This window comes from Physella acuta, unplaced genomic scaffold, assembly GCF_028476545.2.
Source record: "Physella acuta isolate Inbredline_101_S28 unplaced genomic scaffold, ASM2847654v3 ptg000412l, whole genome shotgun sequence".
Lineage (NCBI taxonomy): Eukaryota > Metazoa > Mollusca > Gastropoda > Physidae > Physella > Physella acuta.
The window spans coordinates 174,031-246,119 of NW_026731931.1; the positions used below are offsets into that span (position 1 = coordinate 174,031).

Consider the following 72,089-nt stretch of genomic DNA (forward strand, 5'->3'; position numbering starts at 1 on the left):
CGTTAGCCATACACACCTGACCAAGCGAGCACATCGTACACGCGCTGATAAATATCTAAATTGAAAAGTAGTTATTTTGGATTTTTGTTTACATTAAAACTTGACTAAATCTCCATTATTTTAGTTTTTGACACAAAATAATTAATTTAGGCCTACTGTGATTATTTTGAAATGTTTAAAAATGAACTTGAAATACCAAGAATTATTTTAGAAAATCGTCTCGGTCAATTCCCCCCCCCCCCCCCCCCCCCGTGTGGATTCATAAATAGATTACCCCTTTTAATATTATATAATAATGCACTAATAACGATAAATAGCTATGCACTATAACTAATATCTATAAAGAAAAGTTTGATGAAGGTATCCAATAGTTAATATAGTGAAATGAGTTTTTTTGTAGCTATTTAACTAATAGTGTATTATTTTATAATTAAAGAAAATAAAGTATTTTCTCCATTTTATTGCATTATTACATAGAAGCTTGTTATTAAAAAGTTTTTGTGTGCATTTGTTTTTAATAGGCCAAATCCCCGCAACGTAAACCCCACACCCCCCCCCCCCCCCCCCGGACAATACCCTTCACCCCGATTTAGGTTTATTTAAGGAAATACTTATAATGCTGAGAAACAAAATTATAATTAAAAGCAAAGAAAACATAAGAATAAAAAAGTAAAGTAAACATTAAGAATACAATCAACATATTATGATTTTAAAGTTTTAATTAATTATCATTAGAAAAAAAAATCCAGTAATTTTGATCTATGCCTTTCAAGCACTAAAATGGTCAAGTAATGAAACCTTGAACATCAGTTGTAATTTGAGCGCTGATATCAATATATGTGTTGTGCGTTTTGGTAAACAGCATCCTTTACATCTTGGAGTTTTGCTCCTTTTTTATAAAGTCAATGAATTTACAAATATTGGGAAGGTAATATTCCATATTTGACTGGACCTCTTCAGTGCTAGTCTTCAACTGCGTTGTTTGTTTTTTGCATATAGTTATTCTGCATGCATGTAAAATTATTACATATTAAATTTGGATTAAATGTTTGTCCCCATCTTTACGTTGTGACAGTAGTCATCGAAATAATCTGCAATTGACGTCGTTTCTAGGGTAAATATTGTATCTCTTATACCGGTATTCCATTCGTCTACTCCACAGCATAACTACCGTAAATGTGAGTAGCCCCACATCTTCCTGTTCCAACCACATCATCCAAGTCTACGACGGACAGAGCACCAGTGGTGTATCATTAGGACGGTACTGCTATAGCAGTTCACCAGTCTATGTTGTATCTTCATCCAACTACATGCACGTCGTGTTTAGAACTGATAGTTCAACGACTTATCAAGGGTTTTACGGTAACTACTATACACAAGGTAACTTTACTAGTACCTCTTTTCTATTCTAGAGTTAATCATGCATGTGTTTATATGACACACAGTGTTTTGAATAAAACCTATTTCGATCTCCTTGAGAAGATATTCTGTACAACTATTTTACTACATTCTTTTTACATTGATATTTTCATGTTCTGGATGATTTTAGAGTTCAACATAGAAGCGAAGAAAATATTTTTATGTAGGCTACGCAGCTTAACTTAGCATAATACTCAGTGAATAATCAGTGAATGCAGAAAAAAAAATGAAAAAACTTACAAGTTTAATTCTCCGATTATCAAATGTAAATTGCGATGATACCCAATTAAATTACCCATTTAAAGTTTGATAATACTCGTTAATGTTCCTTCAATTTTCCATCTGTCAGCTTGTTTGAACATTGTATATGGACTACATGGTGTAATCACTAGCTCTGGATATCCCAATGGTTACAACAAAAACTCGACTTGTTCCTGGAGAATTGAAGGGGAGGCTGGAACTAGGATATTTTTAAAGTAAAAATTTACTTTTATTAAGAAGTGTTTTACATCTTTTATTCTCAAGCTGCTAAACTGCTAACACGAGAGTCTCGTGTTCGAATCCGGGTTCATATCAGAAAGTAAAAAAGTAAAATTCCCTTTTCAAACCTATACGGCAAGTGAAGTAGAGTTCACTTGTTTCTTTGACCTCGGCATATGAAGAGATAGTGTGTTCAGCACTATGCCCAGCCGCCTTTACTTTCCCTAACATGAGTTAGGTACCCATCAGAGTTAGGTGGACTCAGGGACGCTATACTGACTTGAACCCGGATTCGACCACGAGACTTACGGGTTAGCAGTCTAGCACTCTACCGCTAGAACACTCCGTCCCTCCATATCATATGAACGTCCTTGAATTCATCCAGCTCAAATGGGTACCTAACTTACTATATCCCTTCATATGCCGAGATCTCTGAAGCAGATGAATTCTGCTTTATCTGCCCATGTGTCTTGGGCACGAACAGGAAATGAAAAACTATGAAAAATACTTTCAAGCATTTAAATTGCTTTATGTTGTGATTCAATATATAAAAGATATACATATTTGTTTTTAAATTTTACTTTTAAATATATGAGCATTGTGTATGTGCAATCTGTATTATATATATATATATATATATATATATATATATATATATATATATAATTTATATATATACATATATATACATATATATATATATGTATAAATAAATATATATATATATATATATATATATATATATATATACATATTTGTGTGTATGTATGTTCATTTTAGCATCACAGACTTTGATGTTTCGCCGTGTGAGTCCGCCTTTCTTGTCGCATACGATGGCCAAAACACACGAGAGAATCTAAATCTCCCAATATGTGGTCAAGTACCTGTATTTTCTGCCACCTCATCAAGCAACTTCGTCTTAATCGCCTTTATAACATCAGGGCTTATTAACCCTGTGTCTTACAGAGGATTTAAGCTAAACTATGTTATTAAAGGTAAGGATTGTGAGATATTAAAGTGTGCTCTGTTATAGTTTGCTTAATGTACCCCTGATATATATATACATTCAATGATTATATTGAATTGCATCGACGAAACATGAACACAATTTAAAACACTTTCTTATTGCAGCAGATACGAGCTATTTTACATAAAACGATTCTGATGTTGTAGCTCTATTTTTGTATACACAACTTTAAGAAAAAACCTATTACTCACAAACGTATTAGTTGTATTACACATGAAGCATATAATTGCAAGCTTTTATTTTAGAAAAGGAAGCCAAATTCAAATAACAACCATTTAATATATTTAACATTTTTTTTTAAAAAAATGGCTGTCTTATTGTTAATTACATTTTCGATTATTAAAATCTAAATCTTGAATTAGTTAACGTCATACTTGTGAATTATTGAAAGATTGCACGTTTCACCAACGACGACTGTGTTATACATACATACATTGAAAATTATATATTTGTATGCATTCATTTAATTCGTTACTATATTTCCATCAGATATATCGTATGACAGACCCTGTTCCCTAGTGGACCAGTGCCGAAGTTATTTGACTTGTGTTAGTGGCCACTGTAGTTGTCCAAATGACACATATCACAACAGTTCTACACTTAGCTGTCACAAAAGTAAGTCATTTAAAACTATTGACTTTTGATATTACTACTGGGGAAATGAGATCGAAAAATATTAAATTATTAAAAAAATAAAAAATAAAAATAATTATTCTCGACTGAATATTTTAAACACAGCTTGGTAGATCGCAAAATAGGTAAAAATAAAGTCCAGAATTCGTTAGCAGAACATTCTACATTGCGACCATGTCTAAAATATGCTGACTTGAACCTTTTGACCATTTGAAACAGCTCATTAGGACTACTTTATTGTATGTACAATAATGTGTCGAAACATGTCACAATGCATTGTTTAGTTAACCATTTGTATCTTTCTAATTTGTTTTTAAACTTCTCATTTCCAAACAACTCAACACTTTCTATTAAATGTCTGCCTTACTTCAACACGGAGTAGTTTCAATGAATTGTAAGCACTCTGATATGGTTATTTATGTATGTAATTTTAAATTACGCTAACAAAATAGCTAGAAACAGTCCCGGTTGTAAAAAGAAATTTAATTTTAAACGGTGTTAACTATAATTAAACATTGTATCCATATGATTGTCGACTCTAAAAGAATTTTTTTTTTTCCAGAATATGTCTATATATTTTTTCTGAAGGCGACTAATAAATGTGTATTTCAAGCTTTTTTTCATCTGTATAAAAAAAGCAAAAATTTAGAAAATACTAATATTAAAATGTGTTTTATTATTTTTTCTCTCAGCAAAATAACATAACTGATTTTTTTATTCATGACTTTTTAAAAACTTTCTTTAACTTACTTTAACTTGATTCCTCGTCTGTGCTTAATGCTTCATCCGTTATTGGTCGAAATTTGCAAATGAAAAATCACACACTTATGCGAAAGAAATTTCCTTCAATTTTGCAAAATGTATCAATAATTTGTTGACGATGGTGTAAGACAAAAGCATTAATATAATTGAATAAATCATGCATTAATTGTGTTTTTGTGATTAAAGTTTATATATCCTAAAGTGCTATTCACACAAAATTCGCGTTGACGCGAAACAATTTATTTAAAATTATTCCATTCGTTTTTATTAGGAAAATAATGTAATATGTTTCAAAACTTTTATGATAACAAACTTATTAATATGCAATAAAAATAAGAAAATTTAAAAAACATTTTAAATTGTAATACCATAGTTAACACCATTTATATTACATACCATTATAAAGAAAAAAGTCAGTCGCTATATAAGGAATTGAATACAATTACTAGAATGTTATAAGCGTTCCACTCATTTTAGTTTACTTAAATAGTGGCGAATTGTTATTTTTTTAAGAATGCTTATTTGTTATTTCAAGTTCAAATTTAGAAGCTTGCTATTGTACATTTTTCTATTAAATTCTACTTTTTTATTTGCTGAACAGAACTTTCTTTCAAGGAGAAATGTGTGGAAACACTACAATGTAGGAATAACTTGCAGTGTTTGTATGGCACGTGCTCCTGTGATCAGGACTACTACTACAGTCCTAGTGACGCTAGGTGTAATTTTAGTAAGTTTCTCAATTGTAATAGTATGATAGGTCGCTAGAAATTATTCACTTTTTTATCAGTTCAAAATTGACGCAAGCCAAAAGCTAAAAACTCCCTCCTCCCTCCGTCCCACCCCTCACCCCGCATAGTACCGGGGGATGGGGTAAGTTATTGTTGACGCTTTGCGTCTATGACGGCCTTTGTATTGTGTATGCCTTTTATCTAGATCCTATTTTGTAAGGATCGTGTTAAATGTGGGCAGTAAACGTGGTTGAAGTATTGTTACCATGCGTTGGCGTTAGCAAATCTTATTAACCATGTCTTCTTATTTCGCGCGAATTAAAAGTTATTAAAACATTATATAGAACCAAGATGTTCAAAATATGACGACGACACGGATGCAGACAAATGAATCAGCTCAATGGGCTGAGTGTCTCAAATTCATTCAAGAACGAAGCCTTGTTTGGATGCAAAGCAAAAAATGGAACTTAGCACTTCAAATCTACCAAGAGAGACTCGATAATTTAGTTACTGAGGAAGATCTTGAGAACATTGAACAAGTAATGGAGGTTGCCATAAGGCAACGACATCCTCAGTTAACACATATTATGTTGCCGTGGCGGAACGTCCAGACCAGTTGCGTGAATATAATATGGCCAGCAGAGTCTGTGTAGTTTGTGAAAAACATTGTAGTGCAGCCCATTCTTGTTGATCCTGTGGCAACGATGACCACGCAATTTGCGGAAAAGCTATAGAAATTGACGAAAAAAACGAAGGGAACATAACTTGCAGATTATGTCACAATAACCAAAAAACATGGACAACAGGTCAGCAGCTCATACTAGCTTACAAACGCAAGGTGCCAAAACGCTTAAAAAATCAGATACAAATTTTAAACAAGCTAAAGTGGGAGATACTGGTCGCATCCGCATACCAGATGTTGACAGAGGTCGGGGTAATCCCCGCATCGTCATTGCAGTTGTCATAAGCGTCGAGTACAATACAAAATTTGAAAGTTTATGTCATTTACTTTAATTAATAATCAATAAAGACTGAATATCATGATCCTTAGGGTATTAAAAAAAACGAAATTATCTTGTAATTCGTCATTAAACACTTGGTTTTTTTATATAGAGATTTACAAAAAAAATATTAACCTGTTCTTAAATCACATAAGGCAAGTCAATTTCTAATTAGTAAATACTAGTAGATCCTAATGTATACAGACACACATTTTTAAATCCATTATTTCCATAAAAGTATGTTTCATATTTAATTATTTTTTTTCTTTTGGTTGGTCTTTCATAATACATCTGAATTCTTTAGCTTTAGATCATAATGTTTACTGCAACAGCAGCATTCCTGGTATGTGTAGAACAAGGAATTATATGGATTGTCTCCCCGATGTTGGAAACCATCGATGTTTGTGCAAAGATTCGTTTCATTTTGAGAACAACGCTTGCGTTTCTTGTAAGTTATTTAAGTTTAATTTGGGTGTTACTTAATATTAAAAAAATAAAGCGGTAGAGCAAATTGATCTTTTTGTTTTTATTAAATATAGAACGAAAATGTTTTAAAATACAAACACACAACTAAACTGACATATACTACATACAAATATGGTTTACTTCTTCTGATATGTATATGTAATATTATTATGTATGCCCTACAGGCTTAAACGCAATATTGCTAGAAATTATAGTTTAATCCTCATATTAGCGTTATTATTTAATTTATTTTTAAAATAAATCTTCTTCAAAATTAGCTGTAGTTTTACCTTTAATGCAATACAAGAAAAGAACGTATATCAATATACAATGTTAATTTGTTTAATATACAACAGCAAAAATGTATGAATACAACCTAATAACAATAAAAATTTGTTTTATTTACTGCATGTTTTAGCCTCCAAATTTAAAGTACACTACCCACAAACCAAGAACAAGAGCACAACTGGAGCTGAGCTACAATGGGAAGCCACTACACTTGGACCTAATAGAACGTACGGTGTGTCGTGGGTGTCGGCCAGTGATGAAACAGATAGAGGAACACAAGCCGCCAATGAGAGCGGTGTGACGGTGACTGGTCTAACACCAGGTACCAGCTACACAATCACGGTCTACACGTTCCTTCAGAAGCAGGGATTTTATACTGTCAGAAACGTTAGCACTACAGTCAACATTGTGACTTGTGAGTAGAACTTCACATTATTTGTTATTTTATTTTTTAAATCATATTTCAATGCTTATATTTTTTAACCTTATTGTGACAGCATTATAGTTTTGGTTTTAAACAAAACATCACATTGTTTATTTTAGTTTTATTATTGAACCAGTAAATATGTCTAAAACACGTAGTCAGTTTCATCTTAACAAATAAATGCAAAAACTCACTTTAGATTGATTCTATATTTTCCATTATATTAAGAATAAAAAAAATAAAAATAAAAAATTTATCTATTGAGTTTTTATTTTAATACTAGGTAAATTTCTTATAAATAATATCTGAGTGGTTTAATAGTTGTCAGCAATCTTAAATTTGTCTTGGGAGACTTTTTTCATAATATATTATAATATTATAAGTAAATTAAGTTTCATAAATTTCTTTTGTTTATTCTATAAAATAAGGAATGCCAAATGAAATACTAAAATATGAAAATGTTTTGTGTATGGGATGACATTTTGTTTTGTTTTTAAAAATATACTGACAGACTATTTCTATACTTGTAGATTTCAAGTAGCGAATTATTAGAATAAACTTAAGTTGTTGATATTTCTAACAAGCTCCAAATAATGAAACAATTGCAAAGAAATTTTGGCCTGTACCGCATATTATAAAGAAATAAAAAAGCACATGCATTGGACTCAAATCAATGTTCACGTTTACTAATATGAAGTTATAGTTCAGTTGTGTAATTATATTTTTCTTATTACCTTCAGTTCCAGCCACACCGGGTCTTGTGAATACAACAACAAGCAAATTGGATAAACCACCTTACATCATAAGATTTCAACCATCTGTAGGCAGAGTACATTTCTACAAGTTTTCTTTGGAAGAAAAACATGGATTACTAGATCTAAACTATACATCGAGCTTTCCAGAAATTAACCTGACTGATCTAAATGCTGACACTGAGTACGAATACAGCATCACGGCTGTTAATGATATCGGTGATGAAAGTAATGAGGTGGCTGGCGTTTTTAAAACAACACATGTAGATAGTACGTTATACGCTTTTACAACTCTTTTAACTGTATACAAATTGTATAGTAGATGGTTTTGTTAATTAGTTTAGTATACTTTTTAATATATAAAAGAAAAGATGAAATTTATGTTGTATGTGCTGGTCTATACTATGATAATTAAAAAAACTTTCATTTTTCTAGCCAAATAACCAATTTATTTTAGTTTAATATAGATATATCAAATATACTATTATTGCGACAAAACTAGTTAACTTAAAACTAAATAACTTTAAATTACCTCTCAATATAAATGCAAGAATTTTTTTTTTAAATAACTATATTACGAAATACTTTTTTTTAAATTTACAAGAACAAATAATCAGGAATTATTTGCAAAATGTTATTTCCGATTAAGTAATGCATTGTACATTACATTTGACTAAAAAAATTCAATCCTTCCAGCCATTTGTATCTCATCGAACTATGCCACTCATAATACAAAAATTGTAGAGAAGCACTATTTAAAGAGCCGATTACAATCTTCCGAGCCTTTCAGACAGTATTTTTATAGGCGTAAAACATATCTCACCTATTTGCCAACACAAAATAATAAATTATACAGTAGCATTGAAAATCCGATGGTACAGAAAATCCGATGGTGAAATGTGTAATACAATAAACCGGGAGTGATCTCCCTTAAACTTTTTCGAATATTGTTATATAACACTACGGGGGAAGGTAACTCGGGACATAGACAATATTTTTTATTTTTTTTTCTGCACGATTACAATGATTTCTCTATACTCTGTATACGAGAATGTGAAAAAAGAATAGCCAGGCAGGAGCTATAACTTACGTTTGAAGAGGGAAGGAATATCTTTGATTTTGCGAATACTTTCGTATTTTCCAGGTGAGTTCAACGTTGGATTAGTAGCAGGAGCAACCGCCGGAGCGTTGGCGCTTATTGTCATTATCGTGGTGGTCATTGTCGTCATCAGACGGAGAAAACATACTAAACCCATACAGCAGATGGACGTTTGTGTTCTTGCTATGACTACAACTCAAAATCCGTAAGTGCCAAAAGCTCTAGAAATGTAAGAATTAGTTTAGATCCCACTATTGCTTTATGTCAGGTAGTCTATGCTGTTCTTTAGTAATTTAGACTGAACAAACATTCATAGCATTTCATGTAGTTTTTTTTTTTTTTATAAAACACTAAGTGTAATTATCATATCAAGTTTGAAGTACTGGTGTAAATATGCGTGCGTGCTTTAATACTGTACTTGTTAACCTGTGCAAGGGCTCCTATCCTCTACTAATGTTTTTAGTTTTCGTCCCGTGATGGTCGTTCCGTTTATCTTCATTGTTTGTTAGTACATACAGACAGTTGGAAGCGTAACTAAAAGTTCTACCCCAGTATTTACGTTGTACACAATAAAGTGAGCGTAGTTTCTGTGTAGATCGTTTCTTTTTATTGTATTCTAGGTTGTGATATCAATGCAGACCTTTATGGTTGGCAGTTTAGTTAGTAGGCCTATATAAATATATCGTAGATAGTAGCTCAAGATTTTGTTTCATTTAGTCGTTATGTGAAATGTTTGTTATTTATAGTCGTGTATGTTGAACGACTTGCTTGTTTGTCCTCACTGGTGTCAGTGAGTTCACAACCGTGGTTTTTTTTAATATTCTGTTTGGTTTAGTGCAACGGTGTAGGATTATGCAACTGTTAGAGCCCGGTTTGAAATCAGAATTAATTAAAAAGAACAGAAAAAAATAATGCATCTAATCTAATACGATGGGTTGAAAGATAAACAAATATACCTTAAGCAAATAAATTTGAACTTGCTTAGATGATATGGAACTAACGAAATAATAAAATGTGTGTTATAATTGTACAAACCGCACGGACAATATTTCACAGTGTATGTACTGATGGACCTGTCGCCTCAACATCCCGCTCACGAAACACATATGTTTACCCACCTATAGGATCTGAAGGTAAGTTGTATTTGAAAGGTGCGGTCTTCCACCAAAACTGCGCTGGTGTATGCCATCATAGCATCTTAAATTGGTTAGTCTTTCAGTTACTGCGTGGTGTAGCGAGCATAACCTTACGTCAAGAGTATGTAGTTCGACATTTGAAATACATACGACACTACACTGGTTGGTCGATGTCGACTTGGTCGAGTCGGTAAAGCTCATGGTCTCGAGTTCGAGTTCGAGTCCCCGGGCGGATGAGATTCGTTAACTTTTCTAGGAGAGACCATTTCTTGCAGTTTGTTCTGGGTGGGATAAGGTTCATGGAAGCAAATCCAAAAAGAAAAGCAGGCTGAAATCGGAGTCAACGACCGATATGTCGCATAACAATTTGACATGTAATACTGAATTGTGTTGGTAAGACATCAGTGTAAATATTGCGTCTGCTAGCATGAGCGCAGTAAACGCTAGTAGTTTAAAGCCATTGATCAAGACTGACCTGTTTTTGTGTGCAACAAATTCCCCAACCACACCATCGTTAATTACTTGACTGTCTAATACCCCCTACTCAAATATGTATAGTAGTACGTTACCTACTGTAGATTAAACATGTACACTAATCCTAACGTTGAACGTAGCTCTCACAATCTAGGTTTAGGGTTGGTATGTTTAACGGATGCGATTTATTTGATTTCGTACTAGGTGGGTCTTTTCAATCACTCTATAAAATCATCAGTATTTTACATTACAGATACTCTGTATTGCAAGGATTGTATACGGGGGGTAATTTATATGGAGTTTTGAGTAGGGGTATTTGACATATTGTTATTCATCTGGGGATTACTGATAAAAGGTAGTTAACCCTGTTTGTGATATCTATAGTCATTCGAAATAATTTTCTGCAACGTACCAAAATAGTGTTTTAAATTCGAAGCCTGTGTAACTTCTTTAACTTTTAAACTTAATTTCCATCCCATGTATGTTGCACTGTTACAGAACATGTTTATGAGGACATACAGCCTTTGTCTATCAAAAAACCACCAACACAGGAGGAAGTGTATGCGAATGTAGATGCAGCAGGAAACGTAAATGCAAATGAAGATTCTATCTACGATAACGCAGCGTTCGTTCAAGAAATGCTGAGTTGATCCGCCTGCATTAGTCACCTCTATTAAAGTTAGCAGCCTTGTACTTGGAGTTAAATTATAATTCCTAATCTACATTGGAAGGTTTAGCACAAGACCTACTTAATAACAAAAATGTGTAGAAAATGAAAACACTACATGAAAACTTCCCGCTAACAATAACTTTGTTAATCGAAACTTCTGAGTTTTGCCAGACAAAATTATATTGTTTAGTGGCTGGCACAGTTTCTTCATTATTATTCTATTTTTTTGCTTCATATTAGTACATTGTCAATTATCAATGAATGCTTATGTTTTGTGTAGAAAAAATGTAAATATGAGTATCTTGGCCTAGAGTGCTGTGTTTTTGTTATCTAAGTATGTTATAGTTAACTTTATGCAGTTTTCATGTGTATTATCGTCTCTTTCGGTAAAGTTTTGTTTCAAATTTCATAGCTAAATAGAATTTTTTTGGTCTTATTATACCACATTTTCAAGGGACTTTTGTCAACAATCCGTACAGTTTTTGTTGTTATGTCACGTAAAGATTGAAATTATGCAAGTTATTAGGTTGGATATAACCAACATTTTTTTAAAAAATCGATTGTTAAAATTTTAATGTATCAAAAAAGAAATAATATGTATTTAGAGAATAAATATAAATGCATAGTATTGAATAATTTAGCATTTTCATTATTCTAAATATATTTATTGTATAAACAAGTGTGTAAATTAAATGATCTACTTTAATAAACGACTTATTTCGGTTAAGTAAGTAAAAAAAAGTAAGTATATAAAACATCATAGTATAGAACTGACGGAAAATCAGCGCTGTGTCCTATAATTGCGGAAATACACGAAATAATGTAAATCTTTTTATTTTAAGGCGCATGTAACTATGTAAATTTTCATGAAACATATACAATTTACTTAAAAATCGTTTGTTTTATAAAAAGCTTTTGTATCTTCGTGTGTAAGAGAATATAACGATGCCATTTTCAGAATATCTTGAGCAAGGTTATGAGAAACCACTAAGTGTCTAAAGTGAACTAAACACCTCTAAAATCGAAATTTTATGCCAGAAACTCACATATATCAAAAGGAACGTGTTTTAATAAAGTTGCTTTCACAGAATCACAAAACATATCCTGTAAAATCCATCTGCTGTTCATGTAGCTACCTCATTGATCTACATCCGAGGAGTCGAGCCAGCATATTTTTATATCAAAGCTATATAAGAAAAGACTAATTCTTCAAGAAATTTGGAACAGTTACATTATAAACCTTCTTCTAGTATTACGATTTCATTTCTGTAGCACGCTTCCTATTTTTTTAAAATGCACTCCTATTTTTAAATTGATAATATATGTTATAAATACAGTATGTGAATTTAATTAGTTTCTTTCAGACATTATTTTCAATTAATATTTAATAATTTTATATTGAGTGCTGATATGTTACTTATTAAAGTGTAAATATGTGTTTGGTTGACATGAAAAATAAAATTTTGTTCTTGAAACATGTCCTACTACAGTGTTTTAAATCTCATGCACACATTCTGCATCAAAATACTGTGTTTTATAAAATGTAAACAATTGAACATTTGAAATTATTCTTTTCTCTCATTCAATGTTTTTAACTGCTCCGATTTTCATGAATAAATTTATCTTGTATTTTCAGTTACATTTTTTATTGTTGAAAGTGTTTATATAATGGTTGGTAATAAATTTAGGTGTAATGGAAATAATTGCAGACTAAGCTATTTCGCTTAATAAACCGGGAGTGATCTCCCTTAAACTGTCTCGAATATTCTTATATAAAATTACGGGGAATGGCAACTCGGGATATAGACAATATTATTTTAATACATTTTTAATTACTTAAACTTTTGAAAAAAAAGAATAGAATCTCGTTGGAAAAAGGATTGCGCACCAAGTGAACGCCAAACAAAATGTTTATAATTTAAAACTAATTTTTATATTTTTGTATCGAATATAAGCCGTTGAAAAGCCGTTTAGAATGTTTGATGTAATGAAATATATAAAAAGGTATGAAGCACTCTCCATCCTGGCAGAGGAAACAGTAGAGCGAAAATGGCTAGGAATACAGGAACTATGGAAGTCAACATGCACTGACATATTGGGGAGAAGAAAAAATGAACAAAAAGAATAGATCACAACAGAGACATGGGCCAAAATTGAAGATAGAAAAGAGATAAAGCCGAAGATTGACAAATGTAAGGATGAAAAAGAGAAAATAAACCTCAGAACACATTATTTTGAAGTAAATCGCATGGTCAGGAAAAGTGCAAAAGAAGACAAAAGACAGTTCATACAGGAGATGATAGAGGAGGCAGAAACTGCAGCACGACAAGGAAAAATGAAGAGGCTCTATGAAGTAACCAGGACACTATCAGGCAAGAACATTAATCCCAACAAACCAGTAAAGGATAAAATAGGAAATATTTTAACAAGTGACACAGAACAGACAGACAGATGGGTACAGCACTTTGATGAGATTTTAAACCATCCTCTCTCATCAAACATCCCCGATATACCACCTGCAAATCACCTACTAGATGTGTGTTCAGATCCACCTACAAAGTTAGAAACAATAACAGCAATAAAAAACATGAAAAATGGCAAAGCAGCTGGCCCGGACGGCATTCCACCAGAGGCACTAAAAGCAGACCCAGCCATATCATCAGACATACTACATCCTCTACTTAAGCAGATTTGGGAAGAAGAGATAATCCCATCTGACTAGAAAATGGGATACCTGATAAAACTGCCAAAGAAGGGAGTCCTGACACAATGCAACAACTGGAGAGGGATAATGCTTCTTTCAGTTCCAAGTAAGGTGCTGACAAGAATCATCCTAGAGAGACTTAGAGATGCCTTGGAAAAAAGCTGAGACAAGAACAGACTGGTTTTCGTCAGGACAGGTCATGTACTGACCACATTGCCACGCTGCGCATCATTATCGAACAGTCCCTTGAGTGGCAATCCCCCTTATACATGACTTTTTTTCGACTTCGAAAAGGCGTTTGACAGTGTGAATAGAGATGCTATCTGGAAGTTAATGAGCCACTATGGAATACCCAAAAAATGTATATCTATCACACAGAAACTATATGAAGACTCCACCAGTCAGGTAATACACAAGGGAAAGCTAACAAAACCATTCACGGTGACGACGGGAGTAAGACAGGGATGTATGCTATCGCCAATGATATTTTTGATGGTAATCGACTGGATCATGCTGAGAGCCACAAAAAACGACACAGGAATCCATTGGAGTTTCACAAAAAGGTTGGATGATCTTGATTGTGCCGATGACATCTGCCTACTATCTCATAAGCATCAACACACGCAAGCCAAACTAAATCGGCAATCTGAAGAAGCCTCCAAAATGGGACTAAAAATCAATAAAAACAAAACAGAGGTCATCAGAATCAATAACAGCCAGGACCTGCCGATACAGCTAAATGGAGAAGATTTACAAGAAACAAACACATTCACATATCTGGGAAGCGTGATCAATAAGGACGGGGGAGCAGACGAGGACATAAAATGCCGTATCAACAAGGCTAGATGTGCCTTCAACTCACTGCGCCCGATGTGGAGGTCCACGGCCCTGTCACTCCGGAGCGAAATTGGGATTTTCAACACAAATGTTAAGGCAGTGCTACTCTATAGCTTGGAGACCTGGAGGGTTACGAAGACAAATACTGATAGGCTACAGGCGTTCGTAAACAAATGCTTACGACATATACTCAAAATATGATGGCCAGACAAAATATTAAACAAAGACCTGTGGCAAATTTTAAAGCAACAGCCAATAGAGAAAGATATCAAATGGGGATGGATCGGACACACGTTAAGAAAAGAAAAAGAAAACATCGCAAAACATGCATTGGACTGGAATCCCCAGGGGAAAAGGAGGGTGGGCCGGCCAAGGAAAACATGGAAGAAAACGGTTGAGGAAGAGGCGAAAGCAGCTGGGCTCTCATGGGCAAAGATTAGAGGAGCCGCCCAAAACCGAGTCAGCTAGAGATGTGAGGTTGCAGCTCTTTGCTCCCCAGGGGCCACAAAGGAGTGATGATGATGATGATGATGATCGAATATTAGCCGTTGAAAAGCCGTTTAGAATGTTTGATGTAATGAAATATATAAAAAAAACTGCGTTTAACCTCTCCTTGAAGTCATCCGGAATGGCCAGGGAGAGTAAAACAAAAAAAAAGAATTCATAAAAAACGTTTTAATAACAAGCTTTTATGTACTAATGCGTTAAAAAGTAGAAAATAAATGAGTTTCTTTAAATATATAGTAATATAATACTACTATTTATATAACTATAAAGAAAAGCGTGTGACACTATATTATCTAATGGATACTTTTATTAAATTTAGGTAGCGACCCACGCTTTTCTTTATAGTTATATTAATAGAAGCGTAATATATTACTATATTTTTACTGAAACTCATATATTTTCTTCTTTTTAGTGCATTAGTATATAAATGCTTGTTATTAAAACGTTTTTACACGCTTTTATTTTATTCACTTCCTCTGTCGTCAGTCGTCATTCGTCAGTCTATATCGAAACGCCGGTGCGAAATTGCAGGCACTTCTACTTGACAGAAACGGTTCGTAGTTGGAACGTGGGTTAAGACGTGAAGACAATGCATCGTGATTTTAAATTTGACTTAATTGGTGGCCTAATTAATTTTTAATGAATTAATTAAAAATTGGACCAAATTAGTAGGCACTTCTATCCAACCACACCACACGCGTAATCACGTTCAATAGCGCGTCATCACGTTCAATAGACGCGCAATGGTTTTTAGTTATGAAATTCTATTGTAAAAAAAAAACACATGTAAATTACTAAAAAAAATGTCATAAAACACGTCATTTTAACTACAAGCTTTTATGTACTAATGCACTAAAAAGTAGAATATAAATTATAGACTACTATTTAAATAACTATAAAGAAAAGCGTGGGTCTCTTCCTAAACATTAGTAAAGGTATCCGATAGGAACTAAAGTGACCCACTCTTTTCTTTCTAGTTATTTAAATAGTAATCTATAATCTATTTTCTACTTTTTAGTGCATTAGTACATAAAAGCTTGCTATTAAAACGTTTTTTATGAATATTTTTAATGAATTTTTACAAGCTTTTATTCACCCATTTCATCGTCAGTCGTCAGTCTAGATCGAAATGCTCGAGCGAAAATTCTGACACTTCGAACTGACAGATTCGGTTCACAGTTGGCAAGTGGGACAAGACATGAAGATAATGCAATCTGAAATTAAATTTGACTTAATTGGATGCCTATTAATTTTTTATGAATTAATTAAAAATTTTAACAAATTAGTATAGGCATTTGTATCCAACCACACCACACGCGTCATTACCTCCAATAGCGCGTAATCACGTTTCAATAGGCGCGCAATGGGTTTTTAGTCATGAGAATATATTGTAAAAAAAAAATTCATTAAAAACGTTTTAATAACAAGCTCTTATGTACTAATGCACTAAAAAGAAAATCAATTATAGACTACTATTTAAATAACTATAAAGAAAAGCGTGGACTACTTTAGAATCTATTGGATACCTTTACTAATGTTTAGGAAGAGACCCACGCTTTTCTTTATAGTTATTTAAATAGTAGTCTATAATTTATTTTCTACTTTTAATGCATTAGTATATAAAAGCTTGTTATTAAAACGTTTTTTATGAAAAAGAAATTTCTGTACTTTCAATTTGTTAATGCAATAGAGTTGCATGACTAAAAACCATTGCGCACGTGATGACGTAGTCTAATAGTGCGGAATAGTTTGACGAGACAGCCTACTAATTTGGACAAAATGTTAAGTAAATCATAAATAATTAATTAGGCAATCAATTAAGTCAACTTTAATGTCATATTGCATTGTATTATTGTCTAGACCCACGTACCAACTTCGAACCATATCTGTCAGTTAGAAGAGCATATACTTTCGCTCGGGCGTTTCTATCTAGATAGACAGACTGACGACTGACTAGGAAGTGAGTTAAATAAAAGCTTGTAAAAAGTCAGAACAATATTATTGTTCTCCATAATAAAAATACACAGTAGTGATCTGTGGTGTATAGCCAAGTGTTGTATTTATTTAAAAAATGCAACCTCCCTAAGCAACCCAACTCCATGACTCTACTATTTTAAATTTAAAAAAAAAATGTTTTCTGAATTACTTTTAGATTACTAGTAGGCCTACTTATTTCTTAGTCCATTTCGAGTATAAATTAAGCTGAAAGTATTTTGGTACGTATTACACAACGTTTATAAAATGTTCAATTTTGGTTCAAAAATATGCTTTCTGGTAACACAAATTTATAAGTATTTAGAACCAGCTTTTCAAGTCTATTGTTCCTGCATGACAAGACAGAGTGACATTGAGACAGAATGACAGAACAGTGAAACTATTATTATAGATCGGTGGACACTGTATATAGGATGTTGAGTTAAGTACACATTAGAGATGAGTGGACGCTACACAAACTAGGTTACGTTTAGTACACACACTATACTCGTTGGAAACTGTAATCAAGTGATAGGGTTAAACACATGTTGTAACACATGGCTTGAATCTGTATCCTGTATACACACGTTTAGGAAGTTGACGCATAATTTGGCTAGCAGTTATTGTGTCTTCGGGCTGTTATGGTAAATACGTGATTATACAATGGGGATCTGTATACACCGGTTTAGCTAGTAGACTCATACAATTTGGTTAGTAATTCGTTTGTTATGATAAATACTTGATTATAAAAATGGGAATCTGAACACACAAGTTTAGGAAGTAGACTCATAATTTGGCTAGTAATTATTGTGTCTTTGAACTGCTTTAGGCTGTTATGATACATACGTGATGGTACCAATGGGTTTGCTTTAGTAAAGACATCTGTAGCGCGTTGGTTTCTGTTCCAGACTTTATGTGTTTCAATGTGTTAAAATTATGATTACACGAGGATTGGCTATGACTAAAATGTGATTAAGAAGACCATTTTGCTTTTGTAAAGATGTTATAATGATGTGCTAGCCAAATTGTGCACTTTAAAATTCGTCATGACATCTTTAACTCGCAGGCTACAATAATCTTAACACAACAGTTTAATTATCGTCTAGATTTTACTTCCTTGTGACACGGACTTCGTCATTAAGAGCGCAACTTGTTTGCTGATAACGTTTTGCCTTGACAAAGCCAGTGAAAACTGAAGTGTTAGTTTAGAAAGTCCTGGTCATTAACATGTAGAGTTTTCTACTGGGTGTTCATCATGGAAGGCAGGATTATAAAATCCGTATTTTTTTCTCTATTATGGTGCTCGATAATTGTAAGTATTATATGTATTTATTTGAATGCTGTGTCAAAAATGTGAATGAGAATAATATTTTGGGTTAAAGCTGATGTTGAGTTTAAGTAAAGCTTGAGGTGAATTATAATTCTGTATTATTACCAGCGATGCTGGCTAAATTACAATGTAATAGTTCAAGTGCGAAGCGCTGCTCTCTAGTCATGGTACTCATTCTATTGTTAATGATTCGTACATCTGTACAAAAACATTAGTATGGACATTGTCGAGCCTGAAGGTCCATGGTGTAGGTGAAGTAGAGCTCACATGTTTCAGAGTTTTCGGCATGCAATGATAGCGTGGCCAGCAGCCTATAATGTCACTAACATTAGTCGTGTACCTACAAGAATTTGGTAAGTGTTTTTCGCAATTGAATACTGGTTTCGAAGTCAGGTTAGCAGTCATAAAACATATTTTTTTGGAATTTAAACTCATATTATTTTTAAATATTCCCAAACGGATGGAATGTTATCCAATTATATCTCATTTCTACTTTTTGATATAGCAACGTTCATAGCACCAATTATATTTATCTGCTTTATAAATCTGTATCTAAGCAAAAAATCAATTGGTTAAACCTATTCTTAATTACTGGGTTGTTTGTTTTTCAATCTTTGATGTCTTTTACATCCCCACACCTGACATATTTCCACTAAGTTTTCAAGTCAAGCGGCATCTCCTGTATGTAACACACTACCGCCTGGCTTGTATGACTACGGCCAAACTTGCAGCTCCAGCTCCCAATGTGTCACTGGGTTCTGTTCTAACTCAAGATGCGCATGTGCCTCTGGGACTACATACATCACATGCGTCGCTGCTTGTGTATCTAGTAAGTAATGCTAAACATTTAGACTGTGTTATACACGAGTATTAAAATATTTAATATAATATGATTTATCTATAAGTGGTTTGTCATTAAAAGGCTTTCGTTTTTTTTATAAATTCATCACTGCTAGCTCTATCAATGCACGTCTTAGTGTTTAAAACTTAAAAACTCAACATTTTTTTTTCAAGATCACCCGCCGTTGCCATGGGAAAAATATTAATTTAAATATTTTTTTGTAGCCTAACCCATTAAGTACACTTCTTTTTAAGATTGCAATTCAACGATAACAGCTGCATCAGGAACAATAACCAACCCAGGTTATCCATCAAGCTACTCTGGGCAATGTTTCTGGACCATTCAAGGATCTACGGGAAGCATTATCGCTTTCAAGTATTTACATACTGTTGCTGTGTTGTTGTTTTTTTAAATTGCATTACACTAATATTTCATAGTAAATCAGTTATTGTGAAATATAGCATTGCGATTTTGTTTTCACTCAGAAGATCAACAGTTTCCACTGATGTATCCAGTAGACTATACATTAAACACGAGCATCCTTTAGATGCCATAATTTGCAATGCTTTAGTTTATAATATCCTGATCAATAGAAATTTTATTTTAAGTGAGATAATATATGATTACTAGCGTACCCGACCCCCGCGCGTTGCCGCGGGGATAGAAGAAAGTTTGACGAAATATATTAGAAGGATTTCACCAACGCGTTACGAATCATATGTTCTAAGATGCGTGACCTTCTTTTCTAAAAATCAGTTATTTAAATGTAAACAATGCATGCGCTTGGATCATAAATATCAGGACACGGGCTTACCTGCCTTACCGCATGAAAACCTTGAGTGTACATTAACCACTCACCGAAATAATAAGGTAGAACACACTTCGGTGACCGCCCATTGTCAGGGACGTCGAGGCGCCCCCCCCCCCCCCATTACGCTACCGCATAAGCGCGGCGTACGACCCCTGGCTCTTTAAAAAAGCATCCTGTTAACAATGATGCAGATTGTGTCATTCACTAAAGTGACAAAAATGAACAGGATTTGTTATTTAACACGTAAAAAAAATATTTGACGCTTTTTAAACATCAGTGTGACTGATGCACTATTATAGCGTTAGCATTGGTCTATTCTTAGATGCTCTATCTCAATTTCTGTTTGGATTATCTAAAATAGATGCTGATTGCATCATTCGCAAAGTGACGAAACAGTTTGAATTGTTTACGGACAAAAACAAAACATCCCAGTTAATTATCTAACCTTGGTTAATTTTTCTGATTATTAAAATAAAACGAATTACTTGGCCCTCAGCGGCCCATGTGAAACTTTGGGGGCCGAAACAGACATTTTTATTTGCAGGCTAATCGCACCCTACCAGGGCGCCAGAGAACACTACTGATTCAATTTAGTAAGCGTTTGTAACGCCCCATCCTATTCATTGTCTATCACATTGTTTAGACCGAACGTATTCACCATAGCGCTCACGGGAAAGACCAGGGCGCCAAATCGCATCCTGCCGGGGGGGGGGGGGGGGGGGGGGGCATGCAAAATTAAATCCCCCGCCCCCACCATCCACATACCCCTATTCCCCCCTCCCACTCCAGAATGCTTCTCGGGAGTATTCATCAACTCCCTAAAGTTTTATGGCACCGGGATAAATTGCGTCGAACCGCAACAGTCTTTTATTTTTATATACCGTATATTGAGAAAAATCCCACCATACCGTGGCGCCGCCCTTGCGAATTTTAAAAATGATTTTTTACAGAACCCTTTCCTGGAGTGTTCTAATCAAGTCCCTAAAGTGTGATGGCTATCGGATGAACGTTGTGAGACCGCAATCGACTTTTATTTTTATAAATCGTATATAGAGAAAAAAACAAATCGCACCCTGCCGGGGCGCCACCCCTGCTAATTTGAAAATGTTTTTAGCGCAGAAACCTCCCCAAGAAACGAATTTAACTTCTTCCCAAAGTTTCATGGCGATCGTGTAAACGGTGTCACGGCAATTCACTTTTATTATTTTTATATACGATACATCGAAAAATGATTTTTTACACAACCCTTCCCCAAAGTGTTCTAATGAACTCACCAAAGTTTAATGGCAATCGGATGAATGGGTTCAAATCAAAATCGACTTTTCTTTTTATATATCGTCTTTTTAGAAAAAACAAATCGCGCCTTGCCGTGGCGCCACCCCTGCAAATTTGAAAATGTTTTTAGCGCAGAAACCTCACTAGGAATAAATTCAACTTCTTCCCAAAGATTCATGCCTATTGGATGAACGGTGTCACTGCAAATCACTTTCATTATTTTTATATACCATATATAGAGGAAAATCCCACCCTCCCGTGGCGCCGCCCTTGCGAAATGAAAAATTATTTTTTTACAGAACTCTTTCTTGGAGTGTTATAATGAACTCGCCAAAGTCTCATGACTATCAGATGAACGATGTCAAACCAAAATCGACTTTTATTTTTATATACCATATATAGAGGAAAAATATATTGCGCCCTGCCGAGGCGCCACCCCAGCGAATTTGAATTTTTTTTTCCTCAGAAACCTCCCCAGTAATATTCTCAACAATTTCCCAAAGTTTCACTGCAATGTGGTGAGAGGTGTAGTAATGCATAAAGGACAAACAGACAGACAAACAGACAGACACACACAAACATACATTGCTTTTTATAAATATAGATCAACATTTAAAATTATATATATATATATATATATATATATATATATATATATATTATATATATATATATATATATATATATATATATATATATATACATATATATATATATATATATATATATATATATATATATATATATATATATATATATATATATATATATATATATATATATATATATATATGTGTGCCTGTGTGTGTGTATGTATACATATGTATATATAAATCTAATTTTAATAAATAGTTTATTATTTAATTAAATAATTAAAAATATGATTTTATTCAAAGGTATGTGTATCCTTTTATTTGTAGATTGATGCCTTTCTGAAATTCTGTATCCATCAAATTGCTTTATTGTTCTTTTTATAATCATTGTTTTACGTTCATCCTCTCTAGATTTTATCATAAATTGTATTCACAATATTTCGTTCTCCTCTCCAGCGTAACTTACTTGGACATGGAATCTGTCAATAGCTGTTCATCAAACTATCTGGAACTATTTGACGGGCCTTCATCATCCTACAGGACATTTGGGAAAATGTGCACATCATGGCAGGTGCTGACAGTGTCCACCACAAGCAACATGTACGTCGTGTTTAGTACATCAGCAAGTGGACGATTTCACGCGACATTTAAAATACAAGGTATGGTTTGTTGTTTACATCAAGATAGTTACAGGCAAAAAAAAACAAAACAGAAAGGCGTCTACAATACAACAGAGATGTTTTTAAAGAAATTTATAAAACCTAATATCTTATAGAGTTTTTGTAAACTTTTTAATGTTCATGCGATTCTTATGAAATTAATTCGGATGCGCGTTCGGACGGACGGACGGACCAACAGACAGACCTGTTTTATACTTTTTGTATTTATCTGTCAGGGGTCCAAATAAGGGAACATAATTATACCCGTTTCTAGAAAAGTGAATTGTTTCATGAACAAATTAGATGAGATCCATTTAAAGAAAACGAATGTGGTCATTTTAGGTACTAATCAATAGAATATTTTGCGCACAATATAAGATTTGAATATGTTTTCCGAAGGTCTGATTTAACATAAAACACAGAAATAATAATCAGTTGAAATGTTTATAATAACAAGCCTTAACTATACTGAGAAAATACATCGCTTTTTAAGCATGCATAATATATTAATGAGGCACTTTCGTCCTTAACAATCAATTGAAGTTGTGGTTTCTCATACGATTCTCGTAAAGCTATTTACAGCAAACACTATCAAATTTTAGCAGCTGGCCGTAGTGACTAACAACATTGTTGTACTTAAGTAAAACGTTTATTCGGTATGTAGTGTCAACCTAAAAATAACCACTTAACCATTTGATAACAAAAAAATGATCTAACGATTTCCAAATTTGTTATAAAATCCAAAATGTATATACCTAATGTATAAACATATATATATATATATATATATATATATATATATATATATATATATATATGGCACTATATACAAAGAGAGACTGATAAAAGATAAAGCAAATTTATACTGTGGTACATTAATATCCCTGTAGGAACATCAACAACATTGCAAGATGCATCCGGCTTCATTGTCAGTCCTGGATTTCCACTTGTCTATCTAGATAACAAAGTTTACGACTGGACAATCGTGGGAAGATCCGGGACATTTATCAACCTAAAGTAATTCTATTTTGCTAATCGATAAAAAAAAACAATTGTGCTTTATAGTTTATTGTTATTTCGAAGTTTAAATTACTTAAATTAGACTATGTGTCACACACACACGCAAGCAAGCACACACATTCACACATATTCAGAGAGAGTGTGTTAAATTCTCATAATCTTCACTTTAAAACGTCAGCTCCCCTCCAGGCTAGAGCAAAATATAATTTATATAGAAAGAGTAATAATATACTTTTACCAGTGCCCCCCCCCCCTCCACTCCGGAAAATTTTGTGCCATCTGTTACGCTTAGGTTTGTGCGAGAGGGTTTGAGCCACTTGACTCGGCCAACTACCATTTGGTTCATCTCCACTACCAGGGAGAGAAGTTCTAAACTTGAGAACCAATAAGGCTATCTCACGTTCAGACGAATCTACGACGCCCAGAGATAAGACGAACTAAGTACTCCTTGTACGAATCTTTATTATTTAATCTACATATATATATTCCTAGAACCTATCTCTCAACTTAAGTCATGTCAACCAACACACGTCCTTTAACACCGACAAATCAAGATTAGACTGCTTCACACACACTCCCCAGCAACCAGTCTCTACACAAAATTGTCACTGTCACACTATACGCGTCATCATTCCATGCGTTCAACATACCTTTCGCACCAACATTCACTCGCATCGATCTACACTCAGAACATGCATCATAACACCACCTCTGAGTGAAAAGTATGAAAGAAACACTGGTAGAAAAATAAAGGAATCGTATTTATTTTTTTACAACAGCATTGATACATTTAAGCTGGAGGGCACATTTCCTGAATGCAAATACGACTACTTACAAGTTTATGATGGAAGTAGCGCCTCATCTCCCGCTTACCCCAAATATTGTGGCAAGAGTGCACCGGGAATGATCGTTTCTACATCAAACTACATGCACATAGTTTTTAGAACAGATGACTCGAGTGTTTATAAGGGATTCAATGCTACCTACTATACACAAGGTGAGGTGATAAAAGGGGTTTGCAGTGTTTTTATTCATACACTGAGCTAACATTTGGTTGAATACGTTAACTAAAGTGTAGGTATTTAAAGATGTAGGCCTACTATTTTTCTTTTTAAATCAATAATTAAATATACCGTGCAGCAGGAGAGATTTTAAAGGAAATGTGTGCGTGAACAAATTTCAATAAAATAATATTAACAACAGATATAAATCCATTTTGTTTATAATAATTGCAGATATTTTTTTTTTAATTACAAATTTTAAAACAATGATGTAATTTAAAAAAAAAAAACATTTTACGTAAAACTGTGTTCATGTGTGAAAAGTATATAATAATATTTTAAATTATTTGTATGAGATCATAAGACAATAATATAGTTCTACAATTGTATGAACATAATTTACCTTTTGAATTGCAAACAAAAATCTTACTAAGGAATGTTATTTATAAACAATAAATACTGCACTATAATTAAATCCAAAAGGTTTTCAATCCGTTAGTACATAAAAATTATTGTTTTTTGTGAACGAATAACGGAATTTCAGAATGTTTTTTTTTGTATATGTATTTGAAATAAGAGATAGATTAAAAATGTAATCTATTTACAGGCACAGTAGCAACGCTCTACGAGTCAGGAAAAGTGGCAAGTCCGGGTTATCCATTAAATTATTTGAATAGGCAGGATATCACATGGACACTGACCACTAGAGCTGGAACATATCTAATTTTAAAGTAAGAGAAAGTGTATATATATATATATATATATATATATATATATATATATATATATTTATTTATTTAGTTTTTTATTTATTTATAATTCGTATATATGACACGATATAATTTCTATTATTTGCTCTAACTTTATGTGAACATAATTCTATAATGTTGATATTCAGTAATGCTTTAAAAAGTATGAACTTTTCTAAATTTATCTAAGTGAATTTTTTAACTTGATTATATTAATGAGGTTAAGTGTTCCAGTAGTTCTACGATATGTCTGAGCGTTCCCAATTCGTAACATTTAAAAATTGTGTTTAGCATATCTTTTGTGGAAGCTGAAGGATGCCGCAGAGACTACATTACCGTGTACGACGGATCCAACACGTCGGCTAGAACGTTTGACACCATCTGTGTTAAAAACATCTCGTCTGTGATCGCCTCGTCCACAAACTACCTGATAGTCAGATTTAGAACAGATTATTCCGTTACGCATAAAGGATTTTATGGGGAGTTTTACTCACAAGGTAGTTTCTAAACAGTGTTAGTTTAAGCCAAAGTTAAGGACATTGTTTTTCCAAAAATAAGCATTGCAAAAATCAAAATTAAGATTTTTCACTTTTTCCCCGGCCCTGCCTCTGAAAACGTATATTTGCACCCTTGTTTGTATATTTATGTTTCCGAGAGACTGGGTTTACCTGATAAAATACCGTCTCACTTAAGTGTACTTTAAGTCATATTCATTAATAAGTATGTGATTTTAAAATAATCCGGTAGTGATCTCCCCTAAACTTTTTCGAATATTCTTATATAGCCATACCAGGGATGGCAACTCGGGATATAGGCATATTGTTAATCCATTTTTAATTACTTAAACTTTTTTAAGTAGAATAAAATCTCGTAAAAAAAATTGCCCACCATATAAACGCCAAAGAAAATGTGTAAAATAGTGAGGAATATTATTAGTACGTTATAAATTCACATACATTTTTTGAGAAATCGGAAATGGCATAAATTACTACTTTCGGTCAACGGAAATTACTCAAAATTTGACAGAAGGCAGAGAATTATATCTTTTTCTAACGTGTGAAATTTCATTGATCTATCTAAAATAGTACTTAAGTTATAGGCTTTTGAAAAATTGAAAGCAAAAAAAGTTCCACTTCCTTTTAACGGGAACTGCTACAATGTTGATACATATCTACAAATTTGATATAATTCTTATATATGAAATTTCGTCAACCTAGCTGTAACGGTACTCACGTAATCGTGTTCACAGACACACACATATACACAGACATATGAAGAAGATTGCAAAACTATGTTTTTCCGACTAAGGGTGGTGTAAATCGTCGAGATTTTTTTTCTACTAGATTTTATTATAATTTAAAAAGGGTCATTAATTACAAATTGATTAAAAATGATGTCTATATCCCGAGGTGCGGTCCCCCATTGTATTGTTATATAAGAATATTCTAGAAAGTTTAGGGGAGATTACTCCCGGTTTATTTGTGTTTTAAAAAACGAGCTGTTTTGCCACAATTTTACCAAATAAAAAAAAATCGAACGTAGCCTGACTAAATTTGTTCATTTTTATTTATTTTCTAATGTTTGTCCCATTATATTTAGACCGATTATAAACATAGACGTTTGTTTTTCATAAGCTGCAAAATTTACGTAATTAGCGTAATTTTAATTAGACCTTCTGTATTCAGTCAAGGTGTTTAGGAGTTATTTATCTCATCTATATCTCATTTATATATATATATATATATATATATATATATATATATATATATATATATGTATATATATATATATATGTATATATATATATATATATATATATATATATATATATATATATATATATATATATATATATATATATATATCTATATATATATATATCTATATATATATATATATATCTATGTAAATATATATATATATATATACATATATATATATATATATATATATATATATATATATATATATATATATATATATATATAAATATATATATATATATATATATATATATATATATATATACTAGGCATGCTGCCAAGCTTCGCTTAGGCTTTCGAAAACATTGAGAATTTGAATGCTTAATTAATTCGCCCGATGGTCGGTCTACGACCTCAGGAGCTAGGAAGAGGTTCCTACGTGGACATTTTTTTTCGATTTATAGCTCATATAAGGCGCCGGTCAGTCGAGGTCAGTTTTGACCCCCTCATCGTAGACTTTTCGGCCAACCGGTCCCCGTGTTCTGTCGCCCCAAGGCAAGATCCTGCCAAATTTGAAGCGCCCGCGGCTCTTTTTTTAGTGTAAACAATTAGCGACGTCATTGTTAAATGCGTTCTTGTCCCAAGTTTAAACACTTTTGCGGTTGCATAATTAAAATTGTTTTTCTACATTCGAATACGCCTTTATTTTTTATTTTTCTTCTTTAAATAAAAATGTGGTTATACATTTAAAACATCTAACATATTATTTTCAACAAAAATCCGTATAAAGTTCTTCATGTATCGCTGCAGTTTCTGATGTGATGTCCGGCGAAAATATTTTGCGGACAGAGAGAGAAGTGCGCACAGAGTCCATTATATATTAGGATATATATATATATATATATATATATATATATATATATATATACAATGCTTCTTTAAATGTGTAACATTGCTCGTTGCATTCAATAAATGTGTACTTATTTGTGTTTTAGCCAATACTAACACTATCTATGGATCAAAAGGTTTGGTAATTAGCCCAGGGTTTCCTCTTGGCTACCTTAACGACAGTTACATTACCTGGACTATCAATTCAGAAACAGGAACCTTCATTGTTTTAAAGCAAGTATTAAACGAATGCATGTTTTAAATGGTCAAAATCTTAGAACTGCATTTAAACAAAATGAACAATTTGTAATTTCAAAGTAGTAATATTCATATGGAGCACAAAGGCAAAACTAAGGCTATGTTTGTAATTTGGTTGTGGTAAAGGATCAATTAAAACAAAACAAAGTTCGAAGTAATTTTTACAATATTGATATTTTAAATTTCAGTATAACATCATTTGACTTGGGTCCAGTGTCGTCAACCTGCAATAATGACTATCTTCAATTATTTGATGGATCGTCTTTAAGCTCCAACAAGTTAGCTCAACTATGAGCTCAACTATGTGGCAATGTTGTCCCTGGTCTGATCGCCTCTACATCAAATTACATGTACATTGTGTTTAGAACTGATAGCTATAATACGTATAGGGGCTTCAATGCTTCTTATTATACACAATGTGAGTTACTAAGAGTGTTAACGTCCATTTATTAAAATGGATATATAAGCTAAATTACTTTAATGTTTCATCTATAAAAAAACCCGGAATATAACTATTTAAATAGCTTTAAAATAATCATGTCTCAATAAATAATTATTGCTTATTAAATAGACTTAGTAAATAAACACAGACATATATGATTGTATTCGATGCAGGTATTAAAATTTAAAAAACATTTTCATCTCATTTCTACCACTGACAAAACATTTGAACTTTTATTTTTCTTAAAAAAATATGTGAAATCATACGTGATCTAGATATTACTAGTTTACAGTATAAATGTTTTAAACAGATGATTATCTATTAATAAATGTTTTGAATTATTTTGATATATATATATATATATATATATATATATATATATATATATATATATATATATATATATATATATATATGCTTGCTCGTCTCATAGCAAGGACAAATAACTTAACTGGATCACAAGGTTTTATTATTAGTCCAGGATTTCCTCTTGGTTACCCTAACAACCAGTACATCACCTGGAGAATTGATAGTGTTTCTGGGACATTTATCATTTTAAAGTAAGTAGAAAATCAGTTAATTATTTAAATACGTATTTATGAAATTAAAACTCGAAAATTAGAGTTTATGAAAAATGTTTTTTTTTAAGAAATATTTGTAGCCACTTAAATTTTTATTGGTGGTAAAGACGTAATTGAAATTGAAAGAACACAGTGAACAAAACGTAATAATATTTTATTTTAGTATCAGATTATCTGACTTTGGGCCACTAACGACAAACTGCAGTAATGACTATCTTCAAGTCTTTGACGGGTTTTCTAGTAGCTCAAGACAGTTGGCTACACTGTGTGGAAACGTTGTCCCTGGTCTGATCACCTCTACATCAAATTACATGTACATTGTGTTTAAAACGGATAGCTACAATAACTATAGGGGATTCAATGCTTCTTATTTTACCTACAGTGAGTACTGTGTTATAGTAAATATTATTTTGAATCACGAATGTATATCTGTGTAATAAACATACATTTGTAATTTAAAAAAACAAATTCAAATTTTACAAGAGCGTATAATATTGGTTTATTCGACTTTTTACTGCCAATACCATTACCGACAGTCACTGCAAGAGATATATTGACGTAAAACATGTAATAAAAATCACGTTGAATAATAAACCGGGAGTGATCTCCCCTAAACTTTCTCAAATATTCTTATATAACTTGGAATATAGACATGATTTTTAATTACTTAAACTTTTAAAAATTGAATAGAATCTCATAGAAAAAAGAATTGCGCACCAAGCGAATGCCAATACAAAATGTGCATAATAGTGCGCAATATTATTAGTACTTTATAAATATACATGATTTTTTTGAGAAATCGGAAATAGCGTAAATTAGTACTTTCGGTCAACGGAAATTATTCATAATTTGAAAGAAGGTAGAGACCTAGATTGTTTACGTACTTGTGAAATTTCATTTATCTGTCTTAAATAGTACTCAAGTTATAGGCTTTTGAAAAGTTCAAAGTCGAAAATGTACCTTTTCTGGTTATCAGAAATCGCTCAAAATTCGATCAAGATCTACGATTTTGATGAAATACTTATATATTTAATTTCATCAACTTAGCTGTAAAGGTACTCAAGTTATCGTGTTTACACACGGACAGACACACAGACACACAGACATACGGACAGAATTCAAAAATCCAGTTTTTACGACTCGATAACGCATAAAACGCCAAAATGTGTATATATTTGCATTTATAATTTTTGCCTAATTGAAATAAGTCCTCTATACTCCGGATGTGATAAATGACTGAGGAGTAAAACGGTGAAAACTGTCAAAATTTCATGTTATTTTTGTGCACGATTATAATACTTTCTGTATACTCTGTATACAAGAAAGTAAAAATGAAAATTTACATTAAAAAGCAGCATAGAATTATATGAAAACTGTGATCAAATGTGTTTACCGAATAGTTCTTTCTACTGCTAAAAGAATGCACCCCTTATACAAAGTGAACAGCTTTAAAAAAACAAAATTCTTAAATTAAAGCAACTGAGATTTTAAAAAATGCTCATTTTGATATTTAATAATTTTATTATGTTCTAAAAAGGTTGTGTTACCAATTTAATCAAATGAATAATTTAAATTTTTCTTAAATACACTTAAAAACAAATCCCCTGTTTACCTTTTACTTTAAAAATATTGTAACTGTGTTTCTTTTTCTAAACACAATGTGTAGACCTACAAAAATCTAATAATGATATTTTTTCAATTACTTGTTATTTATTTATTTATTTTATTTGACTTTATAAATTTCTCAAATAAACTATTTGACATTATATATATATATATATATATATATATATATATATATATATATATATATATATAGTCAATATGTGCTTTTTTCCCTCATAGCAACGACAAATATCATTTCTGGATCACAAGGACTTATTATTAGCCCAGGCTTTCCTATTGGTTATCTCAACAGCAGTCACATTACTTGGACACTTAACGGATCTAACGGAACGTTTATAGTCTTAAAGCAAGTGTTACAGTTTGCACAATATAGTTTGATAATAAAATATGCTTTAAATCAATAAACTTTTTTAAAAAGAATTCTGTAAATGTGTTATCGTAATAAAAAATGCATTAAACATGAAAAAGTCTAAAGAAATTTTATTAAATATTTTTTTTACTTCAGTATAACATCATTTGACTTGGGCCCAGTAACATCAACCTGCAGTAATGACTATCTTCAAGTCTTTGACGGGTCGTCTTCAAGCCCAAGACAGTTGGCTACACTGTGTGGTAACGTTGTCCCTGGTCTGATCGCCTCTACATCAAATTACATGTACATTGTGTTTAGGACTGATAGCTACAATACATATAGGGGATTCAATGCTTTTTATTATACCTACAGTGAGTAATGTTTAATAATAATTATCGTGTTGTTTCAGTAATGTATGTCTTTGTAATAGAAATACATTAAAATCATTATTTTAAAAACAAATTCAAATTTTACCAGAGCATTATAAGTTCATCTTTTTTCCGATAATAGACAACTAGTTTCTTCACTATACGTAAATGAATGTAGGTGTTTATAAATTTATATATATATATATATATATATATATATATATATATATATATATATATATATATATATATATATTTATATTTATATTTATATTTATATTTATATTTATATTTATATTTATATTTATATTTATATTTATATTTATATTTATATTTATATTTATATTTATATTTATATTTATATTTATATTTATATTTATATTTATATTTATATTTATATTTATATTTATATTTATATTTATATTTATATTTATATTTATATTTATATTTATATTTATATTTATATTTATATTTATATTTATATTTATATTTATATTTATATTTATATTTATATTTATATTTATATTTATATTTATATTTATATTTATATTTATATTTATATTTATATTTATATTTATATTTATATTTATATTTATATTTATATTTATATTTATATTTATATTTATATTTATATTTATATTTATATTTATATATATTACTTTTTCACCTTTCAGCTACGTCAAATATTATGTCTGGATCACAAGGATTTATTATTAGTCCAGGGTTTCCTATTGGTTATCTCGATAACACTCAAATTACTTGGAGAATTGATGGAGTTGATGGGACGTTTATAGTCTTAAAGCAAGTGTTATAAATATTACACTATTATAAAGTTTGTAATCTTAATATACTTTAAAGCAACATACAGTTTTTGGGTGTGTTTTTTAAATATATTTTTAATAATTTTTTTTAATCGTGGTAAAAAATTCTTAAAAGAATAATAATGTTAAATTTCAGTATAACATTATTTGACTTGGGCCCAGTAACATCAAACTGCAGTAGTGACTATCTTCAAGTCTTTGACGGGTCGTCTTCAAGCCCAAGACAGCTGGTTACATTTTGTGGTAACGTTGTCCCTGGTCTGATCGCCTCTACATCAAATTACATGTACATTGTGTTTAAGACTGATAGCTACCATACGTACAAAGGCTTCAATGCTTCTTATTACACTCAAAGTTAGTATTTTAATAAATAAATGAATAAATAAATAAATAAATAAATAAATATATACATAAAGAAAGAAATAAATAAATAAATAAATATATATATATATATATATATATATATATATATATATATATATATATATATATATATATATATATATATATATATATATATATATATATATATATATGTATATATATATGTATATATATATACATATGTATATATATATATGTATATATATATATATATATATATTTATTGATTTATTTATTTATATTTATATATATATATAATTTTAAATAATTGAACACTTAGTAATATTTTAAGAAAATGTCGAATTAATTTTTTTAATGGCAAAATCACAGCAATAGACAATGCAAATTATAGATATTTAATTCACAGTTTTTTTTAATGATTGGATTGTGTTTTTTAAGGTACAGCATCAACACTAACAGCACCAACCGGATATATAATCAGCCCAGGTTTTCCTAGATATTTTCTTTATAATCAAATCTACACGTGGACAATCCTAGGAAATTCTGGGACATTTGTTGTACTCAAGTATGTTGAGATAATTGACAGCTTTTTTTAACTATCTAGTTTTGCTTTCCTTCTTGGAGTATATTTTATTTCAGTATAATCTAGAACAATGTGTAATCAGTAATTATTTGTATTATGACATGCACTTAACCACTTTCTACCTTATAGTCAAGTACTCGTAGTTTTTTTTTTTTTTTTTTTTTTTTTTTACAATTGTGAGACTTGCAAAAGGGAAATGGCGACTCGAGGTATAAAAATTGTTTTTAATTAATTTTTAATTACTCAAACTTTTAAAAATAGAATAGAATCTCATAAAAAAGAATTGCGCACAAAGTGAACAGTAAACAATGTGTATAATATTACGGAATATTAATACTTTATAAATTCATATGCATTTTTTGAAACATCGAAAGTAGCGTAAAGTACTTCCGGTCAACGGAAATCACTCAAAATTTGATAGAAAGCAGAGAATTTTTTTTTAACTTATATGCTAAATTTCGTTTATCTATCTGAAGCAGTACTCAAGTTATATGCTTTTGAAGAATCAAAAGTAAAATAAGTTCCACTTCCGTGTACCGGTTACCGGATATTGCTGAAAAGTTGATAAAAACTACAAATTTATGATTTCGAAATCTGCATGATTTCCTCTATACTTAGTATACGAGAAAGTAAAAATGCATTTAACATGTTTTAATATTATATAGTAATGCACTGATAAATATACATAACTATGCACTATAACAAATAACTATGAAGAAAGCTTTATAAAGTTATCCACTAGATAATATAGTGACCCTCGCTTTCTGTATATTTATTTAACTAATAGTGTATTCTTTTATAATTAAAGAAAATAATGTATTTTCTCAATTTTAGTGCATTATTACATAAAAACTAGTTATTAAAAAGTTGTTGTATGAATATTTTTTAGTAGGCCGAACCCCCGCGTCACAACCCCCCCCCCCCCCCCCCCCCATCCAGACAATACCCTCCCCCCCCTCACCCCGATTTAGATTTATTTTAAGGAAATACTAATTATGGAGAGAAACAAAGTTATAATTAAAAGCAAAATTAACATAAGAACAAAAAAGTAAAGCAAAAATTAAGAATAAAAGCAGCATTTTATTATGATTTTAAAGTTTTAATTAGTTATTATTTTTTAAAAATCCCAGTAATTTTAATCTTTGCCTTTCAAACACTCTAATATAAGCAATTAATGAAAGCTTGAACATCAGTTGTAATTCGAGCGCTGATATAAATTTATGTGTTGTGTGTTTTGGTAAAAATATCCTTTACAACTTTGAGCCTTGCTCCTATTTTATAAAGTCAATAAATTCACAAATATTTTGATGGTAATATTTCATATTTGACTGGACCTCTTCTGTGCTAGTCTTCAACTGCGTTGTTTGTTTTTTGCATATAGTTATTCTGCATGCATGTGAAATTATTACATATTAAATTTGGGTTAAATGTTTGTCCCCATCTTGACATTGTGACATTAGTCATCGAAATAATCTGCACTTGACGATGCTTCTTGGATAAATATTGTATCTCTTATATACATTTTTTTCCATTCGTCTACTCCACAGCATTACTCAATTAAATGTGAGTAGCTACACATCTTCCTGTTCCAACCACCACATCGAAGTCTACGACGGACAGAGCACCAGTGGTGTATCATTAGGACGGTACTGCTATAGCAGTTCACCAGTGTATGTTGTATCTTCATCGAACTACATGCACGTCGTGTTTAGAACTGATAGTTCAACAGCGTATCAAGGGTTTTTAAGTAACTACTATACACAAGGTAACTTCATTAGTCTCTCTGTTCTTGAGTTAAGCGAGCACTTATTTAATTGACACACAGTGTTGTCAAATAAACCTATTTCCATCTCCTTGAGGCGATATTCCGTCAACAATAATACTATATTCGTTTTACATTGATATTTTTCGTATTCCGGATGCTTTGACTTTAAAAAATTCAACGTAGGAGTGAAACAAATATTTGTATGTAGGCAGCTTAACTAAACATAATAATCAGTGATTGCAGAAAAAAAAGTGAAATACTTAGATCGATTATCAATGTTAAGTGCGATGATACCCAATTAAATACACCTATTAAAAGATTGGTATTACTCGGTTATGTTCATTCTTTTTTTCCATCTGCCAGCTTGCTTGAACATTGTAAAAGGGACAAAGGGTGTAATCACTAGCTCTGGTTATCCCAATGGTTACAACAAAAACTCGACTTGTTCCTGGAGAATTGAAGGGGATGCTGGAACTAAGATATCTTTAAAGTAGGAATGTATTCTTATCAGAAGTGTTTTTACTTTTTTTTTCTCACATAATTTAAACTATTCTTCCATTTAGCCTATGAAAAATAGTTGTAAGCATTTGGTGCTTCTTTATTTTATGATACAATATATAAAATATGTACATGTATGTTTTTTTTAAATTATAATTATAAATATATGGACTTATTGTATATATATATATATATATATATATATATATATATATATATATATATATATATATATATATATATATATATATATATATATAAATATATATATATATATTGGTTAGAAATACATATATATGATCGTGTATTTATGATCAATTTTAGCATCACAGACTTTGAGGTTTTACCGTGCGGGTCAGCATTTGTTGTTGCGTATGATGGTCAGTACACACGAAATAATCTAAATCTCCCAAGTTGTGGTCAAGTACCTGTGTTTTCCATCAACGCATCAAGCAACTTCGTCTTTATCGCCCTTCTAACATCACGGCTTATCGACCCTGTTTCTTACAGAGGATTTAAGCTAAACTATGTTATCACAGGTAAAAGGGGTTTGAAAATTTAAAGGCATTGTGTTATCAGTTTAGTCAATGTATCATTAAATGTAGATGCATATTCAATTGTTATATTGTAGAGATAAATCACAAAAATGTACTACAACTTATTACTGCAGTAGATAAGAGCTATAGAAAATAGAACGAGCTTTAAAATAAACAATTCTTTTATTAACCCACAAAAAGTGTAATTAACCTTTAACATTATACATATAATTGATAGCTTTTAGTTTTTTTAAATTTTAGTAAAGGAAAATAAATGCAAATGAAAAAGAGTTATTAAAGCTATAAAATAAATCTGTTTTAATCTAGTTTACAACTTTTAATGATTTAAAACTAAATCTTGAATGCACCCACATTAAACACACTGATTGTTGCAACATTGGACGTTTAATTGAATATAATTAAACCACTAATGGCCGTATTGAAAATATTCATTAAACAATGAAAAATTGGTACTTAGAATTCCATAACTTAATCAAAAAAACGTTTCAATTAATATGTTTTTTTTCTGGAGCCTAACCTCTTTATTTATTACTGCATTTCTATCAGATTTATCGTATGGAAAATCCTGTTCTCTAGTGGACCAGTGTCGAAGTTACTTGACTTGTGCTAATGGCTCCTGTAGTTGTCCAAATGACACATATCACAACAATTCTACACTTAGCTGTCACAATGGTAAGTCATTTAAAACTATTGAATTTTTATATTACTACAGTGAAAGGCCATCGAAAACTATTAAATTATGAAATAGAATTTAAAAAAAAATATTCTCAATTGAATATTTTCAAGACAGCGTGGTAGATCGCACAATAGGTAAACCAAAAGTTCAGAATTTGTTAGCAGAACATTCTACACTGCGCCCATGTCTAAATTATGTTGACCTGAACCCTTTAAACGTTGGGTTGGAAACAGCTTCACAGCACATTAGGACAAATTTATTGTATGTCCGATAACGTGTCGAAACATGTCACAATTCATTGTCTATTTAGTTAACTATTTGTATCTTTCAAACTTGTTTTTGAACTTCTCATTTACAAACAACATAACATTTTCCATTAATTAACATTTTATGTTGTCTTCCTGACTTCTAAACGGAGTAGTTTCTATGAAGTGTAAGCTCTCTGATATTGTTATGTATGTATGTAATTTTTAATGCTATTCGACATAACAAAAATAAACATTTTATTCCAGAAAATTTCTATACATCTATCTATCTATCTATCTATATACTACTAAACTCAAGTTTGTTTACATGTTTGAATATTTATTTGTTTGTTTTTCTGATTTGGTACTTGAAGGAAAATGCTCTATATGGGGGGCTGGTTATTTAGGATGATAAGTGCTGGCAGACGTGATGTCATTTATGGGTGACCCCCCCCCCCCCGAAACCCACAGTTATCTAACTAGATAACGGGTAGTCTAGTATATTACTAAAACTCAAGTTTGTTTATATGTTTGAATATTTATTTGTTTGTTTGTCTGATTTAGTACTGTAAGGAAACTGCACATTTTTTATTGCTGACAGACTGTTAATCAAACATTTATTTAAAGACGTTAATTAATTTATTGATTTATTCATAGGTAGATTAACCACATTAATTTTAAAGTTTTAGAACAATTGCTAAACTTTGACTGAATAGTGACGTTTGATAACTCATTTTTTTGTTTGTTTGTTTTTTTTTTTTTTTTGATTTGTTATTGGGAAGAATCTGCATTATGTCTAGAGCTGTAAAATATGATTTTGGGTGGTAAATATTGTTCTTTCTTAAACACACTGTTAATTACAAACTAATTAAAAGCCGTTAATTAATTTATTTGTATATTCATTGGTAGATTAACCACATTAATTATAAAAGTTTAGAACAATTTTATTTTTATTTTTAATTTTTTTTTAAATATTTTTTTTACGTTTTCAATTATTTTTTCTTAAGGCCTATATGTGAAAGATAAGGTTGACTATCAGGACCTCGCGGGGCACAGGGCAGGTGAAGTAGAGTTCACCTGTTTCTATGTTCTCAGCATATAAAGGGATAGTGTGGTCAGAGCCATGCTCGGCCGGAATCGTTTTTTTAAAATACAAACATGTCTGAGACTTGGCGGGGCACTGAGCAGGTGAAGCAGAGTTTAGTAGAGTTTTTAAAATATAAAAAAACGTCTTTTTGAATGTAGGGTCTGGTTATTTTGGGATGATCAGTGCTGGCAGACGTGATGTCATTTATGGATGACCCTCCAATACCCACAGTTATCTAACTAGATAACAGATAGTCTAGTTTATTCTAAAGACGACTAATAAATGTGTATTTCAAGCACTTTTTTCGCATCTTTATAAAACATGGCAAAAAATGTATTATTACTGCAACAAATGTAATTAACTTAACTAATATGTTACTTTAAAGTACATACACGATATTGTTTTTAAATATCTATATTACGAAATACTTTTAAAAACAAATTAACAAGAACAAATTTTCAGGATTATTTGCAAAATTTAATTTCCTGTTAAGTAATGTGTCCTACATTACATTTGACTGAAAATATTTCAATCCGTCCAACCATTTGTATCTCATCTAACAATGACACTCAAAATACAAAAAAAATGTATAGAAGCACAGTTTAAGAGCCGATTACAATCTTTCGAGCCTACTAGTCAGTATTTTTACCGTAAAATAAATCTCACGTATTTGCCACACAAAAAACTAAAAGTATGCAGTAGCATTGTATTAAAACAGATAACATGTGTAATACAAACCAGAACAGCCAAGCAGGCGCGATAAATTACGTTTGATGTGGGAAAGAATTTCTTTGCTTTTGCGGATATTTGTTTTCTAAACACCACACATAGTCTTAAATGAATTTTCCAGATGAGTTAAACGTTGGATTAGTAGCAGGAGCATCCGTTGGAGCGCTGGTGTTTCTTGTTATTATCGTCGTGGTTATTGTCGTCATCATACGGAGAAAACAAACTCGACCCAAAACACAGATGGAAGTAGGGGGTGTGGCTATGACAGCAAGGTTAGTCCAGTCCAAGTTATAATCATCAAATGGTTTTTTAACTCATTGAATATATCATCTCCGACAACAGTGATATACATGTTATGAGGGAAGACAGCTCTTGTGTTAAGGTTCATGTCTTCACCCGCACCTCTAATGGACATAAACAGTTAAGAGGTAGAACAGCTGTCTAGCGACTCATCCATTGCAATTTAAAAAATAGCAAAACTTGCTGCTTGTATTTTTCGCTATTTGAGTCACAATTTTTCACCAATGTCTGCAACACGGTGGGCAATTGAATTAGCACCCAAAACTACATTTTCAAGTTGTTTTGAATTTTCTGGGCATAGTTCCCCAGCCACCTCCAACAAACTTTTTTTTTCCGTGGACAAAAAGATATCCGCGGGCCGGATGAGAGGACTTCGCAGGCCGTAGTTTGGAGACCCCTGGTTTAGAACAACGGTATAGGATTAAGCAATCGTTAGAGTCAGGTTTGAAATCAGAAGTAATGTGAAGAAAAAATAAAATCTATTGCATAGAATACGATATGTTAAGAGATAAACAAATCTTATTAATACACCTTAAGCAAATATACTTACACGTGTTTTGCAGTGTTTCTTCCAGACTTTTTTCTCCGGAGAGGGGGGGGGGGGGCGCAATTGATATTTTCGCGGGGAGGGGCGGACTTTGGTAGAAGTATATGTTTTCTATATAAATTCCGTTTCGTTCGGGGGGGGGGGGAGGGGGTAGCCTTTCTATGGGGCGGAGGGGGGGGGGGGGAAATGGGGTTCACATCCGAGTTTTATTTTGTTAACATTCTGTTCAATTTAGAGCAACTGTATTGGATTATGCAATTGTTAGAGCAAGGTTTGAAATCAGAATTTATATGAAGAAAACAGAAAAAAACTATTGCATCTAATCTAATACGATGGGTTGAAAGATAAACAAATAGGCCTACACCTTAGGCAAATATATGTACATGTGTTTTGGTGATGAGGAACTAAAGAAATAATATAATGTGTGTTGTGAGTGTACTAACCACACGGACAATAATCCACAGTGTATGTACTGATGGACCTGTCGCCTCAACATCCCGTGCACGAAACAATTATGTTTACACACCTAATCCCAAAGTATCTGAAGGTAAGTTATATTTTAAAGGTGGGAACTCCCACCAAAATTGTCCTGGTGTAGACAATCAACGTATGTTGAATTAATTAGTCTTTAAGTTATTGCGTGGTGTAGCCGTGGAACGGGCACCTGCATAACCGTACGTCAAGAGTATGTAGTTCGACATTTGAAATACATACAACACTACACTGGTTGGTCGATGTCGACTTGGCATAACCGTACGTCAAGAGTATTTATTTCAACATTTGAAATACATACAACACTACACTGGTTGGTCGATGTCGACTTGGTCGAGTCGGTAAAGCTCATGGTCTTGAGTTTGAGTCCCCGGGCGGATGAGATTTGTTAACTTTTCTAGGAGAGACAATTTCTTGCAGTTTCTTCTGGGTTGGATAAAGATTATAGAAGCAAATCCAAAAAGAAAAGCAGGCTGAAATCGGAGTTAACGACCGATATGCATACGTTACCTACTGTAGATTAAAAATGTACACTAATCCTAACGTTGAACGTAGCTCTCACAATCTAGGTTTAGGGCTGGGATGTTTAACGGATGCGATTTATTTGATTTCGTACTAGGTGGGCCTTTTCAATCAGTCTATAAAATCCTCAGTATTTTACTTTACCGATACTTTGTATTGCAAGTATTGTATACAGGGGGTAATTTGTATGGAGTTTTGAGTAGGGGTATTTGACATATTGCTATTCGTCTGGGGAATACGGATAAAAGGTAGTTAACCCAGTTCGTGATATCTGTAGTCATTCGATATAGTTTTCTGCAACGTACCAAGATAGTGATTTAAATTCGAAGCCTGTGTAACTTCTATAAATTTTAATATTAATTTCTACCCCATGTATGTTGCACTGTTACAGAACATGTTTATGAGGAAGTACGGCCTTTGTCAATCAACAAACCACCAACACAGGGGGAATTGTGTGCGAATTTAGATGCAGAAGAAAACGTATATGCAAATCAATATTCTATCTACGATAACGCATCGTTCGTTCAAGAAATGATGAAATGATCCGCATGCATTAGTTACCTTTATTAATGTTAGCAGCCTCATAGTTGGGGGTAAATTATAATTCTTTATCTAAAAAAGGTCGTTTCAACATAAGACCTACTTAATAACAAAAATGTTTAGAAAATGAAAACACTACATGAAAACTGCTCGGTAACAATAACTTTGTTAATCGAAACTTCTGAGTTTTGCCAGACCCAATTATATTGTTTCGTGGCTGGCATAGTTTCTTAAATATTATTATATTTATATTGCTTCATCACAGTATATTATGAATTATCAAAGAATGGCTATGTTTTGAATGGAAAAATGTAAATATGAGAACCTTGGCCAAGAGTGCTTTTTGTGTTATCTAAGTATGTTATAATTAACTTTTTGTTGATTTAATGTGTATTACTGTTTATTTCGTCAAAATATTGTTTCAAATTTCACACATTAGTAGATTTTGTTTATTCTTGTCTTGTTATAACAAATTTTCAAGTGACTTTTGTCAACAATCCGTACAATTTTTTGTTGTTGTGTTACGTAAAGATTGAAGTTTTGGTTAGTATTAGGTTGGGTGTAACCGAAATTATAAATTAAAATCGATTGTTAAACTTCAGTGTTTAAAAAATATTAGGCCTACATATATTTATAGTATATTTAAAAGAATAGTATTGAATAATTTTGTATTTTCATTATTCTAAATACATTTATTGGATAAACAAGTATGGAAATAAAATAATCTAGTTTAATAAACGTCATATGTCTGTTAAAAGAGTAGTATAGAAAGCATAATTGTATCGTACTGACAAAAAGTCTGCGATTTATTATATGATGGCAGAAATATACGAAATAATTTAAATCTTTCTATTTTTAGTCGTTGTTGCAGAAATAAATAACAATCGAATTTTGCATAAAGCATTTATAACAATGTACTAAGAAAATCGTAAACTTTAGCCTTTGTTTATGAGAAACCACTCACTGCCTAAAGTGAACTAAACACCTCTAAAATGGGAAATTTATGCCAGAAACTTACATATATAAAAAAAACGTGTTTACAATAAAGTTGCTTTCACTGAATCACAGAGCTAACCAACCTGTAAAATCCATCTACTGTTCATGTCAGCTACCTCATTGAGATACATCCGACGCCTCGAGACAACATCTTTTTTTCATAGCAAATCTATATAGGGAAAGACGTACACTTCAAGAAATCTGGAACAGTTACAATGTAATCCTGCTTCTATTTTTACGATGTCATTTTTGTATCACGCTTCTTTTAATTTAAATGCAATCCTATTCTTAAATTAATAACATATGTTACAAATACAGTATGTGAATTTAATTAGTTTCTTTCAAACATTATTTTCAATTAATACCCACTTATTTAATATTGAGTGCTCATTTGTTACTTATTAAAGTGTAAATATGTGTTTGGTTGACATAAAAAAATATTTTGTTTTCTTAAAACATATCATACTAGGGTGTTTGTAAATATTATGCACAACTTCTGCTTTGAAATACTGTGTTTTATAAAAAGTAAACATTTAACATTTGAAGTTATTTTTTTCTTCTATTCAATGATTTTAATTGCTACGACTTTTTTGAATAAATTTGTCTACCATTCAGTTACATTTTTGTATTCTTGAAAAAATTCAAATAATCTTTGAAAATAAATTTTAAGTGACATGTGAATAGTTGCTGACTAAACTATTTTGCTTAAAATAAACCGGGAGTGATCTCCCCTAGACTTTCTCAATTACTCTAACCTGACATTACGGCAGATGGCTCATCACCATATAGATCTAGACATTATTTTTAATCCATCTTTAACTACTTAAACTTTTCAAAATAAAATAAAGCTTTGTAGGACAAAAAAATTGCACACCAAGTAAACGCCAAACAAATTGTGCATAATAGTGCGGAATATTAGTAGTATTTTATAAATTCACATGCGTTTTTTGAGACATCGGAAATAGCGTAAATTACTACTTCCGATAAACGGAAATAATTCAAAATTTGACAGATGGCAGAAAATTATATCTTTTACTTATACGTGACATTTCATTTATCTCTATGAAATAGTACTCAAGTTATAGGCTTTTGAAAAATTAAAAGTAGAATAAGTTCCAATTCCGTTTATCGGAAATCGCATAAAAGTTGTTACTCATCTACGATTTTGATATAATATTTATATATGAAATTTCATCAACCTAGCTTTAACAACACTCAAGTTATCGTGATTACAGACACACACACACACACACACACACAGACACACAGACACACACACATACGCACACACATACATACGGACAAGAATAATCTGTTTTTCTGATTGAGGGATCTGTAAAACGTCGATATTCGAAACAAATCTTGATTTTTTTCCTCGATTACAAGACTTTCTCTATAAGAGAAAGTCAAAAGTATAGTACCTGTATTTACGGTATAATAAATCTCATTTTGTTATTTATATAAACAGCAATGCACATTTTTATTCCAAAATAAATTCCTGCTTAATTTAAGCAATTTCTGTTTGTACTGTAAGAAAATATTATGCTTTAATGTAAACAACATGAGTATATTTAGTGTAATGGTAGCCTAAGGGGTCGTCCATAAATGACGTCACACTCGTAGGGGGAAGGGAGTCCGTAATTTTGTGCCGGTGTGTGATGACGGTGAGAGAGGGGGGGGGGGGTGGATGGTGTGACGTCACACTTTGGCATTATAAAAAAAGCAATGCTAGAAAACGAGTTTTAGCCATTATTTTGCGTCTTAGAAAACTGTTTTAATAAACTTACATAGGAATAGATTAAAATACTCTATTTTGTCAGAGTTCAGACAAGACTTTGAAAAAAATATCGATGTTTTTAAAAAAAAATTCAACTGCAATTTTGATGGGTGGGGGGGGGGGGGGGTTGTAGGCTGAGGTGTGACGTCGTTTTTGGATGACCTCTAAGAGGAAAACAGATCGGATTAATTTAACACTGGGAGAGGCGCTAAACTTTGCCGAGAAAGTAAATCAATTGATAAAAAACTGATCAAATATAACATATTTGGACAGTGACGACACGAAACGAGTACTGGGAGTGTGGTCCGCATCGAGTTAGACTATTTAGGTGATACGAATGGGGTAAATCGTACTGTCAAAAAGAATGTGTTTTTTTTTCATTTAAAGTAACATAACAGTAGGGCTGAGAGGAGTGACATTAAACTTAAAATGCAACATTGTTGGAGGGGGGGGTGGTATTGACATCATCATGTCGTGTCGTGTCGTGTCGTGTCGTGTCGTGTCATGTCATGTCATGTCATGTCATGTCATGTCATGTCATGTCATGTCATGTCATGTCATGTCATGTCATGTCATGTCATGTCATGTCATGTCATGTCATGTCATGTCATGTCATGTCATGTCATGTCATGTCATGTCATGTCAGCGTATCGCATCGCACCGCACCTAACGTACCGTACTGTACCGTAGCCTACAATTTACGTAAGGTGTGGCGTTGGTAGACGACGGCCTATGTTTGCTATCTTGATGGCCTTTAGACATAATTATATTTTGTCCAGGCATCTCCTGTCCCATATCCCTGCTGAATAATGCACACCGTTCGCTACCCCCCCCCCTACCCCACCTGCCATATTAAAACAGAAAACAAAACGAACACTTTATATAGACAATGATACTTAGCCTATGTGCGACCCCTCTAGAAAGTTTTAATTGCCATTTCCGTGACAAGATGAAAAAATCAAACGCTTTCTTTGGGTTACATAATGGGGAGAGAGCAGCTACCGCAAAAGTGCTAAAATTGAATCTAAAAATAGACTTGTAACTAAAAATGCTATAATTAAAAGTTGTACCAAATAACTTTTAGTTTGTGTGTTTTGTTTTTGTCTTTACATATCTACCTGTTTACATGCCTCTCTCTCTCTATCTTATGATAGTTCCTGATGATATGTTCCTAGCTATAATAATATGTTATTATCTGCTAGTTTGTCCATTATATTCTTAAATTTAGCTCACCCTTATACGTTCTATAATCTTCTATAACCAATGTAACGCAGATACGTTAGCACATGCAATATGTATATATATATATATATATATATATATATATATATATATATATATATATATATATATATATATATAATATATAAAATATCATACAAGTAATATTTACAAATACATGAATGTTCGTAAAGACGAAAAACACAAAAACATACAATAACGCAGTATGATTTTGATAGGTCAATCTACAACCAATCAAAAGTCGTTTTACACAAAACGTCTGTGGTTTAAACACTGTCTGTTTGTATTACCTAATGTAATGCAAAGCCAAATAGGTAACCAGGAAATCATCTTTAAAATTTCAGATTTCGTTTTCTTTGCGTTAAAACAGGAAGTTGTAAAGTAAATATAGATGCAATGTTTGCAATTCTTTTCACTCAAATATATTTAAATACATCACTGCAACAGCTTGTGTACCTTCCACATTCCTCATACACCACCAACCCTCGCAAAACCACTTTATCGGATCAACCCAAATATTTTGTCTGAGATATTCATCATGGAACAGGTGATTACAATCAATTTGAATGCATGTGCTGTCGTCATACCTATTTAAACTGATTGTGTAACAAAAGAGTATATCAATAAACTTACAAAACAATGTATAATGTGACGGGTTATAGACATATTGCTTTTGTAATTTCAGTAATTGATCCCTCCTCATCAGTTAATTTGACCTTAGTTTATATATTCAGTACTATTAAGTACTGATATATACAAGTAGGGGTAGAAGTAGGAGTAGGATTAGGAGTATTACCATCACTGGCTGTAATAAAATACAAATCAGGTATGTGTAGACTCTGTATACACAAACTGGAGCTAAGTACACATCAGAGTTGGGTGTATGCTGTATGCATGGATAAAGTTATATATACAGAGTTGGGTGGGTTTTACATACACGAGACTGGGAACTAAACACACACATTTTGTATAGTGATGGGTTAGATTCAGAACTGCTTTGGATTGTCTATAATTAAGTCAAAATTAAATTCAGGGTTGCCTGTGATAAACATGTCATTAGCATCCGGGTTGGCTGTGATAAAGATGTCATTAGCAAGAGGGTTGGCTGTGATAAAGATGTCATTAGCAAGAGGGTTGGCTGTGATAAAGATGTCATTAGCAAGAGGGTTGGCTGTGATAAAGATGTCATTAGCATGAGGGTTGGCCGTGATAAAGATGTCATTAGCATTGTTGGTTGTGAAAAAGAAGTCATTAGCATGAGGGTTGGCTGTGATAAAAATGTCATTAGCATTAGGGTTGGATGTGATAAAGATGTCATTAGCATAAGGGTTGGCTGTGATAAAGATGTCATTAGCATGAGGGTTGGATGTAAAAATGATGTCATCAGCATTATGGTTAACTGTGATAGAGGAACCATTAGCATTATAGGGATAGCTGTAAAAATATGTCATTAATACGGTAGTAAAATGTGATAATGATGTGATTTGTTTAAGGGTTAGCCAGTAGTGTAGCGAGGGGGGGGGGGGTCGGGGGACATATGTCCCCGGGCGCCGACCTTAGGGGCGCCATAATGGGTTGGAAAAATAAATTGAAAGGTTGAGGGGGGTGAAAATTGAAGAAATGGAAATCTCGAGGGGGGGGGGGTGCAAATGGAAATCTCGAGGGGGGGGGTGCAAATCGAAAGTTTGAGGGGGCGGGTGCAAATGGAAATCTCGAGGGGGGGGGTGTGCAAATCGAAAAGTTTGTCCCCGGGCGCCGGGAAGGGTCGCTACGCCTCTGGGGTTGGCTATTACATGTTTTATACGAGTCAGTCAACTAACCACTAACTTGTGCTCTCCTTATTTACATAACCGCATCTCAAGGTTTAATAGGCCTACATATGAACAGAATAATTTTAATGATGTGTTTAACTTCCTTGTCGGACAGACGGTGTCGTGAGAATGCTAGCTTCTTGCTAATAAACGTAGGCAGTGGCAACACTGGTTAAAGCTAAACTAGAGAGCCAGTTTAGCTAGAAATGGTGTCTATTCAATAAGACAGAATTTTCTACTCTTGTACGAGATGGAATATAAGAAATTGACGTGCGTTCTGTTCACTTTAGTATGGTACTCGCTGACGGTGAGTATTACAAGCATTCACTAAATTGTGTTTTTATGGTGGAAATATTCAAAATGGGATAATTGTATGGGGAATGGGACGGTGTGGTCAAGCAGTATGGTGCTAGACGGCTAAGTTCGAATCCGTTTGGCATCACTAGAAAGCCCCTGAGCCCACTTAGTTATGATGGGTACTTAACTCATGTGCTGACCACACTATCCCATTGTATGCCGAGTTACTTGAAACAGATGAGCTCTACTTCATCAGTCCTGTGTGTCTTGCGCACAAACGGGAAAAGATGATGATGAGTTGTATGGGTTAGATTTATTAGAGCTGATGTACATTTATTAAATGGAGTTTTGTTTTTGGTTATAAATTATTACTAGCGATTCTTTTTAAATGTAAAGTTTACAAATCCCGTCAACAATTCTTTTCATGTCTATGGTATCATTTCGTACATCTATAAAATATTAGTATATTTATTAATGTTAAAAAACACATTTATTAGAACTCTTGACTCTAGCTCAATTATGAAATATTATTTAACCAAATCTCTTATTTAAATGATCTACTGATGGTGTTTAAGCTCACGAAAAACAACGTATGTTTACTTCATTTCAGTTATGAATAGAAGCATAAAATAATTACGTTTATTCCACATGACTTTACCGTCTTTGCGTTAACTTATCTAATGTCCAATTTTTTACTTAACAAATCCTTCATTTTTTCCATCTAGCTTACAATTAGAGCAGCATCTCCCATCTGTAACACAGTGCCATCGGGTGTGTTTGACTACGGCCAAACATGCAGCTCCAGCTCTCAGTGTGTCACTGGGCTTTGCTTTGGCTCAAGATGCGCATGTGACTCAGGGACAACATACAGCACATGTGCTGTTGCATGTGTAGCTAGTAAGTAACACTTAATATTTTGATTGTGTTGTACAGAAACACGTCAAAAATTGAATTCAGCACACATACGAGATAAACGAAATTAATTCGTTTAGAAAAAAAAATACAATAATCTAAAAACAAAAAAAACAAAAATATTAAACTTTAACAATATAAGTGAGACAAATATTCATGTAGTCATTCAATTTCAACCTTTTAATTTCAAAGGGTTTTTCTTAGTTTATTGGAGCATAAAATGGTACACAATTGCTTAATTTTAAGATTAACCAATTACTATTCTCAGATTGCAATACAACAATAACAGCAACAAAAGGAACGATAACAAATCCAAGCTATCCATCGAGTGACTCAATCTCACAATGTTTCTGGAGCATTCAAGGAGCAACGGGGAACATTATAGAGTTCAAGTATTTGAACAGTTTTTTTTTATGAACGCGGGTTTTGTAGTAGGTTTTTGTAGCAGTGTAGCTAACTCACAAATAACAATATGTGATGAACATGTTTTTGTAAATACTTTAGAAATTTGTTCGTATACTATTAATCATAAGTTTTCAATTATTTACATGATATTTTAACCGCTTTAATGTGTGATATAAATAGTAATCAGCCAAAAATGCTTAATCTTAATCAGTGTTTCTTCCAGACTTTTTTTCTCTGGGGGGCACTTAAAATTTTCGGAGGGGGGGGGGGGGGGGCAGAGTAAACTTTTTTCGGGGTGGGGGCGGACACTGTCAAAAGTATATATTTTCTATATAAATTTCATTTCGTTCGGGGGGGGGCGGTAGACTTTCTTCAAAATGTTGGAATAAATATGCTCTTAAATAATCACAATATAAAAACAATTACTAAAAGCAAAGCGTTGGAATCAATTTAGATAAAGATTGTTACATCTTAATTGTCTAATCGCTTTTTTAAAAAATTGTATAATATTATTTCAAATTTACATTGTCGTGTACATTAAATAAAAATCTAGAATATAATAAATTGTATTCAAATACCTTGTTTTTTTTTTGTTCTATGTTCTAGCATAACTTACATGGATATGGGGACAGTCTACGACTGCTCATCAAACTATCTGGAACTATTTGACGGACCTTCATCATCCTACAGGACATTTGGGAAAATGTGCAGATCATGGCAGGTGCTGACAGTGTCAACTACAAGCAACATGTTCGTCGTGTTTAGGACATCAGCAAGTGGAAGATTCCACGCGACATTCAAAATACAAGGTAGTAAAGTAAATTTAAGTTATCATTTCGAATCTGTTCATTAAAGAAGTGTCTGTGACCGCGGCATATAAAGCGGCATATATAGCGACAGTGTAGTCAGCCGCCTTTATTTATACTAACCATAATGTACCCTTAATGTAAGTGGACTTAGGGACGTTTACTGACTCGTACACGGATTCGAACTCTAGACTTTCGTGTCAAGCGCATTCCCGCTAGGTCACGCCGTCCCAGGGTTCGATACCAAGTTGCCAGCTCCGTGGTGTTGAATAAGAATATTCGAGAAAGTTTAGTGAAAATTAAGGGAGGATCACTCCCGTTTTAGCTATCTATATAATTCTCTACGTGGGGATAATATCGCTACCACTCTCACCCAAACTAGTCTGGTGAGCTGTGCTTCACGTCAAATGTTTACAATAGTTGAGCCGGGTCGAATAGGGCTGGTAAATAGGTCAACAACCAGTTATATGGCTTATGCAGGTTTTATTGAGCCGTAGAACTGTTTGGTGGTCTACTTACGAGACCTATTAGTAACGGCTATTAGAGGGAGATAATTTAGTATTTAAACGATTTCAAACTAATTGGAGGCTGCATTCAAGGGGTAGGGCGTATGGGTGGGAAGAAGGGAAGTGAAGGGGGATAATCGCCCTTCACGAGCTACTCGAGGCCGTTATATATATATATATATATATATATATATATATATATATGCAAACTCGACACCATTCTTTCAGTTTGTATTATATTCTTTCAGGATCATCTACAACATTGCAAGAAGCATCGGGCTATATTGTCAGTCCTGGGTATCCACTTAGCTATCTAGAAAATAAAGTGTACAACTGGACAATCATCGGAAGCACTGGGACTTATGTTTATTTAAAGCAAGTGGTATTTGTTATTTAAGAAAAAAATGTATTACAGCTTTTCATATACTTAGACTAGCTGTCACAGCCAGGCCCTGCATTGGCCTTTGTGAAAAAAAAAACTTAACTGTAAATTAGTGTGAATTGTGTGTTTATTAAGCAGAATATTCCCGGCATTGCCGAGGTTTGAGGAATATATTACTTACAATTTAAAAATTATATAAAAATATAGTCTTTTGAGAAAATCCTAATATATAAAAACCCATGTGCGCACTTCTCTCTCTCTCTCTCTGTCCGCAAAATATTTTCGCAGGATATCACATCAGAATCTGCAGCGATATATGGAGAACTTGATACGGACTTTTGTTGAAAATAATATGGTAGATGCTTTAAATGTATAACCAACATTTTATTTTAGGAAGAAAAAAAAAATAAAGGCATATTTAAATGTAGGAAAATAGTTTTAATTATGCAACAGGAAAAGTGTTTATAGCTGTGTAAAAAAAACCTATGAAACAATGGCGTCACTATTGTTTATATATTAGCTAATGACGTCATCTGCCCAGTTTAGAATAAAAAAAAATTATCTATCTCATTCAATTTTGATTTAGATCTACGTACGCTATGAAATGTATACAATCCAATTTTTTTCCGGCCTAAACTTATAAAATTTATTTTATCTATTTGGATTCTAGATCTAGAGATTCTAAATCTAGAATAGATCTAGAGATTCTAGATCTAGACTAGATCTAAATCTACGCCAAAACTAGACGTAGACGCTAAGTTGCTAAGATCTAGATCTAGACTCTATCTACTCTAGAATCTATTCCAAAAATAAATTTCTATATTAAACTATTTCAGGCCTTAATTATTTTATAGAAATATTTGTTTGTTTAGCTATGGAACTGGCTAATTTGAGATAAAAGAAAATAATTTCAAAGAATAGGCATATCGGCGTAAGTTAAGTTTTTTATTAAAATATGCCTTTTATTCTCCATATTTTATAAGGTACCTAAATTGCTGAGATGATAGTGTACTTATTACCACGTAGGTAGTGCAGGATCGAGACACACAAAGTCAAACTTAGTATTTTATTTTTTTATATGTAAATCTTCCGATCTTAGACTATAAAGAAAGGAACTACTTCATTCTAATTTGATTTAGATCTAGATCTATAGATCTACTCATCAAGACGTGCGCTATGAAATATATACAATTTTATCGGTCAAACTAATACACATTACTTAAAAACAACATAATGACCGTTGAATTTGCCAGATTTTTAACGGGATTAGTTAAGTCACTTAATCAGTGTGTGCCTGTGTTATGTTAAATGTGTTGGATTTTTAGCTAATTAGTTATTTCTTAGCTTTGTCACTAATATCGTTCAGCGTGTAATAAATCACATTGCGTTTTGACCAATAACTATTTCATAAATTATTTTTCTCAAACAAGTAGGCATACAACATTTTAAAATATATAGGCCTATAATTCACGTGAAACGGGTAACGATGGCTTAGCACTGTATTTTAGCGGCTATTTCGCATTTTAGAAAACCTTTATTTGAAATTGATTAAATACTCTAGGCTGACCAATTCTGTCAATATGCAAGAAAATGAGCGATGTTCTAATTGATGGGAATTTTAGGCTGTTTGACGTCATTTTAGGGGTTGGGTTCTGGCTTTTTTTTACGTTGTGTGACGCCATTTAAGGATGATTCATTGAGTCAGAATTTGGCAGCATAAAATAATTAATGTATTAATAAAATGATGCCAATATCTAAAATTTAATTGGGCTGTTTCACTTCAAACACGTCGACCTAAGAGGGTTGGAAAGATAAAGAACCTTTGTTTACCGGAAACAGAAGCCTTCACATTTAAAAAAATAACATTATTATATTGACTTTTACCTCTAGCGCTCTATTTAAATAATTTATGTTCATGTTTAAATATTTTTATTTTATTACAAAGAGAATCTCTTCATAGGAACATAATAATAGGTAGGCCTAATTGTTATTACTATTGAATTTGGGAACCCTAAAATTATAATATTAAACATTTACATTATAGTTTTAAGGTACTAAGATACTTTTATGATCACTGCCATATGCGTAATAGGTTAAGACACCAAAGGTGTGTAATCATATTAAATTTTTCATTTATATTTAATATGATGATTCATGTATGCAAATGAACATAAGTATCTTATGTATATCAAAATAATAGTTTTGCGAATTTTTCTCAACAGCATTCATACATTTGAGCTGCAGGGCACATTTCCTGAATGCAGTAACGACTACTTACAAGTTTATGATGGAAATAGCACCTCATCTCCTCCTTACCCCAAATATTGTGGTCAAAGTGCACCAGGAATTATTGCTTCTACATCAAACAACATGCACATAGTTTTTAGAACAGATGGCTCAGCTCAGTACAAAGGATTTAACATATCGTTCTATACCCAAGGTGGGATGTCAATAATTGTGTGTAACGTTTCTGTGCATTTAATTAGTCTATAGGCTACTATAGACAATACGTTCTTTCTTTGGGATAATAAATGATTTTTACTTTTTACACACTAACTGAGAAGTAATGCACTTAAAATAGTAGATCTAAAAAAAACGTATGTGCTATACAATAGAACAAATGCTTTAAACAAAAATCGCAGTTCTGTGCTCGATGTATTACAATCACTCCCGTTGAAATTGCGAGGACATTCGGTAAAAAAGCGCCCACCCCACTTCGTCAATGATATAAAAGTTGGTGAACGGGTTTTACAAGTCATTGATTTTTAAGGCCTAAGATTTTTTTTTTATTATTACACAGTCAAGGTAGAAACACAGTTAAATCAGTAAATAAGCCTTGTAACCGTTTATTTCTTAACGTTTACTGTGAATAATTAAATAGTGGCGCCTCTTAAGGGTTTGCGATCGGGTATACCCCTATTAATAAAGAAAGCCCTCTAAATGGGCACATTCAAAATTAATTTACTATTGACGGGTATAAGTGAAAATTATATAAAAATTTATTATTAAATAAAATAAATTATAAATAATACAGTAAAAATACATTCCACGGCATTGTAAAAAGTAATTTCTGTATGTATATATATATATATATATATATATATATATATATATATATGAATTAATAAAGAATTATATTTATTTGAATGCAGAACTAAACATGCTTTATTTACAGGTGGCTTAGCGACACTCTATGAGTCTGGGAAAATAGCAAGCCCGGGATATCCGTTAAAATACTTGAATAACCAGGACTTTACCTGGACTCTAGCAACAATAACTAAACTATATCTTATTTTAAAGTAAGAATAATACTATAACATTAAATTGTGCCAATCTATTACCCTTGATTATTGTTTCTTCACCATTATAAATATGTATACATATGTTTAGACTAATAGATATATAATATGTCTTATATATCTTTTATATATATTTATATCTTATATATAGCTATATATCTTATATATATATATATATATATATATATATATATATATATATATATATATATATATATATATATATATATATATATATATATATATATACACTAGCCGTTATCGGCAAGGCGTTGCTCAAACCATTTATAGCCATGTTCATGTGTAAATGTTAACGCATGTAGGGTATTTAAGTTTGTTTATAAAATTTTACAAGAAAAGATAAAGAACATTGCATAATGCTACGCAAAAAACAGCAACAGCACGTGATTCTAAAATCTAACATTCACATCACCTGCCATGCCAGAATATCACTTTTGTTAGAAAAATAAACTAACAATCGGAGTCAAACAATTAAACAGAGAAACGCTTATTACATACATTCCCTCTCCTTAACTCTCCTAGTGAGCAGCAACCCCATACCATACCAATAAAATATACATGAAAAATATCAGAATAGTATCGTGTAAAAGTAAATGAATCCATTGTAAAATTTCATCATGCATGCATTTTATAAAAAAAAAATTCAAAATTAAATTTTCCTGTTTTAAAATAGAAAATAGTGTTCATTTGAATGGTAACATTTCAATTGTGTGTTCGTGGGGGAATAAGTCCAGGTTTCAAAATAATTTTAAAGCATCGAAGGATAGTCCACACAAATAAGACATTAATGACCAGCAACCCACAACGTTACTTCCCCCCCCCCTTAACAATTACTTTTCTATATTTCCCCCGACATTGCATACCCCGGGATATTAATCTCTGATCAAATACCCACTGTTATATCTCTTTAAAGTAGGTAAAATTGTGCTATAAAAATAGTTAAATTTTCTTAAGTTTTACACCTATTTGAAAACCGTTTATCAAAATGTTATCTTCTTTTATTTTTGTGTATAGTCAAAGATCAGGGGAAACAAAACTTTAAATTTCTGACGCTGTTACGTCTGTTTAATAATGAAAATTGAAGAGTAAATCGTTTCACTTTCTAGCTCGTTAATAAAACATTTAAGAGAATCTGGTATTTTTTCAGGTGGTGATAGCTATCTCCTTGTCATATAGGGCCTACCATCTTTTTGTCGCGTAACAAGTGGTTGTTCTAATTCAAGCACTGTAAAAAAATGTATAGTTTATATGCGGGAGCTGTCAGTCTAGGTTAATTTCTTGTCACTTTAAACTCGGTATTGAAATTACTCCAATTTTTAAGTTAAAAAGAGAGTGAACAGCAACGTTTGTCAAGAAAATTTTACCATGCAACCTATCTGCAAGTAGGCCTACCCAATCTATTACGTAAACATGTAGCTAAAAGGATCGTTACTCTAATTATGAGCAAATACTATGTAGCAATCCTAATAAGGTTGCTTTCTAATTTTTAAGTGTGTTAGAGGAAATCCCGTCCAACATTATATTCAAGAGCAAAAAAGTAAAATTAGTGGATAACGATCTAATTATCGTAAATGATTTCCATGGTATTTCGTTCGTTGAAAATTGCTATTATTAATTCAAAACTGAGTAAAAATATACCACTATTTGAACGCGTTTCTTTAAATAAAAATTTGAATATCTTTGTTATTTGCCAAGACTAACGAATTTATAAATTTTTATCTTTAAAATCATTTCTAGCATATCTTTTGTGGAAACTGAAGGATGCAGCACAGACTATATCACCGTGTACGACGGATCCAACACGTCGGCTAGAACATTTGACCGTGTCTGTGGTACGGGAACTTCAACTGTGATCGCCTCGTCCACAAACTACCTGATGGTCAACTTTAGAACGGATGGTTCTGTAACGTTCAAAGGATTTTATGCGGAGTTTTATTCACAAGGTATTTATTACATTTCATAACAAAATGTGTAGTTAATCCAAACCATATTCTACTATATATTAAAGTTTAGTACGAACGTATATGTTATGGATGTAATGTAGGTTATATTGATACACTAGGTACTGTATTTTCTGTATTAATATTTTTTTAAGGGCTAATGTGTTTATTCAAGTTCATTTTCTATAATATAATTTTCAAAATCTATTTATTTATTTATTTATTTTAATACTTTAATTTTCCAATTTAAAACAAATACAGTAACATTCCACGCCGTTTGAGTGGGTATTTACAAGAGAGTTACATTGGTGTACAGAGTATATTAAATAAATAGCGAAATATGTAAATGAATACAAAAGATAAATTGAATTTAAAGATTGTTTGGTTCAAAGATTGAAAAGAGGCTGGTTTTTAACATGTTTGCCAACAAAAGTGGTGGAAGAGTATAACATATGGAAGAATAGTCGAAAACAAAGCTGGTTTGTATGGATTTCATCCCATTCTGTACAATAAACATAGTAAATACCAAAGAAAAATAAATAACCAGTAGAGTAGTCACACGCACACACACACACACATTTGTTGTTTTACACAGATTTCATTTACATTTGTACAATAGTGAATTACCAAAAAAATAGATAAATAAATAAATGAATGAATATTCGAAGCTGATGTTTTGGTGGGTGGTGGGGTCGTTGGAACAGTTAAATGGGATGTGGGGTTATCATGTCTGAGGTTGATGTGGGCACAGTGGGGGGGGGGGGGTAGAGTGTCTGACGAGCCATGAAGAGAGTGTCTGTGTGTGGTTATGGCAAGCCTTTCGTCAAAATCTGTGCTATGTAATCTAACTGCTGATGTGTTACTATTTATATGTGTTGGGGAGGGGCGAGGGGTTGACGAACAGATTGCAGTGTGAGCGATTTAGTGGGAGGGTGAAAGGTTGGTATATTCAAGTCGGTGCTTATGTTTATTTGAATGTTTGGTACCGAAGGTTAGGGGTGGGTATGCTTGTATCTATCACGTGGTGTGGGGATACAGTGGAGATTTAAAGGTAAAAAATTGGTTAACATTGTTCTTATAAAAAAGTTATTTAAGTTAACAAAACAACTGTAAGTAATAATGTGGGGGTAATAAAATGAATACAAAAGTAGTAGGGGTCATTGGGATAATTTTGTACGTTGTGGACCAAATAACCGTACATATATGATAATAGTAAAATAGATACAAATGATGACTTTACAATGTTTGTTTGTAAGCTTTATAAATAAAACAATACACAAATAAGCAGCAATAGGAAACTGAATGACACATGATAAATGATGCGAAATAAGGTGGGGACATGGGGGTTGTGGGGGTGGGAGTCAAATTAATGTTGTTAAAAGTGTCTTTAGAACATACATCATCTTCAGTATTTAACATAGTATTTCAACACAGAGGTGGGGTAGTGGAGACGAAGAGGATGCAGTAATGGGGCAAAATGATTAATAAATAACGAAAAAAACTAAATCAAATATAGAAAGTAAATTCTGTAAAGTAAATTCCGCGGACATCGGACGGGTAAAACCAAGGATTCAAATTTCTAAAGTATTCATCGTTTAAAATCATAATTTAAAAAGGTAATATTGAAGATCTTGTAAACAAACTTTCATTTTTCAAAATAAAATTAATAATTGTTGGCATGTTCATGAAACAAAATTAAAAGAAAAATGTATCACTTTTCACAAAAACTCTAATTATTTAATTTTGTTCTCTAACACTCTTTAGTCCTTTGATAACATAGAAAAACACAATTACTTCCCTTTATAAAAACCTACATCGGAGGAAAAATTACCTTTTTACAAGCTTTCATTTAACGCACTGTCTCTGTCTGTCGTCAGTCTGTCGTCAGTCTAGATCAAAATTTTAGGCACTTCCAACTGACAGATACGGTTCATTGTTGGTACGTGGGTCAAGATATGAAAACCATGAAACATGAAATTAAATTTGTTTTAATTGGTTGCCTAATTATTTTTTTTATTAATTAATACAAATTTGTGTCCATATTAGTATGCTAGTCTCATTAGACTATTCCGCGCTATTATACACGTGTCATCACGTTCGATAGTTGCGCAATGGATATAGTCATGTAACTCTAAATAAAACGTGTAAACTACTAAAAAAAAATTCATAAAAAACGTTTTAATAAAAAGCTTTCATGTAATAACTAGCCGTCCCGGCAAGGCTCTGCTCTGGCTTCTGTGAAAAACCTTTCTGTTAAAGACCATTACCCACCCAAACCACAACCAACCAAAACCAAAACAACAAAACGAAAACATAACGCTAAAACCATTACAAATACAAACGAAAATAAAAACCTAACAACAAACCCAATCACAACCACAAACACCAATACAAACACAAAGAAAAAACAAACAAAAAAGCAAACTAAAACAAAAACCTAACAACAAACCCAACCACAAACACGAACACCAATACGAACACAAAGAAAAAAACAAACGAAAAAGCAAACGAAAACAAACCAAATCCAAACGCAAAACCAACCACAAGCACAAATACAAACACAAACCCAAAGAAAAAAAACACAAACGAAAACGAAAAAAGAAAGAACAAAAACGAACTAAATCAAAACGCAACCACTAACGCAAACCCAACCTAAACCTATGTTTATGCCTTATAGCTTCAAAGTTTCCATCACATGACGTTGCTTTGCACCGCGCAAATATTCTTTATAATCAATAACAGTTAAGAAACCAGCTCCTAAATGTCTTCTCTGACGTCTATCCGTTTGCGGATAAGCTTGGTGTATTGTAATTGTTCATTAACTGGAAACAGGCGCGTCCGCCGGCGCCCTTGCAGGATTTGATTTAGCTATCCTGTGAGCGCTATTGTGCATAATTTAGTTTTAAGCAGTGCGAAGGACTATGGATAGGAAAGGTTATTATGGTCTTTAAGTAAATCAAATTCGCGCGTCCTCCAGCTCCACCACAGGGTGCTATTTGGGGCCCCGGGCTTTCCATTTTCGCTATGGCGCCTACGTTCGTTTAAGTGAGTGCAACAGACTATGAATACATTGGGGTCCTATAGTAGTTTAGTAAGCTGAAACGGCGGGTTCCGCCAGCGCACCAGCATGGTGCGATTTGGAGCCCTGGGCTAGACTGTCAGCACTTTGCGTTTATGTTTGCGTTTGGTTTCTCTGTGTTTGCGTTTGTGTTTGTTGTTGGGTTTGTGTTTGTATTTGTGTTTGCATTTGTGTTATGTTTGGGTTTTTTCGGTTCGGTGTTTTGGTTTTGGTTGGTTGTAGTAAAGTTGGGCAATGCCTGTTATATGCTGATTACTAAACACACAAGCCATGGTTCTTAGTTTTAAACGAGAGACTTCCACATGGTTCCAAAATCTATATAGCGATGACTGACGGACTGACACACTACCAGCAGCGTTATGTTATATATGTATATATATATATATATATATATATATATATATATATATATATATATATATATATATATATATATATATATATATATATATATATGCACATTATCTATTTATTACTGCTTGTTCATTAGAAGGGTATAGTTACATGGATGGTCCTAGTGGATTGATCGTGAGCCCGGGATTTCCTCTTAGCTACAGAAATAACCAGTTCATCACATGGAGTATAAATACAGCATATGAGACTTTTATTGTCTTAAAGCAAGTACTATGATAATTTAAAAAAAAAAATTATTTAAATTTTTCTTTTATCAGACTTAATAGTAATTGATTGAGAAAATAATGCTTCAAAAGTGATAGAGAAAGTAAATTAGTAGTTACCAAGTGATAACAAAATAATGCTTATTTTGAATTGCAGTGTTACTTCATTTGATCTTGGCCCAAGTTCTGTATGCTTATATGACGACTACTTATATATAATTGATTACAACGACCTGATAGCTGAACTGTGTGGTAACGTTACTTCAGAACTGATTGCATCTACATCAAATTATATGAACATTTACTTTATTACTGACAGCTACGCAACATACAAGGGTTTCAATGCAACATATTATACAAAAAGTTAGTTTTTTCCCACGTTTTATTTAACTTGCTTTCGCGTCTGTTTGTTTGTTTGTTTGTTTGTTATTCCAATCAAATCTTGCGATTGAAATTTCGGGCACTTCCCAGTTAGCTAGCGCGCTGAAATTTTCAGGGAAGCTTTGTTTCCGATGACAATACAATATTCAATTATTATTGTTACTCCATGGAAAAAAATTTTTGATCATTTTAGACCCCTATTGATTTGTATAAAAATGGGACATAACCTAGTAATTGTAATTTGATAAAACAAGGTTCGGTACTTTCCCTCTTCTGGCGAGCACGCGATTGGCTGAGTAGTGATCACGCTGTGTTTGTGTACAAACCTATGAAAATCTGACTGATCAGTAAGTAGAATGTTTATAGTCGAATGGTTTGCACGCGAGGGCAAAATGGTGAAAGAAACGGCAACACAGAAGAAACGTCGATTGGAAAAGGCACGTGTTTTTTACGAGTTGTCTTCGTTTACCCAAAAAAACTGAATGCGAGAAGATAAAATCGATAGCGAGATTTGAATGCAAACAAACAGACAAAGACTAAAAAGTAGAAAATAATTATCATTAAAAAAGTTTTTAAAAACCCACTTATTCAGATTGAACTAAAAAGTAGAAAATAAATGCTATACATCACAATAATTCAAGCGATCACTCTATTATAAGCGATCGCAAACTGCGTGCGCATTATGACAAAAAATGAAAAACGTGGGGCGCCGTGATTTTCTTACAGTTTTTAATACTGTTGACTCTCTACAAGCTCCCTAATAAAACTCAATAGTATTATCTATTCAATAGTAATATAACTTTTACATCTTATATTAACAATGACCGATAAAAAACTTTCACTTCGGCGCCCCACGTTTTTCATATATATATATATATATATATATATATATATATATATATATATATATATATATATATATATATATATATATATATATATATATATATATATATATATATATATATATATATATATATATATATATATATATATATCGCTCTTCTAGATATGTTAATCCTAAATGCTCCATCTGGATCAATTGATAGCCCAGCATATCTCAATAATCAGAACTACGTTTGGAAAATTGAAGCTGACGTTAACACCTTTATTGTATTTAGGTAATGTTTTTTTTTTTTAAAGAGGGTGTTAAGTCATTCAAATAAAAATGAAAATGTGTATAATAACTTTGAATTATAATATTTACATTACAGACTCTCGTCTATTGACCTTGGTCCAGATTCAACTGTTTGCTCTAATGATTATCTCAAAATAATAGAGGGAACGGAAAATTATCCGTCCATAGAGTTAGCTCGACTGTGTGGCAACGTTGTACCTGGTCTGATCGCCTCTGCATCAAACTACATGTACATTGTGTTTAGGACTGACAGCTCTGGAACATACACGGGTTTTAACGCAACATATTATACCAAACGTTAGTTGTTTCACAAGTTTTTGTTTTTAATCCATTTGTGTTTTATAGACATACGAGCCGACCCGCTGCGTATCATACGCCGCTATTTAGTTGTTTTTTTTTTCTACTTTTCAGTAATTTATAATTTGTGAATTCGACAGTACCAATGCTGCCATTGTAAATATTTGCTTAAAAACACTAACACCCCCCCCCCCCCCCCACGTGAAAGCAGCCTCCTATTAGTTACCTCCTCTAAGTTTAAAATAGTTTCAAACTAAATTATCTGCCCCTAATAGCCGTCACCAAACCCGTCTCTATGATTGTAAATGTAAACAGAGTGAACACCGCCCACCAGATCATGTGGGGGTGGGGTGGGGGTGGTAGTGATACTGATAGAGAGGAAGAGAGGGGACTGCATAGGCGCGCTTGCAGCTTGTTTTCTAACTGATCCCAGAAGAGAATTATATATATAGATGTTTGTATTGAGTATAAAGTTTAGTATTGTTATACTGACAATAAATTTCAAATTTATAAATACAAAGGCTGATAATTAGCAGTTACAAGCTATTCTTTATGCTATTTGTTTAAATTGGTATGTAAATAAAAAATTTTATGAACATGTTAATTTATTGCCGCCATTTTAGCTTTTGGTTTTCTCTATCCCCTGAACTTTTTGACAAACCCAACCGATGTCGACAAATCTGATTTTCGCTCTCTCTGTCTCTCTCTCTATCTGTATATATATATATATATATATATATATATATATATATATATATATATATATATATATATATATATATATATATATATATATATATATATGTATATATGTATAATTATATTTCTAGATATAAGTATTATAAGTGCTCCATCCGGTTCAATAGTAAGCCCGGTTAATCTAAATGATCAGAACAACATTTGGAAAATTACAGTTGACGTTAATTCATTTATTATATTAAAGTAAGTATTTCGTAACATCATAGTAATCTATTAATTATAAACATATTAATAACATGTTGTTTTGAAGTGTATTATTTATATTACAGTATAAAATATATAGACTTTGGTCCTGTTTCAACAACCTGCAGTAATGGTTCTCTACAAATATTTGATGGGGCATCTAGTAGGTCCGACCAGTTAGCTGCACTTTGTGGTAACGTTGTCCCTGGTCTGATCGCCTCTACATCAAATTACATGTACATTGTGTTTAGGACTGAAAGCTCATATACACAAGGAGGCTTTAGAGCATCGTATATCACGCAAAGTATGTATTTATATTACTTTAATATAAGCTACACTCAATTTATATCAGGCATTGTTTACAATGATTTCCTGCATGTGTTCTCATTTTACAAAATTAACATTTTGTATATGGTCCTTTTGTTCTGAGATGAATTGCAAATCACTTTATTTAGATTTTTAGTTCTACTGATGACTAAATTTTTTATCTTGATACTTTCAATTTTTTATTCCCACTATTGTTTTGTCTTTTACGATGGCATGTGTTGTTTATCATAGATACATCAACAACATTTACATCATTAACTGGCTACATCGTAAGCCCAGGTTTTCCCAAATATTTTCCATTAAATGAAGTCTACTCGTGGACAATACAAGGCTATACTGGAACGTTTGTTGTACTCAAGTATTAATTACTGTTGTTTTTCTCGTTTTTCTTTAACTTTTTAAAAATTGATTCAGTTCACTATAATTTATAAGTTAACTTTTAGTTATTCCTTTTATTCTAATATCTAGATCTGAATTATAATTAATATTTTACCAAATTTATAGTCACATGAGACACTTGCATAGGATCAAAACCTAAAAGTTGAACGGCTTTGTCTATTGGTCGTTCTTGTACTTATGAATGAACAAATTTCTATACAAATATATATTGTTAAAAAACTGAAATAAATTTACACTCGACACAATAACCCTTATATCACGTGGCTGCTTAACTTTCCTTAACCTTCCAGCATTACTATCTTAAAACTGAGTGATTCTCCAACTCCCTGTTCCAACCACCACATCCAAATCTACGACGGACAGAGCACCAGTGCTGTATCTTTAGGACGGTACTGCTATAGCAGTTCACCAGTGTATGTTGTATCTTCATCCAACTACATGCAGGTCGTGTTTAGAACTAACTACTCATCGACCTATCAAGGGTTTTACAGTAACTACTATACACAAGGTAACTTTATTAGTCTCTCTGGTAAGTAGTTAATATCACTTATGTGGTTCACTAGCATTTGTTTAATGACACATGATCTTGCTAATAAAACAGATTTCATACCACTAGAGGGGATATTTCAGACGCAAAAAATAAATTCGTTTTACAATAATATTTTTTTTAAATTCAAGATCGGATGAGAGAAGATGTCTGTCGGTAGGCAGTTTAACATTGAAGAATAATCGATAGCTTCGAGGGAAAAAATGAAAATATTAAGACTTACAACTGCTCGCGAATCATAAGATGTACGTCATTTGTGTCTAAAATAGTTTCCGTTACAAGTGTTCATTAACATAAATATAGACTTTTCAGGTATATGAATAATATCATAGATAAATTTATCATTTTTCAATTCAATGCCATCTCTCAATCGAATATGTATCATTAGCTGACCCTGGCAGCGTGTGTGGGTGGGGGGGGGGGATAAAAAGGCCTAGGTAAATGATTCAGGGGTAATCCCGGGGGATGGTAATACTTTAGACAAATACAAAACAGTGACATCCTTACTTTAATGGCGTAGGCTCCAGATAAAAACAACTTCTTTATTAAAGTGTTTTATTTATTTATTTGTGTATATCTATGTTAGGGTACTTAAAGAAAAATATTTGCAAGCATCAGAGACTCTTTTGAAAATAAAATAACATATTTATCCGATATATAATTATTGATCTATCTTTTACTAACACTAATAAAGTCAGCTGGCTAGTTTTTGTAACAGAAAAAACTCTAGAAATATTTTTTTTTTAATTTTCAAAATTTGGTATGGCGAAATCCAAATGAAATAAAAGCTAAATTTGATGGTATTTGTCTTTGAGATCCTTTGTCCTGAAATAATTTGTCCTGGGATAATTTGTCCGTGAGATATTTTGTCTGAGATTTATCGTCTTAAATCATTTTTCCTGAGGTAATTTTTCATGTATATATTTGGAACGGGTGTAAGAAAAAAGGCCGACATCCAAAAGACCGACAAGACAAAAGGCCGACACGGACAAAAGGCCGACAGCCGAAAGGCCGAAAGACAATATGGCCGACAGACTATAAGACCGACAAACCAAAAGAACGACAACATAAAAATAATCAAATCAAATAGCTCATACCTAGACAACCATTAAAAAACGGCATACAATAAGATGAAACGTTCAAGAGAAGAGACGATGCTAGTTTCTATCCGTCGGGTCAAGCTACTGAAGATTACGGGACTGTCTTAAACACTAAGGATCAACACCTAATTTTTGCGAAATGCGGTCACTGGTGTTTTTCATTGCTCCTTCTATGTCAGCTAAGTAAGATAACCAACCAAGTCAAAAGCCGCCGGCCTCATCGCCCATATGCAACAAGTTGGAACGCCAAGAGACAATGCTAGTTGGGATCCTTGTAAGGTGGACATTGGGGTCCATGTGACTCGGGATGACGGGAGTGTAAAAAGCATAAACAGATAGATGGCGGTGCCACCATATTTTGTAAAAAGAATGAAAGAAACCATGACAATTATCTAAATGGGAATTCCAAGGATCCAAAACACAGTTGAGGGATGGCATAGGAGGTGGCATGTGATCGTTGGAAAAGATCAACATGGAGTCTATGTTTGCTAAAAAAACTATAACAAGAATAAGGTAGAGTGGAAATAGAGATGGGGGCAATATTGCTTGGTGAGCCATAAAACAAGTCTGTAATTGTAGTTTGTTGTTTTATAAAAGTTATCGGCCTTTTGTCTTGTCGGCCTTTTGGATGTCGGTCTTTTTTGCAGCAGGCCTTTTGTCGTGTCGGCTTTTTGTCCGTGTCGGCCTTTGTCTGGATCCCATTTGGAACAGCTATAAGTATAGTAGTGTGTTGTTTTTAGGAACGTCAAATGTTTTATCCGGAACAAAGAGATTCATCATAAGCCCAGGATTTCCAATAGCTTACCCTAACAACATAAACATAACCTGGAGGATTGATGGAGAATTGGGGACGTTTATTGTTTTGAAGTAAGTATTATATCAATTATTAAAGTATGTTATTATTACATCGAACGTCTAAAATTGTTTCAAGAAAGCACGAATTTTTAATTTTTTATTTTATATCAAAACACAGTCACTTATTGAGGTAAGTTTGGAATTTATACTGTTAATTTCTAAAGGAAATGAAATATTATAATTTTAAATCTCAGTATAACATCATTTGACTTGGGCCCAGTAACGACAACCTGCAGTAATGACTATCTTCAAGTCTTTGATGGGTCGTCTACAAGCTCCAGACAGTTGGCTACACTGTGTGGTAACGTTGTCCCTGGTCTGATCGCTTCTACATCAAATTACATGTACATTGTGTTTAGGACTGATAGCTACAATACATTTAGGGGCTTCGATGCATCCTACTTTACACAAAGTGAGTTAACCTTTCTTTTCATTGTTTTTGTAGTTTATTATTTATATGGCTATATTAAAATTAAGTTTTAAAAGGAAAATAATATGTTAAACTTTCATCACTATATTAAAACCATTTTGTTTATAGAAATAAGTCATAACTGTAAACGGTACAAAGTATAATATACATCTACGTAAAATATGCAATACTTAATACAATAATGCATTTATGTTCTTTAACTGATTCAATTAATTACACATGTAGTATCTAACAAATCTAAAAAACTTTCCCCGCTGACGAAAACTCATTTATTCTCCAATAGAACAAAATTTAAGCATGGTTTAATATATTACTGGGTTGACATTATTTATTAAATTTCTCCATAAAAGGTTGTTAACATTTTTTTCTGATTTAAAACATAAGTATAGTTAAATGTGTATAATGTATAGGCTACCTCATAATGAAATTTTATTTTTAAAATCAGGTCGGAATCAGTTATTTTTATGTTGAAGTAATCTTCATTATAAACTAGACCCAAAACAACCGTGTCTTTAATGTGTACAAATTGAAATTGCTGCTTTTTCTTTTTTTTTTGCAGTTTAGCATTAATATTTTATATTAATTAACTCTTAAAATGTTGAATAGCAGTGCTAAAAATAACTTTGCAATGTCTTATTTAAAAGCAAATACCCGTGTGCCACGGAAAATACTAACCAAACGCTCTAATTAACACCATTGTTTATCAATCACTTATTTGCTTTGTTCAAGTGAGTGATTTAAAAAAAAACATGTTTACAGCAATTTGAATATAGCTTAGTATACATTTCAAATGCATTTTTATAATATCCAAATGTTGTCTTGGTTGTTATGTGTGTAGTAAAATAGTTGGGAATTCAAAGGTTTAAATTCTTGACGCAGTTATGTATTTTGATTAGGTAAAATTGAGCGATCACACTTTCCAATTTGTATCTCATTAATATGAATGTTCTGAGATATGTTCAAGCGCCTTTGTTCAAATTTCAAATTATTTAAATACTTTTTTTCTATTGTTTCAAAGGCAAAACATTGTTAATTTTAATTTTGAGTACTAATGCTCAACATGTTTACTATTTTGATACTTTGGCTTGAAATTTGCTTTTATTGTTGGTTTATGGATTAATTTTCATAGATACACAAACAACACTTACAGCGGCAACTGGCTACATAACAAGCCCCGGATTTCCTAGATCGTTTCTGACAAATAAAGTCTACTCGTGGACAATAAATGGCAATTCCAGGACGTTTATTGTGCTCAAGTTAGTTAATTCTAGTTATCTTTTTTTAAAAATATTAGTTGTTTCAGTATCGTCTAGATCTCTCTTTTTCAGCTATTAAGTTGGGTTATAATTAAAAGCTTTTTGGGCTTTGTCTATTGCTATAAACGAACATAATGACTACACAAATATGTATTGTTAAATGTAAAGAATAAATTTTACGAAAGACACTAGAATGCTTATCTCATGTGCCTAGTGACCTACTTAGGTATTCTTTTTTTCTATTGTTTAATTTTACAATTATTTAATTGACCTTGAGTGGTTTGTGGTGCAATCCAGAGAAATTTTCCATCACACTATGTGATGTAGTTCACCAAAAAATTCGTTTGGTTGATTCATACTTTGACGACTTCCTACCCAATCGTCTTTTGACTATGAGGTGGACATCCCATAATTCTGGGATCATATAAATATCAGGAATTTTCCTCTCTCGTGGCAGATGACCAGACATTTACCGAGGGAGAATGCCATGTACGACGCCATGTTGTATTTTCTAGTTTAAGCAGCATTTTTCCCTAATTACCTGTGCATTCAGTATTTTTCTGTGCCTCAATTTAATATTGTGTAGGTTGTGTTGGTTACTTAAGTACCTAATCTAGTGTTCGTAGTTTCATTGTGTTATTCTTCAATTCGTAAGTTGGGTCTTTTAATATTCGTATATTTCTAATATTTAACATAGAATATAGTATTTATTATTAGGACTTGTATACATATTAAAAGGTTGTGTATTGATTAAAAGTATTATTAGTTGCTAAAGCTCTTCGTGTTTTTACCCTAGACATTAGATACGAGTTCACGGAGAGTTTTTGTTGTCTGGTAATCTTTGAGTTTCGTAAGTCATCAGTCTAAAACCATCTTAAAGAATTCGGGTCGTGCGTTATCTTTAACAGTGGTAGAGAATCGTCGTAATAGACTGCTAACCTTACCTCCACTCTATAGCATTACTACATTGAAACTAAGCGATTCCTCAACTCCCTGTTCCAACCACCACATCCAAGTCTACGACGGACAGAGCACCAGTGGTGTATCATTAGGACGGTACTGCTATAGCAGTTCACCAGTGTATGTTGTATCTTCATCCAACTACATGCACGTCGTGTTTAGAACTGATAATACAACGACGTATCAAGGGTTTTACAGTAACTACTATACACAAGGTAACTTTATTGGTCTCTCTAGTAAGTAGTTAATATCACCTCTGTGGTACACTAGCATTTGTTTAATGACACATGATCTTGCTAATAGAACATACTTTATACTACTAGATGGGATATTGTATAGAACAATATTATGTTCGTTTCACATTTATAATTTTGTATTCCTTGTGATATAGCTTTAAAACATTAAAGAAGAGAAAATCTCTACATGTAGGCTGTTTAACATTGAAGAAAAATCGGTAGTTGCAAGAAGAAAACAAAGAAAATAATATGATTCACCATCGCCCACGTGTATTATGTTAACATTATTCTAAACTATTTTATCATTACTACATTTTTAAAACAATGTGTAGCTTATGATTAATTTTTCCTTGTTAAATTATTTCTCATTTGACAGCTTGCATGAACACTTTATACGGGCCATCTGGAGTAATTACCAGCTCTAATTATCCTAATGGTTACAGTAAAAGCTCGACTTGTACCTGGACAGTTTTAGGGGATTCTGGAACTAGGATATTTTTAAAGTATGAACGTACTCTCTTTAAGAATTATGTTGAACGATTACATATTTTTTTGCAAAGAAAGTAAAATTTATATATAGGTAGCTTAAGTAAAATTTCAAGCAATTAAATTGTTTAATTACATTTGCTTAATGTTTAAAAATGTAGAATATACATATGTACTATACATTTAAATATGAGCTATGCTAATATCTAGACTACATACATACTCTATACATTTAGGCATAAATATATATGTATATATATATATATATATATATATATATATATATATATATATATATATATATATATATATATATATATATATATATATTTATATTTATGTATATATATATAATTTATTTATATATAGGGGTTGGCGTGGTCGAGTCGGTAAAGCTCATGGTTGCTAAATCGAAAAGTCTCGAGTTCGAACCCTCGGGCAGAAGAGGCTCGTTAGCTGGGGACAGCCACTCTTCTAGGAGAGACAACTCCAAAATTAAACAACTTCTGCCTTGTAGATTGTTCTTGGTTGGACAAAGGCTATGGAAGCAAATCCAAAAAGAAAAGCAGGCTGAAATCGGAGTCAATGGCCTCAATGGCGCATAACCAGTTGACACGTAACGCTTAATTGTGAGTAGTATATTAGGTCACTTTTGGTTATCATTTTTGGCGGAGGAGCGGATGGTGAGGAACAATGACATATAGCAAAATACTCGGGAGCAGGGAAGGGTGAAGGTACAATGACATATAGCAAAATACTCCCAGCCTGCCGCATCGGGATGTGGAGGGTGGGTGAGCAGGATGCGCTGCAGGTACTACGACATATAGTAAAATACTACGCCAACTGGTGTTGGCGGAGGAGTGAAGGGTGAGTCACCTTTTGGTGACCTTGTGACGTAATCATTGACCTTGTGACGTAATTAGTGACTTTGTGACGTAATCACTGACCTAGTTACGTAATTTTAATGCGTTTTTTAATTAGTTTTAATGAGTTTTTTAAATTTTAATTAATTTTTGACCTAGTTACTTAATTTTAATGTGTTTTTATTACGTAATTGTTTAATTTGTTTGATTTAAATTGTTTAATTACTTTGTTTATATTGTGTAATTTTTTATCGACTAGTTACGTAAAAGGATTATTTTGTTTATTTTAAATTTTATTTTATAATTAGTTTAATTATTTTAATTAGATTATTAGTTTGAAATTCATTTTATTTCTTTGATTTTATGTTTATATTGTGTAATTTTTACTAACGAGTTACATAATTTGATTATTTGTTTACTTTTTAATTATTTTTATTTTGTTTATTTTTAATTTTATTTTATTTTATAATTAGTTTGAATTTAAATAAAAGACTAACACTAGTCGTGTACTAGAACATTCTTTGTATAACATCCATTAACCGGCCGTCCAACAGCTGTTACCACCTTACCACCACCTTACCACCACCACCTTACCACCACCTTACCACCACCCGCAGCCTATTTTGTTTTGAAGAAAGCTCGATGTGCAAATTTAAAAGTTATATTACAACCCTTTTCGGCGTCAGCGAGTCGTCACTATATTAACGATCGTATTATAACACGTTTAACACTTCAAATTATTGGAACTAATTATAAAAGATTATTTCAAGATGTCTAATGAAGATTGGATACTTGTGGCCAGGAGTAACAATAAAGTGACGGAAATACGAACGCTGAATCACACCGGATTTAAATTGGCGATTGTTAGCCAATTCATGAACAAAAACACTTTAAATCTTAGAGAGCTTATAGATGGGACCGATCTATATGTCATTGTACCTTAACCCTTCCCTGCTCCCGAGTATTTTGCTATATGTCATTGTTCCTCACCATCCGCTCATCCGCCAAAAATGATAACCAAAAGTGACCTAATATACTACTATTGTGTTGGAGGCGTGGTCGAGTCGGCAAAAAGCTCATGGTTGATAAATTCGAACAAAGTCTTGAGTTCAAACCCACTGGCAGATAAATCTCGATCCCCTTCAACACTAATAATTAAGAACGAAGAAGAAGAAGAAGATTTATATAGATATATATTTATATATATATATATATATATATATATATATATATATATATATATATATATATATATATATATATTTATACATATGTGTGTGCTTTTTTATATTAGCATCACAGACTTTGATGTTTCCCCGTGCGAGTCCGCCTTTGTTGTCGCATACGATGGCCAAAATACACGAGATAATCTAAACTTCTCACGGTGTGGTGAAGTGCCTCATTTTTCCACCACGTCATCCAGCAACTTCGTCTTTATCGCCTTTATAACATCAGGGCTTATCAACTATGTGTATTACAGAGGATTTAAGCTAAACTATGTTATCAAAGGTCAGGGAATTGATATATTTAACTACATTATGCTACCTTTAAGTTATTTTAGCATTAGAAGGATCTGTAAGTTTTAAAAAGTAATGTATTATTAAGAAAAACAACTAGAACATTTTATTACATTATTTATTATATATGACATTGATAGTTGTACGTGGATAGATATTACTTTTATCACAAGATGGGGACACTACACAGAAATAACTAAGACTAAATTATATTATTTGCAATTTTATAATTAATGTTTTTTTACTATAATTTATACTTAGATTAATTACCATTGAAACCAGAATCGCCAATATAATTCAACATAGGCCTACTTAAAATTTCTTAACTACATGCATTGATTTTGATTAAAGAAAATTTCACTAATGATGTTTATAAGCATTATTGAAAAGGTTTAAAACTATTTATGTGTCAAATATAATGTTAATGTTTTACTATATTTCCATCAGATTTATCGTATGGCAGAACCTGTACTCTAGTGGACCAGTGCCGAAGTTACTTGACTTGTGTTAGTGGCTACTGTAGCTGTCCAAGTGACAAATACCACAACAGTTCTACACTCAGCTGTCACAATAGTAAGTCATTAAAAACTACTACATATCTCGAATATAGTTCTTACATACAAGGCAACTTATATTTTACGGTTTATTTTCTAGTTTTCCCACAACTATTTTAAACACATT

General features: G+C 32.3%; 2 protein-coding genes and 2 long non-coding RNA genes across 4 annotated transcripts; all 4 read left to right on the forward strand.

Moving 5' to 3' along the window:
- Positions 1 to 1,809: 1,809 nt before the first annotated feature.
- Positions 1,810 to 5,003, forward strand: LOC131942590 (uncharacterized). The gene is made up of 4 exons (XR_009386786.1): positions 1,810 to 1,895; positions 2,680 to 2,894; positions 3,416 to 3,541; positions 4,923 to 5,003. It is a non-coding gene; the product is annotated as an uncharacterized LOC131942590 (long non-coding RNA).
- A 9,523-nt stretch (positions 5,004 to 14,526) lies between these two features.
- Positions 14,527 to 25,645, forward strand: LOC131942559 (tolloid-like protein 2). Its single transcript, XM_059302453.1, has 7 exons — positions 14,527 to 14,625; positions 19,368 to 19,539; positions 19,806 to 19,926; positions 22,687 to 22,889; positions 23,780 to 23,906; positions 24,689 to 24,906; positions 25,518 to 25,645. Exons 1-7 carry the CDS (start codon positions 14,527 to 14,529, stop codon positions 25,643 to 25,645), a joined length of 1,068 nt encoding a protein of 355 aa, XP_059158436.1.
- A 3,174-nt stretch (positions 25,646 to 28,819) lies between these two features.
- LOC131942589 (uncharacterized) lies at positions 28,820 to 31,480 on the forward strand. Its single transcript, XR_009386785.1, has 4 exons — positions 28,820 to 28,926; positions 29,384 to 29,510; positions 29,695 to 29,912; positions 31,377 to 31,480. It is a non-coding gene; the product is annotated as an uncharacterized LOC131942589 (long non-coding RNA).
- Positions 31,481 to 32,820: 1,340 nt separating this feature from the next.
- On the forward strand, positions 32,821 to 41,690 carry LOC131942560 (cubilin-like). Its single transcript, XM_059302454.1, has 9 exons — positions 32,821 to 33,052; positions 33,482 to 33,608; positions 35,174 to 35,391; positions 35,755 to 35,881; positions 36,214 to 36,428; positions 36,993 to 37,118; positions 39,305 to 39,455; positions 40,495 to 40,577; positions 41,436 to 41,690. The coding sequence occupies exons 1-9, from the start codon at positions 32,821 to 32,823 to the stop codon at positions 41,585 to 41,587; spliced, it is 1,431 nt and encodes a 476-aa protein (XP_059158437.1). The 3' UTR covers positions 41,588 to 41,690.
- Positions 41,691 to 72,089: the final 30,399 nt, after the last annotated feature.

Coding starts and splice junctions, on each gene's coding strand:
- LOC131942560 (XM_059302454.1), top strand. CDS start 32,821: ATGTTAAATTTCAGTATAACATTATTTGACTTGGGCCCAGTAACATCA. Junction 33,609..35,173: donor GGGACATTTGTTGTACTCAA/GTATGTTGAGAT, acceptor TCTACTCCACAG/CATTACTCAATTAAATGTGA. Junction 36,429..36,992: donor GCTAAACTATGTTATCACAG/GTAAAAGGGGTT, acceptor CATTTCTATCAG/ATTTATCGTATGGAAAATCC.
- LOC131942559 (XM_059302453.1), top strand. CDS start 14,527: ATGTATGCTATCGCCAATGATATTTTTGATGGTAATCGACTGGATCAT. Junction 19,540..19,805: donor CGTCGCTGCTTGTGTATCTA/GTAAGTAATGCT, acceptor CTTCTTTTTAAG/ATTGCAATTCAACGATAACA. Junction 23,907..24,688: donor GGGACATTTATCAACCTAAA/GTAATTCTATTT, acceptor TTTTTACAACAG/CATTGATACATTTAAGCTGG.